Source organism: Schistocerca cancellata, chromosome 7, assembly GCF_023864275.1.
Source record: "Schistocerca cancellata isolate TAMUIC-IGC-003103 chromosome 7, iqSchCanc2.1, whole genome shotgun sequence".
NCBI classification, from domain to species: domain Eukaryota; kingdom Metazoa; phylum Arthropoda; class Insecta; order Orthoptera; family Acrididae; genus Schistocerca; species Schistocerca cancellata.
Genome location: NC_064632.1, coordinates 488,137,728 through 488,209,816, shown reverse-complemented (window position 1 = coordinate 488,209,816; position 72,089 = coordinate 488,137,728). Strand labels below are relative to the sequence as shown.

Sequence of the window (72,089 nt, the reverse complement as noted above, 5' to 3'; positions counted from 1 at the left end):
CGGCCGCATGCAGCTGCGACTCCTGCAGTGTTGGAACGGGCGTATTCGTGGCCAAGAAAACGCAAACAAACTGCTCCTTCTCCATGACAACGCAAGGCGCACCCGAGAGGACCTCACCAAACCTCGTTGGACTGTTCTCCCTCATCCACCCTACAGCGCTGATCTCGCATAACCCGACTTTTATCTGTTTGGCACGATGAAGGATGCACTCCGCGATAAGCAGTACGCGGATAATGGGGGGGTTATTGACGCAGGAAGACGTTGGCTCTGATGTCGACCATTAGAGTGGTACCACGTGGGCACGCAAGCCCCCTCAGCAAGGTGGCGTGAGGCCGTCACACTGAACAAAAATTATGTTGAAAGATAGGGTTTTGTAGCCAAGAGAGTGGGAAACAATATGGTGTGTTGAAATACTGAACAAACCAACCTACCTTCATAAAATTTTGTGTCGCATTACTTATTGAGCGTCTGTCGCAGAATCCCAGCTGTGTGCACCCATAAAAGAGAATCATACGTAAACTCATTCTCTGTTGTTGTTGTCCGCCCCTTCAATAAGCTGCGCCACACACGGGGCACAGTTCCGTGGCCTCTTGTCTTTACGAAACAGCCGAATCAGTTCCTTCAGCGTAGCCAATAACATTATCCTAAAAACTTAACAAATACATCCAATTTCTTGCTGTGAATCAATAAGCAAATGTTGCCATCTTCTCCCAGTTATGTTTCCATTTTTTCCATTTGTTAATCAATCACACAACACACCCCGTCCTCTTTTTAACATTAGTCTGTATCACGTTTAGTCAGGCATTTCATTAATATTTAATGTAGAAATTGAAAGTTTTTTTAAAAATTAGTATGTGTATACTTTTCTTTGCCTTAAAATTAATTTGTTTAATTTTGTTATATATATATATATATATATATATATATATATATATATATATATATATATATAGGGTGGTCAATTGATCGTGACCGGGCCAAATATCTCACGAAATAAGCGTCAAACGAAAAAACTACAAAGAACGAAACTTGTCTAGCTTGAAGGGGGAAACCAGATGGCGCTATGGTTGGCCAGCTAGATGGCGTTGCCACATGTCAAACGGATATCAACTGAGTTTTTTTTTAAATAGGAACCCCCATTTTTGTTACATATTCGTGTAGCACGTAAAGAAATATGAATGTTTCAGCTGGACCACTTTTTTCGCTTTGTGATAGATGGCCCTGTAATAGTCACAAACATATGGCTCACAATTTTAGACGAACAGTTGGTAACAGGTAAGTTTTTTAAATTAAAATACAGAACGTAGGTACGTTTGAACATTTTATTTCGGTTGTTCGGTTGTTCCAATGTGATACATGTACATTCGTGAACTTATCGTTTCTGAGAACGCATGCTGTTACAGCGTGATTACCTCTAAATACCACATTAATGCAATGAATGCTCAAAATGATGTCCGTCAACCTCAATGCATTTGGCAATGCGAGTAACGACATTCCTCTCAACAGCGAGTAGTTCGCCTTCCGTAATGTTCGCACATGCACTTACAATGCGCTGACGCATGTTGTCAGGCATCTTCGGTGGATCACGATAGCAAATATCCTTCAAATTTCCCCACAGAAGGAAATCCGGGGACGTCAGATCCGGTGAACGTGCTGGCCATGGTATGGTGCTTCGACGACCAATTCACCCATCATGAAATATGTTATTCAATACCGCTTCAACCGCACGCGAGCTATGGGCCGGACATCCATCATGTTGGAATTCTGTCAATGCAATGAATCATCTTGTAGTAACATCGGTAGAACACTACGCAGAAAATGAGCATACATTGCACCATTTAGTTGCCATCGATACCATGGGGGCCAATTATCCTTCCTCCCATAATGCCGCACCATTCATTAACCCGCCAAGATCGCTGATGTTCCACTTGTCGCAGCCATCGTGGATTTTCCGTTGTCCAGTATCGCATATGATGCCGGTTTCTGTTACCGCTGTTGGTGAATGACGCTTTGTCGCTAAATAGAACGCGTGCAAAAGATCTGTCATCGTCCCGTAATTTCTCTTGTGCCCAGTGGCAGAACTGTACACGACGTTCAAAGTCGTCGCAATGCAATTCCTGGTGCATAGAAATATGGTACGGGTGCAATCGAAGTTGATGTAGCATTCTCAACACCGACGTTTTTGAGATTCCCGATTTTCACGCAATTTGTCTGCTACGATGTGCGGATTAGCCACGACAGCAACTAAAACACCTACTTGGGCATCATCATTTGTTGCAGGTCGTCGTTGACGTTTCACATGTGGATGAACACTTCCTGTTTTCTTAAATAGCGTAACTATCCGGCGAACGGTCCGGACACTTGGATGATGTCGTCCAGGATACCGAGCAGCATACATAGCACACGCCCGTTGGGCATTTTGACCACAATAGCCATACATCCATACATCAACACGATATCGACCTTTGCCGCAATTGGTAAACGGTCCATTTTAACACGGGTAATGGATCACGAAGCAAATACCGTCCGCACTGGCGGAATGTTATGTGATACCACGTACTTATACGTTTGTGACTATTACAGCGCCATCTGTCACAAAGCGAAAAAAGTGGTCCAACTAAAACATTCATATTTCTTTACGTACTACACGAATATGTAATAAAAAATGGGGGTTCCTATTTCTAAAAAAACGCAGTTGATATCCGTTTGACCTGTGGCAACGCCATCTAGCGGGCCAACCATAGCGCCATCTGGTTTCCCCCTTCAAGCTAGACGACTTTCGTTCTTTGTAGTTTTTTCGTTTGATGGTTATTTCGTGAGATATTTGGCCTGATCACCATCAATGGACCACCCTATATATATACGCCCATTGCACCCGATTCTCGAAAGTAAAATTACTTTTAATGTTTTTGTACTCTGCTCATTAACAAATACTGCTCATTAACAATACTGCTCGCGTTGGTCGAGATCCGATGACTGTTAGCAGAATATGGAATCGGTGGGTTCAGGAGGGTAATACGGAACGCCGTGCAGGGTCCCAACGGCCTCGTATCACTAGCAGTTGAGATGTCAACAGATGGGGGCGTTTTCAAAAGAACAACCATCTGCATGAACAGTTCGACGACGTTTGCAGCAGTATGGACTACCAGCTCGAAGACCATGGCTGCGGTTACCCTTGACGCTGCATCACTGACAGGAGCGCCTGCGATGGTGTACTCAACGACGAACCTGGGTGCACGAATGGCAAAACGTCATTTTTTCGGATGAATCCAGGTTCTGTTTACAGCATCATGATGGTCGCAACCGTGTTTGCGGACAGCGCGGTGAACGGACATTGCAAGCGTGTATTCGTCATTGCCATACTGGCGTATCACCCGGCTTGATTGTATGGGGGGGTGCCATTGGTCTCGGGCACCTCTCGTTCGCATTGACGGCACTTTGAACAGTGGACGTCACATTTCAGATGTGTTACGACCCGTCGCTCTACCCTTCATTCGTTCCTTGGGAAACCCTACAGTTCAGCATGATAATGCACGACCGCATGTTGCAGGTCCTGTACGTGCCTTTCTGGATACAGAAAATGTTCGACTGCTGCCCTGGCCAGCACATTGTCCAGATCTCTCACCAATTGAAGCGTCTGGTCAATGGTAGCCGAGCAACTGGCTCGTCACAATACGCCAGTCACTACTCTTGATGAACTGTGGTATCGTGTGGAAGCAGTATGGTCAGCTGTACCTGTACACGCTCCGTTTGACTCAATGCCCAGGCGTATCAAGGCCGTTATTACGGCCAGAGGTGGTTGTTCTGGGTACTGACTTCTCAGGATCTATGCACCCAAATTGTGTGAAAATGTAATCATTTGTCAGTTCTAGTCTAATATATTTGTCCAATGTATACCCGTTTATCATCTGCATTTCTTCTTGGTGTAGCAATTTTGATGGCCAGTAGTGTAGTCTGGGGTGCGATAAGCTACAACTGTCGTTCAGCTTTTGTGTTCCTGGAGGGGACGCTAACCAGCGCTCGGTACATGCTGAATGTTGTTAGACCCATTCTTTCAGCGTCCTTGCAATGAAAAGGAAGCAGAATGCTGGCGGGCCTTTTCGAGGAGTACCATCACTTCCCGCAGTGTTCTAAGCGTTGTTCTTGGACTGCGTCTGCAAGACCTCTCAGCTGTTGACAATAAATGTGAGCAGTGATGGTTACACCTCAGGAAAATAATTCGTAGTACATCACACCGTCGCTGTTCCACCAGATGCATGACATTATCTTTTGCGGATGTCTTTGTACGGTGAGATGCTCACTTGTTTGGGATGAAACATTCCTTTCATTTCCTTTTGTCAGCGTAAAGAAATCCGTTCTCGTCACCAGTAACAATACAGGATAGGAACGGTCTGTGTTCTTCATGAGCAAATTGACGACAAGCGAGCAGCAATGCACATTTTGCCGCCCGCTGATTTTTGTGATTTTGGCTTAGAGAATGCGATACCCGTACACTAGAGTTTTGAACCTTCCCCATCGCATGCCAATGTCGGACGATGGTGGAATGACCACAGTTCATAAATAAGCCATTGCTCGAGTACACTGACGGGGATTGTTGTGAATTAAAGCGTTTACACGATCTTCAGCAAACACCAAGGGTCTTCCTGAACGCGGAGAGTCACTAATGTCAAAAAGATTCTGCTCAAACGAGAAAACCAGTTTTTTGCTGCCACCTCTCTATTGAACAACAAATGTCGGAAACGTCACGATTTCTACACTTGGCACTCCATTTTCTAGCGTCCACAGCTCCATACACTACCTCTAAATGAAAAAAAATGACAATGTGTAAACTGGAATAGCAACAGTAAACTACAAATAAAAAACGAGAACCGATAAACAAACCCACAGCAACCGAAATACCAACATGTAAAATGAAAACGCTACGAATTCATGGGCAATGTTAATATGTCCTCCATACGGAATACTGTGCGATGCCATGAACCATTCCTTAAATGCGATATTTACAACTTCGGTCTCCCTTTTTCTGTGCTCAGCTACCAGATCAGATACAAACAATCATCGTATTTTAACTGTTTCTCTACTGTACGCAGCACACGTGGTGTAAAATGTGACTATATCCTTCCGCTTTTAGCGTTTTCCGAAGCGCAATATGTGGACGACATTCTAATCAGGAAATACACCCCGATTACATAATACCACCTACTCTGCACTTCAACGTTAGTATAATGCATGGTGGCAGGTAAAGTTCTCGAGGGTTTGCGAGGCCCAAATCCTCCCTTCGGATTTTTATATTGTGTAGCGTGATTCTACACTCCTAATCTCTCCTTTGCTGTCATCAGCTGTACAATGACGTCGTTCCTTACACGCCTCAAACGTTGTTTATCATCGACTGTACACATGTGTACCCGGCCGCTGTGACCGAGCGGTTCTAGGCGTTTCAGTCCGGAACCGCGCTGCTGCTACAGTCGCAGGTTCGAATCCTGTCTCGGGCATGGATGTGTGTGATGTCCTTAGGTTAGCTAGGTTTAAGTAGTTCTAAGTTCTAGCGGACTGATGACCTCATATGATAAGTCCCGCAGTGCTCAGAGGCATTTGAACCAGCAGACATGTGTGGGTTATAAGGAGCTGCTTGACCATTCTACCCCATTCTTTTTAATTCCCTACGCTGGCCTGAAAGCCGGTAGCACTTTGGAGCTCACGAATTATTCCTTCCGCTGATGCCATGCGATTTTTTACAGTCGTCCTCTGCAGTCCTCGACTGTTGCTGTCAATCAGTACACAAGGACTGCTTGCTCTTGTTTCAGCTGTGGCTGTTCCTTCGAGCTTCTGCTTCACAGTCACATCACAAATAATCGACTTGGGCAGCTTTAAAAGAGTTAAAATGCCCATGATGGATCTGTTACTTAGGTGGAATCCAGTGACAAATCTGAGCAGGAAACCAGTGAGCTCTGGAGGCCAACCCATTGTTTTGTTACTGCTTCTCTACTGAAAACCAAATACTTGTCTTCTTTTATACTGGCGAGCCTGCGTCTCGTGGCATCTAGTGGTCAATTCGGCAGTAGACCTATATAGGGATGCCTGTATACTTTTGTTCAGACACTGTACCACTATCGTTATTTGTATAATATCAAATCTTTTAGTTCTTGTAAAATTGGTGTAAAATATTTGTTACTGTTATCATATCTCCTGCTTGAAATTAGTACCAAAGGTAAAGAGTAATATCGCCTAGTTATTTTAAGGATAGACATCATTTTCATCTCCTTCTCACCGAACACAGCTATAGATTAAATGAACTACAGTAAAATACTGAGATTGTTCTTTAAAACCCTTCAAGAAATCATCCGTCAGGTTTTCGCAATAAGAACTAAGTCCTCAGCCTTCTGACTGATTTCAAGTGGGGAGCCACGAATTCTTCTCCTTTGCCAACCTCATCATCTCAGAATAGCACTTGCACCTTACGTCCTCAATTATTTGTTCCACTTAACTCCATAATGCTGAAGTAACTGACTAGTAATCTCTTTTTCCCGCCTGCTTTCCTAAGTAATGATGTGTTTGTTATCTTCGTTTGGCATAAGTGATCCTTCTCTCATTCTCCTTTTAGTCTCCTCCTTACTTTACGATTAATAAAATTTGCCCTGTGGTGCCACAGACGGAATTTTTCTTTTATCCCAAATGATGAAAGGGCAAAACTCGTGTCACAGTAATGTCTGTTTCGACAGAAAGTAAAAACCGAGGAACAGATAACTCTAGAGATGAAATCACGCAGAGTAGCCGCAAAAAGGGTTCTGCATGTCAAGCGTGAACGGAAATTAATGTAATGGAGAAAAAATTTAACTGAAGTGTTTATCATTCATACAGTTGATTCCCACTTCATCACTCAAACGATATTTAGTTAAGGATAATTTATGATTCTTGAATTTTTCCCTCAAATTTAAAGAACAAGGATGTGTGTACAACTCTAGTGTACAAGACGTTACTACGTGCTGTTGGAACTGCTCGCTTACCGACACAGGCGGCGATCACGACGACAGCGATGAGTGCCTTCTGCATGGCGATTGATAGTCAGAAGTCAGCAACGGGTGTCGCCAACGTTACCCTTTATATACGAGTACGCGCCCACTGTTTCGGAACGAAAATTTAAGCGGAAAAAAATATCAGCTGTAGCGATAACAACTGCGACCTGCATTTCCATCGTTTCTTACAACCTGCTTCTAATAATCAGTAGCACGTTGAAATGAGAGTTAATAACTGTCCAACGAGGAAAAGGAAGCGAAATTCTTTGACGTTATCAGAAGAGAGTAGCGTGGACACGCTAGTAAGCCTGATAACGAATGCCTTGTATAAAGTATAGTTTCAGACAGTTTTTTCAAAACATTAAGTTTTTACCTGCACGAGTACTGCGATAAGGGCTGACACACGTGCCTTGGACACTATCCACGTAACTCGTAAGTAGTTACTGGGCAGGAGTGCAAGGTCACAAAAGGCCAAAGATGTTTATGGCGTTTGACGCCCCACATACTCTGATCAGCCAGAACATTATGACCACCGAACTGCTATTGACGTTAAACCCGTCCATGCGAAAGCAGCGTCGTCTCTCAAGGAATGACTCCTAGTCAGACACGCGCACGTTGCATTTAGTATCAGCAAGCATGCTGTCAGTGTGTAGAATGGGGAAGGCGCGCGATCTATCTTGAGTTTGACCGAAGGCAGATTGTGATGGTCCAGAGACTAAGCACGAGCATTTCGGGAACTGCCGACTTGTCGTGTGTTCGAGCAGTGCTGTGGGGAGTATCTAGAACACGTGGCAAAGTCAAGGTGAAACCACGTCCAGACGTCGTGGGGTTGGGTGACCACCCCTCATTACAGATGTAGGACACCATAGGCTGGGTAGACTGTTAAACAGAACATGAAGCGAACTGTGGCGCAACTTACCGGGTGATCAAAAAGTCAGTATAAATTTGAAAACTTAATAAACCACGGAATAATGTAGATAGAGAGGTAAAAATTGACACACATGCTTGGAATGACATGGGGTTTTATTAGAACAAAAAAAAGTACACAAAATGTCCGACAGATGGCGCTGGACAGCAAGACGTCAGTGACTGCGCATGACAATCGTGTATAAAATGAGCTGTAATGAGAGAGAGAATCAGATGCGCCAGCAGTCGCAGCTTGTTGACGTTACTTGAAAAGGCGCTTTTACGAGGTTGTAAGTTCTAAGTTCTAAGGCATCCGATTTTATTTCTCCGGACTGGAAAGAGATAGAAACATGCGCATTGTTTTCAAATGAGGCCGCGTTCATTGTCAATACGTCCCAGAGATGGCAGCACCGTACGGCAAATGAAATTTTACCGCCAGCGGCGAGAATGGGAACTGTTTTAAATAATTAAAATGTCGCCATTTTCCTTACTTGAACAGCGTGCAATCATTCGTTTTCTGAATTTGCGTGGTGTGAAACCAATTGAAATTCATCGACAGTTCAAGGAGACATGTGGTGATGGAGTTATGGATGTGTCGAAAGTGCGTTCGTGGGTGCGACAGTTTAATGTAGGCAGAACATCATGTGACAACAAACCGAAACAACCTCGGGCTCGCACAAGCCAGTCTGACGACATGATCGAGAAAGTGGAGAGAATTGTTTTGGAGGATCGCCGAATGACTGTTGAACAGATCGCCTCCAGAGTTGGCATTTCTGTTGGTTCTGTGCACACAATCCTGCATGACGACCTGAAAATGCGAAAAGTGTCATCCAGGTGGGTGCCACGAATGCTGACGGACGACCACATGGCTGCCCGTGTGGCATGTTGCCAAGCAATGTTGACGCCCAACGACAGTATGAATGGGACTTTCTTTTCGTCGGTTGTGATAATGTATGAGACGTGGATGCCACTTTTCAATCCAGAAACAAAGCGCCAGTCAGCTCAATGGAAGTACACAGATTCACCGCCACCAAAAATATTTCGGGTAACCGCCAGTGCTGAAAAAATGATGGTGTCCATGTTCTGGGACAGCGAGGGCGTAATCCTTACCCATTGCGTTCCAAAGGGCACTACGGTAACAGGTGCATCCTACGAAAATGTTTTGAAGAACAAATTCCTTCCTGCACTGCAACAAAAACGTCCGGGAAGGGCTGCGCGTGTGCTGTTTCACCAAGACAACGCACCCGCACATCGAGCTAACTTTACGCAACAGTTTCTTCGTGATAACAACTTTGAAGTGATTCCTCATGCTCCCTACTCACCTGACCTGGCTCCTAGTGACTTTTGGCTTTTCCAACAATGAAGGACATTCTCCGTGGACGCACATTCACCAGCCGTGCTGCTATTGCCTCAGCGATTTTCCAGTGGTCAAAACAGACTCCTAAAGAAGCCTTCGCCGCTGCCATGGAATCATGGAGTCAGCTTTGTGAAAAATGTGTACGTCTACAGGGCGATTACGTCGAGAAGTAACAACAGTTTCATCGATTTCGGGTGAGTAGTTAATTAGAAAAAAAAATCGGAGGCCTTAGAACTTGAATGCACCTCGTAGTGAAGCCGTATTATCAGAATGGGGATTGTGCTAGTTCAGCGTTACGATCCTAACGCCATAGGAAGGGGATTCGAATGGGTAAAGGTCCGTTGACAAATGCAGTTGTGGCGACAATGATTTCGAAGTTCGAAGCCACGGGTTGTTTAGACTGTAGACCCCGTAGTGGCCGACAGAGCACAAGGCGTGAAGCTGCTGAGACAGTTCAGGAAGAAATGGAGACTGTAGCGGGTTCGTCTGTGCACGGGAAAGTCAGCGCTCGTGCACTCGCACGTCGCCCGGGCATTCCATACACTACTGTTTCGTTGGCACTTAGGCGTACCCTCCGATGCTATCCGTACAAAATCCATCGGCATCATGAACTGTTACCTGGCGATTTAGTGAAGCGGAGGGCATTTACGGTGTGGGCGTTTCAAAAGATGGCGGAAGATGACGAGTGGTTGAGTAACATGCTGTGGACCGACGAAGCTCATTTCACGCTACGAGGATCTGTCAACGCCCACAACTGCAGAATTTGGGCTACCGAAAATCCTAGAACTGTCGTGGAAACTCCATTGCACGACGAGAGAGTCACGGTATGGGTTGGATTTACCACATCTACCGTTATTGGGCCTTTTTTCTTCGACGAAATGCGTGATTCTGCTTTTGTAACTGCTACCGTGACGGGTGAGAGGTTACAGAATCGCATCATCCCCAGCCTGGCTGATAAACACCTGCTGGAACGTACGATGTTTAAGCAGGACGGCGCTCCACCCCATACTGCCAGACGCGTGAGAGACCTCTTGCACGCGTCGTTTGGAGATGATCGTGTGCTCAGCCGCCACTTTCGTCATGCTTGGCCTCCCAGGTCCCCAGACCTCAGTCCGTGCGATTATTGGCTTTTGGGTTACCTGAAGTCGCAAGTGTATCGTGATTAACCGACATCTCTAGGGATGCTGAAAGACAACATCTGACGCCAATGCCTGACCATAACTCCAGACATGCTTTACAGTGCTGTTCACAACATTATTCCTCGACTACAGCTATTGTTGAGGAATGATGGTGGACCTATTGAACATTTCCTGTAAAGAACATCATCTTTGCTTTTTCTTACTTTGTTATGATGATTATTGCTATTCTGATCAGATAAAACCGCATATCATTCCAAGCATGTGTGTCAATTTGTACCTCTCTATCTACATTATTCCATGATTTATTCAGTTTTCAAATTTATACTGACTTTTTGGTCACCCGGTACATCAGACTTTAATGTTTGGCAGAATACAAGTGTGCCTGAACACACAATGCACCGAACACTTCTAACGATATTCCTGCGCAAACGATGACCTACGCATGTGCCAATGTTAGCACCACGACATCGGCAACTGCGGCTTAAATGGACACGTGACCATCGGCGCTGGACATTGTAGTCGTGGCAGAGCACAGCATGGTCTGATGAATCCCGGTATCTTCTCCGTCGTGCCGAAGGGAGGGTGCCAATCCGTCCTCTTCCAGGGGAACAGCTCCTTGACACCTGTACTGCGGGACGGAGACAAGTTGGTGGCGGCTCCGTGACAGCGAAGAAATATAGTACACCGGTTGCAGATCACGTACACCCCTTCAAACTCCCGCTAAATCACGCAGGGCTAACAGGTAATTAGGGTTGTGGAAAGGGCCAAGGGAGTTGCGGTCGGATTCATTTCACAATTGTAATTTATTATCATTTAGTTCACAAATACACTTTTGAAAGAATTAAATTTGCTTCACGGCTGAAGACCTCCGAACAGCTGCTTTAGAATAAGTTCAATTTTGAAAAGACATGACACACAGTTAAATTTACGAATAAATAAATCGTATACATATATGTGATCAGCATGCGGAGCGGCTGACGGCCGCCGGATTAAATCTTCAAAATTCCAAATATGCTATGATGATTACTGAAGGCAGAAGGCCACAATGTTTTAAGATGCTAACAGGACTGATGGCCCACAAGTTACACAGAAAGAGATAAACAAACGCAATAAGATGGCTGAAGGCCGCAAAGTTAAATTCTGCAAATTGAAGAAATACAAAACTATCTTGCAGATTAAAACTTTGTGCCGGACCGACACTCGAACTCGGGACCTTTGCCTTTCGCGGGCAAGTGCTCTACTAACTGAGCTACCCAAGCACGACTCACGCTCCGTCCTCACAGCTTTACTTCTGCCAGTACTTCGTCTCCTACCTTCCAAACTTTACAGAAGCTCTCCTGTAAAGTTCAAACATATGTAAATCACTTGAGGCAAGGTCTCGTGAGTATTGTAGATGAGGAAGATACTCAAAATGCAGGTCTGTGATTGTTGCAATTGTTGTACGGGCAGTGTGGGGTCTTGCATTGTCATATTGCAAAAAGATACCTGCTGACAGCAATCCATGTCGCTTTGATTTAATTGCAGACCGCAGGTGATTTTTTTAGGAGATTTGTGTATGATGCGCTGGTGACAGTGGTTCCTCTAGCATGTAATGCTCCAAAATGACGCCTTTTTCGTCACAATAGAAAGTCAGCATAACCTTCCCTTTTGATGGTTCTGATAGAAACTTCTTTGGTTTTGGTGACGAGGAATGGTGCCATTCCTTCCTCGCTCTCTTCGTTTCTGGTTGGTGGAAGTGAACCCAGGTTTCGTCCCCAGTAACGATTCTTGTAAGGAAGCTATCACCTTCTCGTTCAAACCGCCGAAGAAGTTCTTCCCTAGCATCAACACGTCGTTCTCTCATTTCAGGAGTCAGCTGCGCGGCACCCATCTTGCAGACACTGTGTGAAACTGGAGCACATCATGCACAATGTGGTGTGCTGACCCGTGACTAATCTGTAAACATGCTGCAATGTCATTCAGTGTCACTCGGCGGTTTTCCTTCATATGGCTTCAACTGCTGCAGTATTCTGTGGAGTCATAACTCGTTGTGCCAGACCTGGACGAGGAGCATCTTCGACTGAAGTCACACCGTTTGCGAACTTCCTACTCCATTCGTAGACTTGCTGCTGTGACAAACATGCATCACCGTACTGTACCTCCATTCGTCGATGAATTTCAATGGGTTTCACACCTTCACGACGCAAAAACCGAATAACAGAACGCTGTTCTTCCCTGGTGCAAGTCGCAAGTGGGGCGGCCATCTTTATACTGATACTGCGACGGTATGTGTGCATCTGCACTATGCTGCCACCTACAGCCCATTCTGCACGCTGTTTGTAGCACGCTTGCCAACTTACAGGATAACGGCGCGAAATTTCGATTTGTTATTACAAATTTAAGATTTACATTTTACTCACCCGCGCACAATTATGCAGACTGTTAATCTTGTGGTAAACTGGCTGGAAAGTTAATTATTGTGCTGCGAGAAGTTGGAGCTGCTCTGCCTCCTACGATTCTTTGTTTCAAATGGCTCTGAGCACTATGGGACTTAACATCTGAGGTCATCATTCCCCTAGACTTAGAACTACTTAAACCTAACTAACCTAAGGACATCACACACATCCATGCCCGAGGCAGGATTCGAACCTGCGACCATAGCAGCAGAACGGTTCCGGACTGAAGCGCCTAGAACCGCTCGGCCACATCGGCCCGCTACGATTCTTTCTCATAGGGGTGATATTGCAATGGCAGTTGGGAGTTTTTACTTCACAGCAGGCAAAACTTGCAAAATTGACGTAAGAGAACTACAACACTGCTTTTGGCCAATTGCTGGTGAAAAGATTTGCTTTTGCTTTGTTTCTCGTCCGCATATAAGAATCGTACTTCCTTAGAGCAAACTAGCCCTCCTGAAATGTGTGACACTGCAGTTCATACCACCTGGAACCACTGGACGAATTCAGCCTATAGACGTTTGGTTTTTCCGAGCCTGCAAGACATATTATGGCACTAACTGCAGTTACGCCTCAAAGGACAGCCAGTTTCACGATAAGCTTCCACGGTCACGGCAGACTGTTTCGCATTCGGTTACATGCTGTCACATTCCATCAGTTCTCATCACCCCGTTACACCAATACGATTCTATATGCATTCTTTAAGAGTGAATACCTAGCCGCAAGTCCTACACAGTTTGTAATTCCCAAGGAGTTCGCTGTCAGTCTTGATGGTGCGAACATTTGTGATCACTGCGGAGCGCCCTTTCTCATTCGGTGTTCACGGTGCATGTTAATGGTTTATTTTGAACGTTTCTTAAATGTCGGCTTTGACCAACTTGTGGAGCGTGATACATATATCCCATAGAAGACTGATCTCTGCGCTTCCCAGACGATCACAAGCATCAACACGTCATTCTCTCACTTCAGGAGTCAGCTGCCGTGGCACCCATCATTTCTGTCCTTCTCCTAATGCACAAGGTAAATCTGTAGCAGTTAAGAATTTTCCTGCCATAATTGCTAACGCAACACATTCAAATATGCTTTGCTGAAGATTGAACTTCTGACCTTACAGTCGTGGGGTTCCAAGGCTTGAAACGTATACATTTGTCGTAGAATTTCTTTAGTTTCTTTTCTCGTTATAAACGACATGAAAAGTATATTATGAGAAAGACTGGGCATCTTGTTTGCTACAAAGCTTCATTCTTTGCAAGTCATTCCATAGACTTCTCTATTTGTAAATTGTGTTCATCACAGTTATTGTGCCAGATCATGTTCATACCAAAAAGTACTCCAAACGTAGTCAAATTAAGGAAAGGAATCGTATGCATTAGAATTTCAACATAAACCTATCGATGTAAGAAGACTACAGTGTTCCTTCTCTACGTGATTTTGGTTCACAGTGTGGACAACGGTCTGTGATGGAAACTTTTTATTGTCTGAGCCGAATGAACATAAAATATTACTGAACTTCTAGCATCTTGTGTGTAGGGGGGAGGGGGGGGGGGGGCAATTATACTATAACTTTTTTCCTACCTGGAAAAACTGACAAGAAGCTGAGATCCGAACATTAACTTAGATATTATTTATCGCCCTAAATCTGATTTTAACTTCGTATACGCTTTTTCCTCTCGTCCTTGTATAATTCAAAATTCCAGATTTAAAATAATTAGACAAACCGTATAGTTTTCACAGAAACTACGCAGCTCCTGAGCAGTTAAATGTTGATGTTTTTGTGGTCTTCAGTCCGGAGACTGGTTTGATGCAGCTCTCCATGCTACTCTATCCTGTGCAAGCTTCTTCATCTCCTAGTGCCGGCCGGGGTGGCCGAGCGGTTCTAGGCGCTACAGTCTGGAACCGCGTGACCGCTACGATCGCAGGTTCGAATCCTGCCTCGGGCATGCATGTGTGTGATGTCCTTAGGTTAGTTAGGTTTAAGTAGTTCTAAGTTCTACGGGACTGATGAACTTGGAAGTTAAGTCCCATAGTGCTAAGAGCCATTTGAACCATCTCCTAGTACCTACTGCAGCCTACATCCTTCTGAATCTGCTTAGTGTATTCATCTCTTGGTCCCCCTCTACGATTTTTACCCTCCACGCTGCCCTCCACTACTAAATTTGTGAACCCTTGATGCCTCAGCACATGGTCCCCCTCTACGATTTTTACCCTCCACGCTGCTCTCCACTACTAAATTTGTGAACCCTTGATGCCTCAGTACATGTCCTTCCAACCAGTCCCTTCTTCTTCTCAAGTTGTGCCACAAACTCCTCTTCTCCCCAATTCTATTCAATACCTCCTCATTAGTTATGTGATCTACGCATCTAATCTTCAGCATTCTTCTGTAGCACCACATTTCGAAAGCTTCTATTCTCTTCTTGTCCAAACTATTTATCGTCCATGTTTCACTTCCATACTTGGCGACAGAAACGACTTCCTGACGCTTAAATCAATACTCGATGTTAACAAATTTTTCTTCTTCAGAAACGCTTTCCTTCCCATTGCCAGTCTACATTTTATATCCTCTCTACTTCGACCATCATCAGTTATTTTTCTGCCCAAATAGCAAAACTCCTTTACTACTTTAAGTGTCTCATCTCCTAATCTAATGCCCTCACCATTGCCCGATTTAATTCGACTACATTCCATTATCCTCGTTTTGCTTTTGTTGATGTGCATCTTATACCCTCCTTTCAAGACACTGTCCATTCCGTTCAACTGCTCTTCCAAGTCCTTTGCTGTCTCAAACAGAATTACAATGTCTTCGGCGAACCTCAAAGTTTTTATTACTTCTCCATGGATTTTAATACATACTCCGAGCTTTCTTTTGTTTCCTTTACTTCTTGCTCAATATACAGATTGAATAGCATCGGGGAGAGGCTACAACCCTGTCTCACTCCCTTCCCAACCACTGCTTCCCTTTCATGTCCCTCGACTCTTATACCTGCCATCTGCTTTCTGTACAAATTGTAAATAGCCTTTCGCCCCCTGCATTTTATCCCTGCCACCCTCAATTTCGTAATATATGTTTTTAGGATTCCGTGCCTTATCCTGTAAAAACCGAACCCTGTCTGAGTCTGTGTGTGTGTGTGTGTGTGTGTGTGTGTGAGAGAGAGAGAGAGAGAGAGAGAGAGAGAGAGAAAGAGAGTCCGACTGTTAAAATTGATACTCGAAAACTCATCAAAACCCGTAGGATACTTCACGTTGACCTACAATCATGAAATTTGTCAAGAAGCAAGGTTTGACCCTACAAGTAAAGGGAAACATTCGAAAATTGTTAGCTTGTAATTACATCACACGAAAAAAATTTTATTTGCCTTTCTTATCCGTCTGTCTGTCTGTTGCATCTGTTAAGACCCCATTTTTCTCTGGAACTGGTCGGCGTATCAAGTTGAAAGTTATTTCACATGCTAAACCCTACAGCCCCCTGGCGGTGTAAAAAACTTAAGCTTCTACGTCAATGCAATGAGAAGATTGGACCATTTGTCACATACGAGGATTGCCCAGAAATTAATGCGCCGTATATTTTTTTTCTTCGCCGATTCTTTATTGAACATAATGTGAATTACACACACGAAAGAATAGTGTTTTATTTACACACCCTATTTTTCCACATGATCACCGTCCCATTCTATGGTCTTCCTCCAGCGCGAAACAAGGGCATATATACCCTGTCCGTACCAATCCTTGTGCTTGTGGCCGAATCATTGCTTCACTGCGTGGATCAGCACCACATCGTCCTCAAAATGTCTTCCACGAGTGGCGTCCTTTAATGGCCGTCCTCGCGAATGGCAGCATCAGCTCGCTTCAACACGTCAGGAGTGACAGCCGTGGATGTCTCTGCGACCGCTGCACGTGGAGCTCCGCCGAGCCGCTTTCTGATGACCTCACCCTCCTTGCCCAGCGATTAACTGTACTTCTGTCGACAGCAGGTGTTCCATAGACTTTGCACAAGCGTTTGTGTATATTCCCCACAGTTTCTTTCTCTGCAGTGAGAAATTCGATGACGGCACGTTGCTTGTAACGTACATCACCTACAGACACCGTTTTGCAACTGTCCTGCAGCTATGCTGTCGGATGTGACGGAAACTTGGCGCGCTCACTCAGACTTCAAATAATATATAAGTAACGTTTCGCATTCGTAGCACTGTTTTCGGCTGAGAAAAAAAATTGCGGTGCATTACTTTCTGGGCAACCCAAGTACTTCGAAACTCGTAAACTCACTCATCAAAACCTATAGCGTACTTCCGCCGACCAGTGTACCCGAGCGGTTCTAGGCGCTTCAGTCTGGAGCCGCGCGACCGCTACGGTCGCAGATTCGAATCCTGCCTCGGGCATCGATATGTGTGATGTCGTTAGGTTAGTGAGGTTTATGTAGTTCTAAGTTCTAGGGGACTGATGACCTCAGATGTTAAGTCCCATAGTGCTCAGAGCCATTTAAACCATTTGAGCGTACTTCCCGTTGACCTAGAGTCATGAAAATCGTCGAGACGAAAGGTTTCACAGTTCAAGTAAGGTAACAAATTTGAAACTTGTTAAATTGTAAATATACCACATAAAAAATATCGTTCTGCCATTTCAACGTACATTGCATTCATCATCCGTCAAAACCATAATAGACGAAAATTACTGCACGTAAATATAGAATGTAAGCAGTAGTCTTTTTAGTAAGTAAATAATAAATGTTTCATTAAATCTTCTCTGTTGACATAAACGTAGTGAGTCTCCTGTTCGCTTCTTTTTGTATGTCCGTGCTAGTAAGAGGAGCTTTTGATACGGTCTTAAAATTTCCGGGACCAATATCCTGCAATAATCTACAACATAACAGTAAATCGATGAGATTCTCGATTCCCAGGATGGATGAACTGTATATACAGGCTGGTCCATTGATCGTGACCGGGCCAAATATCTCACGAAATAAGCGTCAAACGAAAAAACTACAAAGAACGAAACTTTTCTAGCCTGAAGGGGGAAACCAGATGGCGCTATGGTTCCCCCGCTAGATGGCGCTGCCATAGGTCAAACGGATATCAACTGCGTATTTTTTTAAAAGAGGAACCCTATTTTTTATTACATATTCGTGTAGTACGTAAAGAAATATGAATGTTTCAGTTGGACCACTTTTTTCGCTTTGAGATAAATGGCCCTGTAATAGTCACAAACCTATGGCTCACAATTTTAGACGAACAGTTGGTAACAGGTAGGTTTTCTAAATTAAAATACAGAACGTGGGTACGTTTGAACATTTTATTTCGGTTGTTCGATTGTTCCAATGTGATAGATGTACCGTTGTGAACTTATCATTTCTGAGAACGCGTGCTGTTACAGCACGATTACCTGTAAATACCACATTAATGCAATGAATGCTCAAAATGATGTCCGTCAACCTCAATGCATTTGGCAATACGTATAACGACATTCCTCTCAACAGCGAGTAGTTCGCCTTCCGTAATGTTCGCACATGCATTGACAATGCGCTGACGCATGTTGTCGGTGGATCACGATAGCAAATATCCTTCAACTTTCTCCACAGAAAGAAATCCGGGGACGTCAGATCCGGTGATCGTGCGGGCCATGTTATGGTGCTTCGACGACCAATTCACCTGTCATGAAATATCCTATTCAATACCGCTTCAACCGCACACGAGCTATGTGCTGGACATCCACCATGTTGAAAGTACATCGCCGTTCTGCCATGCAGTGAAACATCTTGAAGTAACATCGGTAGAACATTAGGTAGGAAATCAGCATACATTGCACTATTTAGATTGCCATCGATGAAATGGGGGTCAATTATACTTCCTCCCATAATTCTGCACCATACATTAACCCGCCATGGTCGCTGATGTTCCACTTGTCTAGGCCATCGTGGATTTTCCGTTGCCCAATAGTGCATATTATGCCGGTTTACGTTACCGCTGTTGGTGAATGACGCTTCGTCACTAAATAGAACGCGTGCATAAAATGTGTCATTGTCCCGTAATTTCTCCTTTGCCTAGTGGCAGAACTGTACACGACGTTCCAAATCGACGCCATGCAATTCCTGGTGCATAGAAATACGGTACGGGTGCAATCGATGTTGATATAGCTTTCTCGACCCGACGTTTTTCAGATTCCCGATTCTCGCGCAATTTGTCTTCTACTGACGTGGGGATTAGCCGCGACAGCAGCTAAAACACCTACTTGGGCATCATCATTTGTTTCAGGTGGTGGTTGACGTTTCACATGTGGCTGAACACTCCTGTTTCCTTAAATAACGTAACTATCCGGCGAACGGTCCGGACACTTGGATGATGTCGTCCAGGATACCGTGCAGCATACATAGCACACGCCCGTTGGGCATTTTGATCACAATAGCCATACATCAACACGATATCAGCCTTTTCCGCAATTGGTAAATGGTCCATTTTAAAACAGGTAAATACCGTCCGCGCTGGCGGGATGGTACGTGATACCACGTACTTACACGTTTGTGACTATTACAGCGCCATCTATCACAAAGCGAAAAAAGTGGTCCAACTAAAACATTCATATTTCTTTACGTACAACACGAATATGTAATAAAAATGGGTGTTCAGATTTTTTTAAAAAACACAGGTAAATACCGTTCGCGTTGGCGGGATGGTACGTGATACCACGTACTTACACGTTTGTGACTATTACAGCGCCATCTATCACAAAGCGAAAAAAGTGGTCCAACTAAAACATTCATATTTCTTTACGTACTACACGAATATGCAATAAAAAATGGGGTTCCTCTTTAAAAAAAACCGCATTCGATATCCGTTTGACCTATGGCAACACCATCTAGCTGGCCAACCATAGCGCCATCTGGTTTCCCCCTTGAAGCTAGACGAGTTTCGTTCTTTGTAGTTTTTTCGTTTGATGCTTATTTTGTGAGATATTTGGCCTTGTCACTATCAGTGGACCACCCCATATATATATACACGAGGGGCATTTGAAAAGTCCGTGCAAAAAAAAACTACTTACGTGTTTGGGGTAAACATTTTTTTTATTTTTCGACATAGTCTCCTTTTAGACTTATACACGTCGTCCAACGCTGTTCTAATTTGTTGATCCCTTCCGAATAATAGCAATTGTCCAAGTCTGCTAAAGAGCTATTAGTTGCTGCAATCACCTCCTTGTTTGAATAAAATCTTTGTCCCGCCAGCCACTTCTTCAAATTGGGGAACAAATAGCAGTCCGAGCGAGCCAAGTTTGGGGAATAGGGGGGATGTAAAATGGGTTGGAATCCCATTTCCATTAATTTTGCGACCACAACTGCTGAAGTGTGTGCTGGTGCATTGTCGTTATGGAAAAGGACTTTTTTGTGGTCCAATCGCCGGCATTTTTCTTGCAGCTCGGTTTTCAAATGGTCCAATAACGATGAATAATATGCACCTGTAATAGTTTTACCCTTTTTCAGATAGTCGATGAGAACTATCCCCTGCGAATCCCAAAAGACAGTCGCCATAAACTTTCCGGCCGAAGGAATGGTCTTCGCCTTTTTTGGTGCAGATTCTCCCTTGGTAACTCATTGTTTAGATTGTTGTTTGGTCTCAGGAGTACAGTAATGTATCCATGTTTCATCCACAGTGACGAAACGACGCTTAGTCCTGCGGATTCTTCCTGAACAGCTTCAAACCATCCTTGCAACACTTCCCACGATTCTGTTTTTGGTCAAACATGAGCAATCGCGGAACCCATCTTGCGGATAGCTTTCTCATGTCCAAATATTTTTGCAAAATATTATGTACCCATTCATTCGAAATGCCCACAGCACTAGCAATCTCACGCACCTTAACTCTTCCGTCATCCATCACCATATCATGGATTTTATCAATGATTTCTGTAGTCGTAACCTCCACAGGGCGTCCAGGACGTTCAGCATCACTTGTGCCCATATGGCCACTCCGAAAATTTTGAAACCACTTATAAACCGTTCTAATCGAAGGTGCAGAGTACCGTAATATTTATCAAGCTTCTCTTTAGTCTCCTGAGGCGGTTTGCCTTTCATAAAGTAATGTTTAATCACCACACGAAATCCTTTTTCGTCCATTTTTTTTGCAATCACTCGACTTCCTTGATTCACACGAATGCCGAACACAAACACATAGACCAATATGGCCGAAACATGGTGTGCGTTCTTTCCAAAGATGCTACTAACTAAACATCACCTTGATATGCGCTGTTGGTGCCATCTCTCGGACTTTGCACGGACTTTTCAATCGCCCCTCATATTGTACGGGAGCCTCAGTGCGCTAGTCCTACCCACACTCGGCCAATCTTTTTTTCTGTATACAGCAGTGTCTGGAGGGAGCTACTAGCCCTGCGTCGTAACACAATGACTGTTCCCGAGTGACATCTCACTAAAAATAACTCTGTGAATCTGTACGCAAGATGTGCCTACAGAGTAAATTCAGACAACTTTTCAGCATGTAGATTGTCAGACGATTGTCAGTTTTTACAAGATCATTTACTTCCAGCGGAGACATGAACATTCTTATAGGTACTTCCACTCTTCAATCACTTATACGTCCGTGGAGTGAGCTATCTCCTAGGATAACACGTGGTTGCTGTTCTGAGCACAGTCATACCGTCGTGCTAAACTTCACCCACACCGCGAGAGGTTCTCTGGCAAACAGGTCGATACTCGATATCCTGCACAGAAATTCAGTCCTTACCGCAATTTTCTCTATTCTGATTATGATTTTCTACCGCTTGCGCTCGGTATATGCAGAGAAAGAAGTGTATCTCAGGGCAACCGGCGCTGGACTGCAGCTTGCCCGGAAATCGACCGAAGACCTATGTCTGCACTCTATGACACTCTAAGGCCGCAATACATATATGGCTGTGTGCATATTTGTCTTTGGGTTCATTTGTTTGAATACGAGGAATATTCTAAGTTGTCATTGCAATAAATAAAAAATTTTTGATAGCCGTTAACAAGAATACAGCGTTTATTTTTCTTAAGTTTTAAGCAGTTTCAGTCATACGGATATGTTACGTCAAATGATGTAAAACATTGGTAACAACCTGTACATTCTGTTACTCGATGAAGCTTTTATCATCGATCACAGCACAGTACGACACAGCTTCCAGCAATAGAACATTTCGAAGCACGGGGTTGGAAATGAGATAGACTGTAATTATGTCATCAATGGCACTTAATTGACGGGAATCGTGTCGTCCAAATGCCTTGCGCTAATGATTCGGAACAATATGCGAGTGGCGGACACACAAATCCAATACAGGAACATACAAAGGGCGGTTAGGAGAGAGAACGTGAGGTAGTTGTAACAGACCTTCGAAACAGATCGACAAATCAGCGTGCCCGACCGAGACTCGAACTCGGGACCTTTGCCTTTCGCGGGCAAGTGCTCTACCAACTGAGCTACCGAAGCACGACTCACGGCCGGTACTCACAGCTTTACTTCTGCCAGTATCTCGTCTCCTACCTTCCAAACTTTACAGAAGCTCTCCTGCGAACGTCGTGCTTCGGTACCTCAGATGGTAGAGCACTTGCCCGCGAAAGGCAAAGGTCCTGAGTTCGAGTCTCGGTCGGGCACGCAGTTTTAATCTGCCAGGAAGTTTCATATCAGCGCACACTTCGCTGTAGAGTAAAAATCTCATTCTAGATCGACAAATCGGTTGCTTGCAGCTCGTTATGACATAATCTGTTTTCCACATTTGTTGTACCAATAAGCTGCATGCTGGAAACACGTCACAAGTCTACGAAAACCGTTCAAACATTCAGTTAACTGTTCGCCACTACAGCTGACAGTGAATGTTCTACAAACTATTAAAAACCCCTGGTACAAACGTAACTTTAAGTGCCAAAGCTAAGAATCTATCTCTTCTAAAAGAAAAAAAAAATACCTCCCACGTGATGTGAAAGAAGGAAATAAATTCAGGAAGTTAAGAATTAACAAATAATATGTCACTGGTAAGCGCTGTGAGTGTCTGTTGTGCAACCACATCTTTCCAGCTCTCCAACAGCGTGGATGTGTGGATGGGATCATTTTTATGCAAGATGGCGCACCTCCGCACATTGCAAATCCAGTTAAGCAGCTGCTGAAGCGCCATTTCGGAAATGCTAAAATTATCAACCGCCATTTCCCTACAGCCCGGCCATGTTGAACACCTGAACTTAATCCGAGTGACTTCTGGCTGTGGGGATGTTGCGTTCAGTGTTCCGATTGCAAACTCAGCTGCATTGAAGGCACGCATTGCTCCATGTTTTGCGCCAGTCACATGGAAATTAATAATCCGATTTGGTTTTGATTGCAGCTTTTTATGCGGTTTCGGCCACGGGACAATTAAAAACCGATGTGATTGATGCTTTTTATGCGGTTTTTGGCCTCAGGACAATTAAAAATCGATTTTCCCATCCGATGTGAAATGACCTTGCCGTGTTGGATGGGCTTATGTAACTAACAGTATCCACCTGTACACCCACGCACACTGAGTAGTACAGTTTGTTTAACGTCAAACATACACCTTAGGCATTGTTGTATGATTCATTTGTCATTTGTAGTCGACAACTATTAAATTACGATGCTTACAGCGCCATCTATTGCTACATTTTGTAACTTGTGCTTTTCTTCTAACATACATTTTTCCCCTCCTCCGATAATATTCCGTTGCAATTTGACGTCATTTTGATCAGTGGTGCTATTTCTACTGTTTTTTGAAAGTTTAACTATACATTTCGATGCACTCTAATCATAAAGCTCTTCCGTCTAATTTTAAACTTATTTTCCACACCACAACAACAGCAACGAACTGTGAACACAGTAATATCCACAGTATGCGAGAGACTGGCAAGGACATTGTCAGTATTGATCACAGACGTAGCAGTATTTCCGGACAGCGCAGTATATTTAAAAAGTTTTTGACGTTCGTAGTATTATTGCGCAACCTCTCACTCTCATCCCTAAACGTTCAATATTACTGCGCATGATGAAATATTGTGCAATATCATTAACCTCTAGCGGGCACTTACAGAGGACGGTAAGCTGCCAATAAAGCTGTTCAACATCTGACTGTGAGAGCATTCTCTAGCCTCGCTGCCGCCACGAACTCCACATTAATCGTTCGCTGAGGCTACACAAATTCAACATCCTGGCGGCCAGGTAGGCATCCTGCTATTCTTGGGTTACTACGTAGTGGTCAGCAACCAGGATCACCACAAAGTGAAAGCAAGGTAAATGTAGCCCAGGCAGTATTGCAGAGTCATTCACATTAGGATCACTCTCTCCAGAAACGTACTCCTACATAATAATAATTAATGCATGGGTTTTGTCATTGCAGCTGGTTACATTCCATAAAAAGATTTATTTTTCATAAATGTCGCCTTAATATCTTAACTCTTACGTCCACTACCAGTTTTTGCCCATATGCCCATTATCAAAATCAGATCATTCAACTGCTATATGGTCCAAGTTTGAAACTATCCACTCACATGATCTTATCTGTAGTGACAGAGACTGTTTCCTTCTCTACACGTTTTACCAGGAGAGGTGGCACATTGGTTGACGCTCTGGGTTCGCATTCGGATGGATTTAAGTTAACATCCTCATCTGACCATCCAGATTATGTTTCCAATGGTTTCAGAAAATTATTTAAGATGAATGTCTCGATGCTTCATTTTAAAAGGACATCACGGGTTTCTTCGCTCAGCCTACTCCTACGAATTTCTGCTTTGTCGCAAATGACCTCGTCTTGGACGGGGCATTAAAGCTTGTCCTTCCTTTCTTCCGCAGGTTTCATATGTTTCCAGTCTGTACAATACTTTTATCCTTCTCACATCTATCACAGGTTCGTTGATGATATGCTACATTCAGTAAAAGTGAGCAAGAATTATATGACCAACTGAATGTAATGAACAGTCTAATGCGCACAAAATTTGGGCTGGGAGTACACCAAAGAAAGACGAAACTAATGAGGAGCAGCAGAAATCAGAGTAACGGTAACTTCACGTTAAAACTGGGGACCATGTAGCTGAAAAATTTAGGGAATTGTGCTACCGTGAAGCAAAATAAAGCATAATCGACGATGTAAGGAGAACATTAAGGGTGGCAAGTATGAGCTATATGAATAAAACGTCAATTAGTTAAAAAATACTGCGTGCACACACTTTATTCAACATGTAAACGTCACTACAAATATTCGGATTTAGGTTATGACATGTTCGATGTACCTTCATTATTGGCGCTGATGTGGGGCTGACGAATAGCGAAATTATGTATGATCCGCTGAAGTTTCAGAACATCAGTGCTGTTAATGACCTCCTGAATAGCTGTTTTCAGCTCAGCAATGGATTTGGGGTTATTGCTGTACACCTTGTCTTTAATACAGCCCCACAAAACAGAGTGACATGTGTTCAGAACCGGAGAATTTGGCGGCCAATCGAGGCCCATGCCAGTAGCCTCTGGGTACCACAGAGCCAAAATGCGGCCCCCAAAGTGCTCCTCCAGTACATCACTCTCCTGCTTCGATGGGCTCGAGCTCCGTCTTGCATGAAATCGGGATAGCTCTGGATAATGCGGATGAAATCATCTTCCAAAACATTTACGTACCGTTCGCTAGCCACCGTTCCATTAAGCCCTATCGCACCGATTGTTCCGTGACTAGGCACTGCACACCTCACAATTACCTGTTGCGAGTGAAGAGACTTCCCGATCGCGAAATGCGGAGTCTCAGTCCCCCAAATGCACCAATTTTGCTTATTGACGAACCCATCGCTAAACCAAACCGTACAGTGCATACTAATTCCCATCATGCCCCGCCGCCAGCCGTTCTGTTTGAATGTCCTAAGGCAAACGGTTCAGAAGTTATGACGATTTTATTTCATACAGTTCAGTAATTGTCACCCTGTAAGAAGCAGATTAGCACAGACAAAGAGGGCATTCCTGGCCAAAAGAAGTCAACACATGTATCAAACACAGCTTTTAATTTGAGAAAGAAATTTCTGAGAATGAAGTTTGTAGCACGGACATGTACGGAAATGAATCATGAACTACGGAAAAACCGAAAGAGAAGAAAATCTAAAAGTCTCAAATGTGGCGTTGCAGATGGATGGTGAAAATTAATTGGACTGATAAAATAAGAAAAGACGGGGTTCGTCGCAGAATCGCTGAGGAAACGAAAACTGACTGAAGGAAGGGGCAGCACGATATGACATGCATGAAGAGCATAGGAATGCATTCCCTGGTACTACAGTGAGCTGTGGAGGGAAAAACCATCGGGTAAGATGGAGATTTAACACACCTAACAAATAATTGAAGACGTGTGGCGCAAGTGCTACTCTGAACAAAGACGTTTTTGCCGGCCGATGTGGCCGAGCGGTTCTAGGCGCTTCACTCTGGAACCGCATGACCACTACGGTCGCAGATTCGAATCCTGCCTCGGGCATGGATGTGTGTGACGTCCTTAGGTTAGTTATGTTTAAGTAGTTTTAAGTTCTAGGGGACTGATGACCTCAGATGTTAGGTCCCATACTGCTTAGAGCCATTTTTTTGAACAAAGAAGTTGTCACAGTAGAGAAAGTCGTTGGGGGCCGCATCAGAAGACTGATGAGGGAAAACAAAACAAATAAGTTTTTAAACTACCTTTAACTGCTTTACCTGTGGGAATCAAACTCAACAAGTTCAAGTCAGCAGTCAATTACGCTAATCACCAGGCTCATATTTGGCAATGGCGTTGCGAACCGTGTTTTTGGCCTCTCTGGAACCATCTTCATTTCGCCATCCATGTGTGTTACTGGAGCTGCAACTGAACGTGCAAAACGGCATGTGGAAATTTATCTCAAAGTATCAGCAGCTCCAGTCTACGGGACGGGTGTTTGTTTATAGTACTGTAGAGTGCTACCCGCATTCCGTCGCGACCCATCGGCAGTCTTACCCTAGGCCAATAGAGTCGACTGCAGATCAGAGACCAAGTTGCATGTCTGACTGGTGAGGCACGCTTCGCTTACATCAACACCGACGAGCGGTGGCAATAACGCGGCCGCCGGCACATCGGAAACCTCGCAGCAGTGGGAGGGAGAATGATAACATACACTCGGCAACAGTGGGTCCCAACAAATAGCCTCTGCAGCGACAGCGGACGAGATATCGTCTGCAGCTCAGTGGAATGGGAGGCAGTACAGTGTTTATCCAGCAGGCCAGAGCCATCCAGTTAACTGCTGCTGCATTCAGCGCCGAGTCCCTGTGTATATATGCTGTCGTGGGCTAGAAGAAATCTGGGCCAAACGAACAAAGCGGCCAGAACGAGACTGTTATGGAGGAGTAATCCACTAAATTACAGGCCCATATCGTTAACGTCGATATGCAGCAGGATTTTAGAACACATATTGTGTTTGAACATTATGAATTACCTCGGAGGAAACGGTCTATTGACACACAGTCAACATTGGTTTAGAAAACAGCGTTCCTGTGAAACACAACTAGCTCTTTATTCACATGAAGTGCTGAGTGCTATTGACAAAGGATTTCAGACTGATTCCGTATTCCTGGATTTCCGGAAGGCTTTTGACACACTGCCACAGAAGCGACTCGTAGTAAAATTGCATGCATATGGAATATAGTCTCAGTTATGTGACTGCATTTGTGATTTCCTGTCAGAGAGGTCACAGTTCGTAGTAATTGACGGAAAGTCATCGTGTAAAGCAGAAGTGATTTTTGGCGTTCCACTTTGCTGTTCCTTATCTATATAGACGATTTGGGAGACAATCTGAGCAGCCGTCTTTGGTTCTTTGCAGATGACGCTGTCGTTTATCGACTAGTAAAGTCATCAGAAGATCAAAACTAACTGCAAAACGATTTAGAAAAAACATATGAATGGTGCGAAAAGTGGTGGCTGACTTTAAATAACGAAAAGTGTGAGGTCATCCACATGAGTACTAAAAGGAACTCGTTAAACTTCGGTTACACGATAAATCAGTCTAATCTAAAAGCCGTAAATTCAACTAAATACCTAGGTATTACAATTACGAACAACTTAAATTGGAAACAACACATAGAAAATGTTGTGGGGAAGGCTAACCAAAGTCTGCGTTTTATTGGCAGGACACTTAGGAAATGTAACAGACCTACTAAGGAGACTGCCTGCACTACGCTTGTCCGTCCTCTTTTAGAATACTGCTGCACGGTGTGGGATCCTTACCACATAGGACTGACGGAGTACATCGTAAAAGTTCAAAGAAAGGCAGCACGTTTTGTATTATCGCGAAATATGGGAGAGAGTGTCACAGAAATGATACAGGATTTGGGTTGAAAATCATTAAAAGAAAGGCGTTTTTCGTTGCGACGGAATCTTCTCACGAAATTCCAATCACCAACTTTCTCCTCCGAATGCGAAAATATTTTGTTGACACCGACCTACATAGGGCAGAACGATCACCACGATAAAATAAGGGAAAGATATAGGTGTCCATTCTTTCCGTGCACTATACGAGATTGGAATAATAGAGAAATGTGAAGGTGGTTCGATTAACCCTCTGCCAGGCACGTTTTAAATGTGATTTGCAGAGTACCCATGTAGATGTAGATGTAGATGGCAGTAATAACGGTCACCTAAACACCCCAGTCAGCGGGAAGAAGAAGAGAGTAATAATGAACCTAATTCTTCAAATAACTTACGGGAATGCAGCCGGGTGACGTCGTCGACAACCGCTGGTATTTCGATGGATGCACAACAGCCATTTCCAAGGCCACAGTGCAGCAAGTATGCGCTGGGCAAGGGACTACAAAACCTCCGTTTGCAGAGAAATTCCGGAAATATAAAATTAAACTAAAATCACCACCTCTATTTTTAAGTATATTTCCAAATTTGATTTCGAGTGCTTCCTTAATAACACAATTTCTGTAATTGGAAGTGCATGCCAGAATCTCTGTGTTGTTACATTCCATAGGATGGCTGGTGTCAAGACAAGGTTCTGCAATGACGGATTAGCTCCGTTGCTGTGAGCGTTTGTGCCGCTTATGCCCAGTACACCAGTCCTCCACAGTCCTAATGTTGTTGTTGTGGTCTTCAGTCCAGAGACTGATTTGATGCTGCTCTCCATGCTACTCTATCCTGTGCAAGTTTCTTCATCTCCGAGAAACTACTGCAACCTACATCCTTCTGAATCTGTTAGTGTATTCATCTACGATTTTTAACCCTCCACACTTCCCTCAAATACTAAGTTGGTGATCCCTTGATGCCTCAGAATGTGTCCTACCAATCGATCCCTTCTTCTAGTCAAGTTGTGCCAGAAATTCCTCTTCTCCCCTATTCTATTCAGTACTTCCTCAATAGTTACATGATCTACCCATCTAATCTTCAGTCCTGATAGTCTGACCAATATATGACATGCTACAACTGCAACAAATATTGTAGACATCGGCTTTATGTAAACCAAGATTAGCCTTTAGGGAAGTTAAAAGGACACTGATCTTAGATGGTGGACGAAAAACATACCATTCACATCATATTCCCGCAAAATACGACCAACTCCTGTTCGAAATTCTACCTGCAAAAGGCAAAAAGGTTGTAGACTTGCGTGAAAAACATACCATTCATGATGTTATAACGCCTCAGAATGGACTTATAAATTTCTCTACAAAATCATAGTTTATGAGTACTGCATTGAAAACTGATAATTATTAGTTTTATTATTTCTCGCAACCATGAACTGCAATTCTATCAAAATCGAAGTAAGTATGTAATTAATCTAGTATCAGTGAACTCCGTAATAACTTTGATGGGCTATAAAAAGCGGCTACCGAATATTATTCTCTCCCCTTATCTTGAGCCAAGCATGTAGCTCCATTAGTGTCATTTCATCAGTTGAATAATAATTAATTCAAATAGTAACTTGTTTTATTTCAAGGAGTTTGACACTGTATCCTATAGATAAATGTTAACAGGACTCTCCTTGTAGCTCGGCAGAATTTGGTACCATTACCTCGACTACTCGTACATTCCATCAGACGCCAACTGCCATAGATCGAATCTTCTTGTTCTAATGGTAAATCTACTTTTTGTGCAGCAGATTATAATCAAATCTTTTCTAAGTCAATGTTCATTCAGCGCGGCAGTTTAAATTACCCGTGCGTAGTCAATAATTGACTTACTGCTAACGATGTATTTTACGCCCGAGCAAGAAGAGCTAGATAAAAATTATACAGAGTTTTCATTCTAACTTTCAGTGAAAAATATCAGTTGAGGAATTATTTCAAATTGTAGCAGTTCTGTGTCTAACTGAAGCCCCATCAGGTACTTTGAACTTACGTAACGGGACTGCTAACATATAACGTTTTGCCCTCTATGTCTTAAATACAAATTGAAACTTCAATCAAAGCAAATCTTCTTTCCCCACACTTCTATTTACGGAAACGTTATAAGTGGTGCCCAAACGCATAGCTCAATGCTCGTAGCTAATTTTAAGTAATTATGTACTAATACTTCGTCCAATTATCATGCTCTGCGAATACTACATGGTAACAGCTTCATGCTGGCCTTACCCAACAGCAGGAAAATAAAAGAACCATATCCCTTTCAGGATCTTAAGAGATTTTGCCCAAATATAGTGTTAAGCAATCGAGGCAACTTAGTCTTATGTATTATAAGTGTATTTTTTCAGTGATTCACTTTATTCCATGTGAACAGTTTACCTAATCTAGTAAGGAATGGTGTAGCACACATATGCCTTAATATGTAAATATTCTTTGTAGAATTGATATTTTTTATTATGTATATAATTGAAGTCTCTTTAGTTTTAAGATTTGTTTGTAACAGAACACCAAGGATCAGGGAAATCGTAGCCCACACTTGACCTTGCATTTAGTAATTTTAAGAAGAAGTCATAGATTTGACTGTAAGTTAAACTACCTACGTCGTCGAAATCAATGTTCCATGAAAAGTAGTAAATAAAAGGTTGTTGTGTATGCCTGGACTTGATTCTTTGAGTATTCAGTAGAGGAGACACACTTGAGAGACTTAGAAAAAGAGCGCTATAATATTACAGAGATGCAGTTGTAGATATCTTGTAAATATATATATATATAAATATATATATATATATATATATATATATATATATATATATTTAATTTCAGAACAAAAGAAAAAAATCACCTAGTCATATATATATGACTAGGTGATTTTTTTCTTTTGTTCTGGAATTAAAGTGAGGTAAATGAAGAGATGTGTCTTGTTCCAAAGAACGCCAAAGTGTTGTGTGCAGAGGTCTGCAGTTATTTCCCATAACTAAAACTGATAGAGGAGCAGCAATACGGACACGGTTCATGCTTAGCACAATTGTGATAAGAAGAATTAGTTTTTGTCGCAGTTCCTTGGCCCGTGGTAGGCAGTTTATGTTCGTAAGTAAACACCTGAGGGTAAAAGGGTCACAAGCGAATGCGTGTACACTCTTGGAGATACCAAGATGAAGTTATAGTCTTTCGCCAGCGAAGACCATGATTAACACCACATAAATTAAATATAGGCCTGGAATAAAATATACCGACTAAACCGATGAGTTTGATGATTATTAATGTTCTCTGTGAAGCAAATGTAACAGAGAAAAATGAATAACAACTGATCGCCGTGTACAGCGCGGAATTGTACGTAAATGTTGTAAATATTGTTTATATGTAGGATTTTGCTTACTGCTTGGCCATGTATATGTAGACAGTGAACTAGAAAGATACTAAACAGTAAACGATCTGGACCACTTTATGAGGACGAGTGAAGCGGGACACTGTAAACGCGCTAAACAGACAGTAATAAGTGAGTAGCGGACACGCCCTGTTAGCCCGACACGGGATAAAATTATTGCTGTGGATGTGAGAATTCCATCCTGATATATCAGTGAATGTGTTATTTATAGTGGTGATTATGGTGAACTACACTTCTGACGCGGCCTGTGATGGATGTGAGCAGACGGTGGCGAAGCGCAGTGAGGTTAAAGTGATTATTGGCAAATTGTTTTCGGAGAGGCGCCAGCAGTAATAACTCAAATTTCACGGCCAACCCTTGGGAGCCCGAATTGCAATATACCATATAGCCTGCCCTATGTACGTGTCCTGAAGAGCATGCATGTTAGCATCAAATGAACTATTCGTAACGCATAATTACAGGGTGACAGTTATTGAACTATAGGGAAGAAAAACATAAATTAGTTACAAATTACGGCTGCACACACTTTATTCGACGTGAAAACGTTACTACAGATATTGGGATTTACATTATGGCATGTTCGATAAGGCTGCCATCATTGGCGATGATGTGGCGCAAACGAGTAGCGAAATTCTGCGTGACCCCTTGAAGTCTCGGAAGATCGATGCTGTCGATGACCTCTTGAATGGCTGTTTTCAGCTCAGCAATGGTTTTGGAGTTATTGCCGTACACCTTGTCTCTAATACAGCCACTCAAAAAGGAGTCCCATGTGTACATATCCGGAGAATATGGCGGCCAATCGAGACCCATGCCAGTGGCCTCTGGGTACCCCAGAGCCAGAATGCGGTCCCCAAAGTGTTCCTCCAGAACATCAAACACCCTCCCGCTTCGATAGGGTCGACCTCGGTCTTGCATGAACTACATCTTGTCGAAATCAGGGTCACTTTGGATAAAGAGGATGAAATCATCTTCCAAAACCTTCACATACCGTTCGGTAGTCACCCAACCATCAAGCAATATCGCACCAATTATCCCATGACTGGACATTGTACACCAAACAGTCACCCGTTGAGGACAAAGAAACCTCCCGATCGCGAAATGTGCATTCTAAGTCCCCCACATGCGCCAACCAATTTTGCTTGTTGACGAACCCATCCAACTGAAAGTGGGCTTCGTTGCTAAACAAAATCATGTATGCACATACTAATTCCCGTCATGCCCCGCGACCAACCGTGCAGTTTGAACGTCCTAAGGCAGACCGTTCCAAAGTTATGACTATTTAATTTCATTTAGTACAGTAAGTGTCACGCTGCATATGTGTGACGCAATTTAAAATACAGATGACTAAAATCTTCACTCTAGCATAGACAGTGCCAGGAATTATATAAATTAATGATGTCATGTGCAGTGTCTACGTGACTTGGTGTGATAGCACATGTTCTTTTTCAGGCAATAATATGTTGTAAAAATGCAGTATATTTATGAAAGCCCTTGAGTAGTCTTATATGTACTTTACAGCTGATGGCGAATGGTGACGGCAACTACACATAATCCGGCTAAATCTACTGAGACGAGATAAATTGTCGGTAGTTCCAACAGCACACAGCTGTAATTGACCAACCACCTGCTCCATCCATTTACCTGAGAGGCCTTCCGTCAAATTCAACACATTTCATAAATGTAAACTTAATCTGTTAAAATTAATTATTACTGTATATACTTCTACAGAAACTGTTAGAGGATCGTTAAAATCACACAGATCTTAGCGAAAACCTTCTGAACACTTCACTGAAACATAAATTTGATCTATTTGCTGAGCGAAAATTGTAAACATCTGTGTTAAATGATGTCTTGCATAACCATGTTATTAAAGAAAATTACTTAATGTTGAATTTCAGAAAGTTCTAATCAACACAGACCAATGAGGTAAATTAACATGACTTTGTTTTTATCAAGGTAAACTGATGAATGTGTTAACGAATGAAATTATTACTGTCATAACTGAAAGAAACATCATCGCTATGTGAAAAAAATCTGTAAATCTACATATCTTCGTCGGTAAAAGTCCAAACTATAAAATGTTCCTGCAATGTACAAGCTTAGTTATTGTGTAAAACCAAGTCATAATTCTCTCATTTCTGTATGTTATCTTTATTATAAATGCACTAACTTGCCCTGTGTAATCTAACAATTGGTGACGCATTGTAGCGACTCAGAGATACCTTTTTTTTGGTCTCGTATCGACTGATATTGAAAGGTGGTTACACTGAGCCACAGCGCCAGAGATTGCGCCAAAGATTATTATTCTGCCGCCTCCACTGGTGCAGAGGATGTCGAGTGCAGTTGTTGTTCTGTTGGGCGAGAGAGTAGATGCCGTTCAGTTGATGTATTGTATAGATGGAAGATGTTGCAATTATCACAGTGTATTTGAGAAAGGAGATGGGCTTTGATTTATGATGCTGGTGTCATGGAAAATTTTCATCAATATATAATGAGGTAAAAAGGTATTACAGATTTCTTTAATGGCAATGCCTCTTGGTCACAGGTACAGTCAACAAAGCATCTGGCTCGTGTTCATGTATTAGACTTGTAATTCTGGTTTCTATGTGCAATTATAGTATTTCTGGTTTTTCAATTAGTTCATTGTAAATGGCGTTTAAAATATTTTGTCGTTTTGAGAAAGAACCGAGCCAGATACATGTACGTTGAGTCACACTACGACACACAGAACAGTTACACTTGTGCTTTGTTGTTTCGTAGTTTTTATAGTTGCAGGGCACTTAATTAATCAATTGTGTTAATGGAAATTCCTTGTCATTCCTTATTTTTATTTTATGCAGTCAGATTGCGTGCTAATACTAGTCAGGGCCAATCAGTTACGAGACTTCGTAACCGGTCACACAGCTACTAAAATTATTGCATTAATTAAAAATTTTAATTAAGCCCCCATGCATGTGGCGACCGCTGCTTCGGATCGTCCCTTGGAATTATTTTGATAGTAAAAATATCAGACAGTAGTATTGTTGTAGTAATTTGCAGTTTAGTAATTGTAGTCTATATCGCACATATAGATTTTGTAATTGAACATTTGTAGTTGTCTTTATCATTCTCCTGATGGTATATTTATAGAATTTAATTTTTGATGAGTCGTATATGGGTTTGACAATTTTATGCAATTGTGAAGGTTTTAATTGTTCGTTAATCGTGTTTGTCGGGAAGCATTTCGTGTGGATGGTATTGTTGGTGATAAAGTGTTTTATAGTGTGTAATTTTCGTATAGTGACGAGTTTTGTGTGTTTTGTAAATGATTACGCGATCGATGAAAAAGGCAAAAATGATGAATAGTCAGAATAACGAAACTGTTAAAATGGCGAACCCCCCTTTCCGCAACCCCCCCCCCCCCCCCCGCCACACACACAGGAGAACAGTATGATGAATAATGAAGTAGAAAACAATTTAATAAGCTGGGAAATTAGTCCGGAACCAGTTCAAAACTTTTCACAATCAAAAAATTTTCAGAATACGAGATTAACGACAGAAGATTCTAGAATAGTATCGAACACAGATAGCTTTACAGCTATGACGAAGGAAGTTAGTTTTACGGGAAATGTTAGGGGCAAAAAGAATTTCGAACCAGTTAACATGGAGCAGTTGATGAGTGCAATATTAAATTTGGGATCACAAATATGAACAATTAAAACTGATATGGGAACAATGGAAACACGGTTAGACTCACGAATAGGGACATGTTTTAAAAACATGAAAGATGAACTAAAGAAAGAAATTGGAGAAGAAGTACAACCGATTTTGAATGCTCACAATAATAGATTAACTTCAATAGAAATTAGACAAAAGGAACAGGATAGAGAACGGGAAGAAAGAGATTGCGTGATAGTACAAAAGTTTTCAGAGTTAAATATACAATGTGCACACGATAAGGAAGAAATATTTGAAAGAATCGAGGAAATCGTACCAAATGACAGAATAATTAGCCTAACACAACAATATGAACAGTTAACTACTAAATGTGTCAATACTGAAACCCGAGTCGCGACACTTACGGGAGACGTAAATAAACAGAAAGAACAAATAGGTGACTTATCGGAAAGACTTGAAGAGATTTCAGATAAATTGACAAGTCTCAGTTTAAATGGGGACAGAGATTCAGTTGATACAGCTCCATAGCCATTTGCAGAAACAGAAGAGTACCAGAATATAAATAAACATGTTGAAAATCAGGGAAAATTTAATGAACGCGTTAAAAGGAAATTTGAGGCGTTACGAAAGCAAGTTAAACAAATTGAAAGCGAAATCGTAAGAAAAGACAGTAGAAGAAATTTAGACTCACCGATAGCAGCGGATTTTGAAGAAAATAATTTATTTCATTTACGAGATGCAACAAGAGAGCGCCAGGCGCGCGAACTTGACAGTAGTCGTCATTCGGACTGGGACAGACGCGGTAGGTCTTTGTCGCCACGAGGCGAAAACTTCGACTATCAACACTTTTTACCTGTTCGGAATTTTAAGATCTTTCGCAATTCTAATAATGACATACATCCACGTACATGGTTAGATCAATTTATGTACGCACTTCCGCCAAATTAGCCACTAAGTCACAAACTTGAATTTATGTGTGGCTATTTAAGTCCTTAGGGGATTCACTACACTAAGTGAATTTGTGCCGTAGCGTGCACAGGGCCCCGAGCTGTAGTGGTGCTATTTCCCTTTTAGTTTTCTGCACTGCTGCCTACTCTTTTACTATTCTTTGCATCTATCAAAACAAGTCTTCAACTGACATCTTGGGTTGTCGGGTGTTCTGCCGGATATCAGCGTCGTACTTGCACGATATTTTGGTCACGTAGCTCGTGACCTTCATCAGGTGCGACCTGAGACTGCCCCTCGAGTGGACCTGGTCCAATATTTATGGCTATGTCCTTCCCCCTCCACCAACGGCTGCAGCCGCTTCCTCTGTGGTCCGCGCCCATTCCCTGCGACCTGCTGGAGCGTTGCTCCTCCGTTTTCCGTCCGCTGCGGTTCTAGGTGTTCCCTCTGCGGTCCGCGCCCACCAAACCGCTCCTGGGGGTTTCATCTACGGTCTGGGGTACCAAGCGTTCCCCCTGCGGTCCGCGCCCGCTCACCACGACCTGTTGAAGCGTTGCCGCTCCGTTTTGCGTCCGCTGCGACTCTGGATGTTCCCTCTGCGGTCCGTGCCCACCAGTCCCACTTCTGGGTGTTCCATCTTCGGTCTGGTGCGCCTGGCAGTCCGTCTGGGGCTCGTTTTCCATCTCCATGTCTCTGGTTCTTCTGTTTCTGTAGTGTTGCAGCTGGCCCCGTTGCTCCTTTAACAATTCCAGCGCCGGACCCCAGGCTCTGCTTAGCTGGTACCCTGTGTCACGGTTCATAAGATCGTCAGCCATTTTAATTTCTATCGATTCTCTTATAACACTGTCCCAAAACCTGGGTGTTTGTGCTAGAATCTTGGTATCCTCATACTTCATGGCATGATCTAGTTCTAGACAGTGTTCAGCAATGACTGACTTAGTCACCTGTCTTAATCTAGTGTGCCTCTGATGTTCTTTGCACCTGATCTCCACAGTTCTTGTCGTCTGGCCAATGTAGGACATGCCACATTGACAAGGTATATTGTAAATCCCTGGTTTTCGTAACCCCAGGTCGTCTTTGACACTCCCCAGCAGTCCCCCGATCTTGTTGGATGGACAGAAAACACACATGATATTGTGTTTACGGAGGATCCTACTGATTCTGGCAGAAAAAGAGCCAGCATAGGGCAGATATGCCACCTTCTTTGCTTCATCTTGGTCTTCTTCAGGAACCTGTGGTATAGTGGCTGGTTGGAGTGCCCTCTCAATTTGTCTGTCCGTGTATCCATTCTTGGAGAAAACTGTTTTGAGACGTTCTATCTCTATAGGTAGATTCTCTTGGTCTGACAGGGCACGTGCTCTGTGGACCAAAGTCTTCAGAACCCCATTCTTTTGTGCAGGGTGGTGACAGCTGCTGGCCTGCAGATATAAATCAGTGTGTGTTGGTTTTCGGTACACACTGTGGGCAATTGATCCATGTGCTTTCCTCTGGACTAGTACATCCAGAAATGGCAGCTGGCCATTCTTCTCCAGTTCCATGGTGAACTTGATATTAGGGTGGCATGAGTTAAGATGTTCAAGAAACTCATTGAGCCTGTCCATCCCATGTGGCCAGATCACGAAGGTGTCATCCACATACCTAAAGAAGCATGTGGGTTTAAATGTGGCCGTCTCCAATGCCCTCTCCTCAAAACTCTCCATAAACATGTTGGCAACCACAGGGTACAGTGGGCTGCCCATAGCCACACTTTTAGTTTGCTCGTAATATTGGTTTCTGTACAGGAAATATGTGGATGTCAGTGTATGACTGAACAGGCCCAACAGAGCACCGTCAAATATCTCTGCAACCAGTTCTAGTGAGTCCTTCAGTGGGACCCTGGTGAACAGCGATACCACATCAAAACTGACCATGATGTCCGAATCCGTGATGTGCAGTTGCTTGAGGCGTTGCAGGAAATCTTCTGAGTTGCGGATGTGGTGAATATATTTCCCAACATATGGAGACAGGAGACCTTTCAAGTACTTGGCTGTTGTATACGTAGGGACCACAATATTACTGACAATAGGACGTAGGGGCACGCCCTCCTTGTGTATTTTAGGCAGACCATACAGTCTAGGTGGCACTGGCGCTTTTTCCTGTAGTTGTCTGGTGATCTTATCGGGCATCCCTGTTTCCTTCAAGAGAGCACTAGTCTTCTTGGCCACCTTGTCCGTGGGGTCACACTCCAGAATTCTGTATGCAGGGTCCTCCAGAAGTTGGCGTACTTTCTCATCATAATCCACCCGTTGCAAGATGACAGTGGAGTTCCCTTTGTCTGCTGGCAGAACCACAATGCTGTTGTCTTCCTGTAGTTTCTTGAGTGCAAGCTTCTCCTCGGTTGTGATGTTCGATTTCGACGGCCTGGCCTTGGTGTGGGCCCTGCAGGTCTCTCAGCGGACTTCCTCTGCCACATTAGGTGGAAGTGTGGCTGCAACTTGCTCTACTGCACTGACGAAACCTGAAATGTGTACGTTTCTAGGGGTCGTAGCAAAATTGAGACCCTTGCTGAGTACCTTTAAGGTTGTATCATCATACTGTACGCCACTCAGATTCGTCGCAGTGCATGTCTCTTCCATCTGCTGCGCTTTCTTACTCATGCGGTCAAACTTTGCAGATTGGCAAGATGAGGCATTCCTTGTAGCACACTCAGCTAAAGACCAGGAGGCACGGTCTACCCAATCCCAATCTTCTCTTGTTAAGGAGGCTGCCATGTACAGATGAATGTGTAACAGCTCCCTGGCCACAACATCTAACCTGTGGCGCATATCTCGAATCCTCTCTCTCACCAGTGCCATGCTGGCTCTGCGTTTTATCTTGTTCGCCACTCTGGAGTTGATGTGATGTTTAATTCTGGCAAATACTGGTACCATTTTAAGATAAGAAAATGAACTGCTACAATTCTACGAACTACATGGGTACAAGAAACTTCATTGAAGTCACATGAACTGGAGGTTCTATGGAAGCTGTATTAATTCATTATTATAGAAAGGAAGCTGATGACATGAAATACCAACACTAGCTTTAGACCATTGACAGTTATTACACTGCATTCTTCGTGAGCAATTGAAATAGCAAGTGACACTTAACACAAAGAATACTCCACATGTTTGCTTCTGTTTTGCCATGATTCTTGAAGTGGTGTACACACTGTGAAATATTACGATTTACTCATTTAAATCCTTATGTGATCATTAATACTGTGTACTCGCACCTACTTACTGAAAGTTATTCAAACTGAAGGCTGTTAGAGGTCATGTATGCATTTCTTCTATTTTATGATGGACAAGGAAACCAAAATGTATTTTATCATTCATAATGAGTAGAAGATTTGGCTCAGGTGGATTACACAAAGGTTGTGTGTGGACACTGTGTCTTTGGATTGTATGGGATGATGAATTCAAGTTTGCACTAGGATTTTATGTGTACTTGTTCGAGGAGACTGACTAGAGGAAAGATTTGTTATGGAAGTGAAATGATATTGGTGATAAGGGTTATATGTATCGACGTATTGAAGAGGTATTATTGAAGTATTGAAGTTATGTGATGCTGATGATTATTGGAGTTTTGGTGGATAAGAGGTAAAGTAAGTGAGGAGGATTTTTTTTTTAATTTTATATGGAACAAGAAGGATGAAGATGGGAGACTAGAACACTCCAGTAGAATGAAGATTGTCTACACACACGCACACACTTTGTTAAATCAATAAGCAGTATATACTTTTTTTGGAGAGAGGAAGTATTTGCATATCTTGGCACATTGTGAGTTGTTCAGCAACAGTGCATTTTGATTTGGCTTGGCAAACATTGGTCTTGACATGCTGACTATGACATTGACTAACTGTTATTGGCTATTATACACTGCTGCCACTACTATTTGATACACATGTTGAAAATCAAATTTTGACAGAATTGCATTTACACAGTTAACACTATTCATTTACACAATAGTACTTAATATGTGGATGAAAGATGAGTGAGTGTGTTTTGTGTGTTTTCCTCTCCTAATCTCAAATAATTGGTACCGACCTAACAACTAAATATTATTTTACTTGTTTGTTGTGGCTTGCACTGACACCCATAAATATTATAGGTTTACCGATATTTGTATATTCGTAATACTTAATGACAATTATCTGATATCATTTGTATGTTTATTATAATTTGTATATTTAGTGTAAGGGCATTGATAATAATTTTGTAAAAGCAATTGTGTGTGCATTCAAACTATTGTTTGTGCTTACACCTATTATCATTGATGTGTGTCACTTGGAAATGATTAATTTCTGCTGCTGAACTCTGATGAACTGTTTAATTATTGCTGGTGAATATTATGGACTGTTAACTGCACTTGTTCAACATTATTTGGTGCCACTGTTGGAACTGCTCAACCACTGATGAGATGTCACTTGTTGGTGTTTGCACCTGCTCTCCATTGCTGGGTGCCACTGCTGGAACTACTACTATTGATGTGCTGACACTCATTCCTGCCTGCACCTGCTCGCCATTGCTGGGTACCACTGTTGGAACTGCTGCTACTGAAATTATGTCACTTGTTGGTGTTTGTACCTGCTCGCCATTGCTGGGTGCCACTGTTGGAACTGCTAATATTGATGTGATGACACTCATTCCTGCCTGCACCTGCTCGCCATTACTGGGTGCCACTGCTGGAACTTCTGCTACTGAGATAATGTCACTTGTTGCTGTCTGCAACTGTTCAACATTGCTGGGTGCCACTGTTGGAACTGCTCAACGACTGATAAGATGTCACTTATTGCTGCCTGCACCTGCTCGCCATTGCTGGGTGCCACTGTTGGAGCTGTTCAAATACTGCTGATGAAATGTTATGGGACTGCTATTTGCATCTGTTGACAATTGCTGGGTGCCACTGTTGGAACTGACAACTACTCTGAGGAGTGCTACTTGTTTACTGAACTATTGAAAAGATTTTATATGTGTAAACTGATTTATTGTGTATTTCCTGTTTATGAAATGTTATGGGTCTGCTATTTGCACCTGTTGACCATTGCTGGGTGCTACTGTTGGAACCGTCAGCTACTCTGAGGAGTGCTACTTCTTTATTGAACTATTGAAAAGATTTTATGTGAATATTTGTGTAAACTGATTTATTGTGTATATACTGTTTATGAAATGTTAGGAGACTCTTATTTGCACCTATTCGTCATTGCTGGTGCCATTGATTGAACTGTTTAACTACTCTGAGAAATGATACTTGCGTAAACTATTATGTAAAATCACATGTATGCAAGCATTTGTATTCCTTACTGTATTTTTATATATTAGGTTATTGAAGGGTCAGTGCAAAGCCAAAATTTAAGTAGTTATGTGATATTTACTTATTAGTATCATCTGTGCTTTTTGGACAATTTTGGTGGTATTTTCACCACCAATGCTGGCAAAAATGCCATCAAATTCTAGCCCATGGAGGAGGGGCATATGAAAGGTGGCTACACTGAGTCTCAGCGCCAGAGATTGCGCCAAAGATTATTATTCCGCCGCCTCCACTGGTACAGTAGTAGTTCAGAGGATGTCGAGTGCAGTTGTTGTTCTGTTGGGCGAGAGAGTAGATGCTGTTCGCTTGATATAGTGTATAGATGGAAGATGTTGCAATTATCACAGTGTATTTGAGAAAGGAGATGGGCTTTGATTTATGATGCTGGTGTCAAGGAAAATTTTCGTCAATATATAATGAGGTTAAAAAGTATTACAGATTTCTTTAATGACAGTGCCTCTTGGTCACAGGTACAGTCAACAATGCATCTGGCTCGTGTTCATGTATTAGATTTGTAATTCTGGCTTCTATATGCAATTATAGTATTTCTGGTTTTTCAATTAGTTCATTGTAAATTGTGTTTAAAATATTTTGTCGTTTTGAGAAAGAACCGAGCCAGATACATGAACGTTGAGTCACACTACGACACATAGAACAGTTACACTTGTGCTTTGTTGTTTCGTAGTTTTTATAGTTGCAGGGTACTTAATTAATCAATTGTGTTAATGGAAATTCCGTGTCATTGTTTATTTTTATTTTATGCAGTCAGATTGCGTGCTAATACTAGTCAGGGCCAACCGGTTACGAGACTTCGTAACCGGTCACACAGCTACTAAAATTATTGCATCTTATTCATTTAATTAAGCCCCCATGCAATATATTAATTTTTTGGTAATTTTATTTTTGTGATTTAGGATCGTACACTATTGTGGTACATGTACTTCGCTTTTGTAGAAACGAAACAATTTCTTCCTGCTTCACATATTACAGCCATAGTGACAAACAAACTTATTTTCGCAGCTCTTTTTATATACCTGCTACAGAGTACTAGCACGAGATGTCATACGCTTCCAGAGCTGATAAACATATCTCTATGAACGTTTTAAAACCACTAAGTTGGTGGCAGGTATGCTTCCGCAAGTCCAAATAAGAAACATTAATTTTATGGTGTCTCATAGAGAAACTACATTGGTCATAAGCATATTTCCAAAACGTCTTTAAAACAACGTGTTTTTGCCCACGATGCTATATTTCACAACAAACAGAAATTACAGCTGTTGCCACAGTCTACTAGCAGATATCAGGAGCTTACAGAAGTGGTGCAGCCTACTCCCATGAACGCCGTAAATAAATTCAGTGACTAGTAAGTATACTTCCCAGTCCGTGAAAGGGTACATTAATAGCAGATAACTAGTGTTGTTGTTATAGAAATACTTTCTCTGTCCATTGTGACTGAACTTGCGTCAAAGCGGCGATATATTGCTGTTGAAGAAATGGTACTTGTTATGGCTAATGTGGCTGTAAATAAATACGTGAAAGGAGCAGCTCCTTCAGTGAAATTGCTTTTCTGAAATCAAATAGTATAAATCAAGACATCGTGAGGAAAGGAAATAGTTAATTTACAAGTAATTTGTGGATGTTCTTTAATTGTTGTGCAGATTATTTCTGTATAAGGTGCTGATATTACTCAAGGTATAGAAACATCATACAATCCACTTCTGCCTCTAGTGGTGATTACTGCGGTCGTGCAGAGGAGCATGTCTGGAACGATGTGCAGCCAATTTACGCGAGTGGGATCGCGCGTTGATGCGAGCCGATCCGCCTTCCTCTGTTGAAGCAGATCTAGGCTGGAGAGCAGGAGAAGAAATAACTGTATGGTTACGTTGTTTCAATCAAATTTGGTACCATCATCATATTTCACGATTAACATCACACTACTGCTAATGTACCACACAAATTGTAGATAATAAACCACCTTGAATTCATGCTGTTACGATATGTTTGTGACAGTGTGCGATTTGTGCTTTTACCAGTGTGTGGGGGGGGGATATGTCTTATGGGGTTAGTATAATTATATATGTTACTAGCTTCGACCGTGGCGTTACCCACGGTTAAACAGTTATTTATAAATAGATGTTAATGCCGAAACTCACTATTCACGCGTATGCACTATCAGAAAAGCCATCCCTTGTTGTATCTTTAAAAGTACATTATAGGTAAAGCTTATTTACAAAATCATCTACATACAGGTATACGAGGGGAATTCAAAAAGTAAAGGCACATTTGTGAAAAGCTGTACTTATTCTGATGATAGAAAACTGAAACATGCGTTATTTTTCTACGTAACCTCCCTGGACTTCAATGCAGTTTTCCCGACGTTTTACAATCTTTTTTAGTTCATCAGAAAATACGTTTATCGGTTGCATCTGTAACCAATTTTGCACCGCAGCAATGACGTCTTCATCACTTTCAAATCTTCTTCCCTGTAGTGCTTCCGTTAAGGGTCCAAACATGTGAAAATCGCTTGGAGCCAGGTCTGGACTGTTTGGTAGATGCTCCAGCACCTCGAATCTTAACTCCTTTATCGTACCGGCTGTCCGTTTGGCAGAATGTGGGTGAGCGTTATCTTGCTGCAGGATGACACCTCTTCATAGTTTTCCACGACGTTTGGATCTGATTGCAGGTTTTAGTTTCGTACGCAACACATCACATCCACCATACAATACAGACCTGGCTGTAAAGCCTCGTTTACGCTGGGGCGACGTCTTGCAACATTTTGGCATGCTATGGAAATGTGGCGTACGTTGTCCTGACATTTAGTTCTAAATGTTTTGAAATGATTAACTACTACATAACACTTTTTCAAAATTAAAAAGCAAACATATTAATAGTAAACTTTCAGTGTTCGGCTCCACAAATTTAAATAATATGTAAAGTCTTACTCCAGTGCGTGGGAAATAAACATCCCAGGTTGGGATGCATAAACTAAAACCAGAGTAGGGGATGGTCTGATGCAGAGGGGGGGAAATCCCCCCCCCCCTGCAAATCGCACACTGCTTTGTGACGTCGACAGAGAGTACGTTGTCAGATTTGACAGTTGCTGTGCATACCTGTCACAGGGTCTAGTCACATTAATGTGACCACCGCCTATGTTCGACGCCAACGTGCAGTTACCACTCACAGATGGCAGGTGGCAGCACGAGTGGAGGGTACATAAAGCACGTCGGAGGGACGCGGAATACAGTGCAGTCGTTGTCATAATGCGGAAACGGATCGATTTATCAGACGTCCAAAAGGGCATACTCATTGGCTTTCTGGCTTAGAGCGGAAGCGTATCAGAAATGGCTAAGTTTGCAAACTGTTCACGTGCCTTATGCCTTGATTAAAGTGCACCTCGCATGGGAAAGCTGCACTATGCAAATGACGCGCCGAGGCAACTGTGGTACACCACAGGACATAGATGACAGGATTGGAGATATGTATGGGCGAATAGACGTGCAAGCTGTTGAGCATCTGACCGTCCAGATGTACCATTGGGTTAATAGCAGTGTCTTCTCCGTGACTGTTCAGTGAACGTTGCTGCGTATTTGCCTTCCCAGTGGGCACCTTGTTCATGCACCCATGCTGACAGCTGCTCATAGACGACGAAGGCTATAACTTGCGTGGCTATACCACAGCTGGACGTCACACTGAGAGGCGACAGGTGGCGTTTTAGGATGGATCGCGGTTTATGCTCCATCAGATAGTGAGCCGCGCTGCGGCTCGCGTTGGTACTGTTTGTAGGTTTCCGCCCTCTGTTGGAGGCCAGACCGTATCCTTTAGTTGGCACGGTTGCTGTTGTTTGTCTTCTTCTAAAAAATGGTTCAAATGGCTCTGAGCACTATGGGACTTAACATCTATGGTCATCAGTCCCCTAGAACTTAGAACTACTTAAACCTAACTAACCTAAGGACAGCACACAACACCCAGCCATCACGAGGCAGAGAAAATCCCTGACCCCGCCGGGAATCGAACCCGGGAACCCGGGCGTGGGAAGCGAGAACGCTACCGCACGACCACGAGATGCGGGCTGTCTTCTTCTCCTCTTGACTGGCGCCACTCGATTCGCAAGCGTTGCCTGTCCGCTAGTGGCAGCAGCGGCGGTTATCGATACGTAGTAACCGTTGCGATGTATTCGGGGCGACGTCGTCGTTTTTATGGGTCGTGTGAGAGCGCCAGTTCGGTTTGGGACTCAGGAGGAGCCAGGTCCGCGCAGTGCGAGAACACGGCGGGACCGCTGGTGGCGCGCGTGGACTGCCGCATGGAAGGCTTGTGGTCACGAGGGTGCACGACCTCGTCGTAAACCGGATCAGCAAGCTTTGAGATGAGCGCATTTCAATCCAAGTAGAGCGGAGTCAGTCACCCGTGTGGGCCTTGTATTACGTATGTGATGTCGTGACAGATTATCATCGCGCCGTCATGTCCAATTTGGTGGATCTGCATACCGCTTAGTACTTGAAAGACCCTACTGTGTTAAAAGCACTCGCCTCAGTGATTAGACGGTGTGGTTGCACATCTGTGAATTAATAAAGCCGTGAAGAGATTTGTTTCATTCTGCCAACCGTCGTCAGAGTTGCCAAAGTAAGTTCAGTGTGCATTTGTGTACCTACTAAATTTGATGTCACTCTTTTGGTTCAAGACAACATGTTAAATAAGAGTAGCTTGTTGCACGTGAATAACGTTTACTGCTCCCCAAAAAAAGTTAAGAAACTGGCAAGAACTCTTCTTGGTTCATGTCAAGACACAATAATTATATAGTAGTCCTAATTACGGACAAAATATTTAATGGCCCAAACCATAAATTAAGACACAGTGCACCAAGAGATAGCTGAAATACTAAAAATCATGAGAAATGACGAGACCAGCCCAGTCAGGGGCAGGTGAAATTGCTTTCAAGGAAACAAAATACGATTCTCTTACCAAACGTTTGGTGTACATGTTATCGTGTCGCGTCGACATTATTACCGATTAGCCGGCCTCTGTGACCGAGTGGTTCTAGGCGCTTCAGTCCGGAACTGCGCTGCTGCTATGGTCGCAGGTGCGAATCCTGCCTCGAGTATGGCTGTGTGTGATGTCCTTGGGTTAGTTTAAGTAATTCTAAGTCCAGGGGACTGATGACATCAGATGTTAAGTCCCACAGTGCTTAGAGCCATTTCAACCATTTGAATTACCGATTAGAACGCGGAAACTGATTTCTGACCATTTTGTATTGTGTTGCGCGATCAATGGCCGGTACCGATGTACCTAGCATGCACATTTGTGCATAATGGCGGCAACTCATTCGCGAACGATGGTCGTGAACTTGCACTTAATAAGAACTGGCTTCTACTGTTCTACCGGCTTGTCCTGAGAGCCTCCTGTCACTTCCGTGTCCCAAGACCCAACGACAGTGTCTGCCTCCGCCGACAGGACGAGATTCTCCGTGAACATGTAACAGCTCGTTAGACACCCTGAAGGCGGTGTCGGCGCCCTCACAGTTGGGACACCTGAAATAGCGGGTCCTCCCCAAAAACGACGGAGAGGTCTGTTCCTCCGCCGCCGATGACACAGACCTGGTGAACACCAGAGTGTAGCAGTTCGTTGGTCACTGTGGTGAAAACTGCTGCTCAGATTGTTGCTGTAGATGCAGTACGAAGCCCCAGAGCCGTACGACGAAAATTCCATCAGCAGCCGTTTACAGTGGCTGCATTCCTGCCAAGTCTTTCTGCAGTGTAACTGAAGCAACATCTCGTAGCCCTGTTGCATGGCCTCATTAAAATTCGGTGAGGCGTTAACAAGGGTGTCTTTGTCGCCTGAAGGGCATTCCTAACAAACATCAATTCCCCACGTCCAATCTCAAAGGTAACTAACTCTCACGACCACTCAAGCGTGTATTTAAAGCAAACCTGATTTGCATCGTCATAGTTGCACTACTGTTATGCAACTGGTGAGTAGTTTCAACAGACGTCATCTTTCAAATGTAGAAACACGCTTACAACCTTTAGTTCGTGTCGCGCAACTCGTCCTTGGTGTTGCGATTCTTTTTTCCGCCAGTGTATTATCGTTTGGTGTTTGAACTGCACAGTTCAGACACTGTGCTCTAAGGTCAAGTGCTAATATTGGGAAGGGCACATTTATTTTGACCGATTGTTTCTTTGTGAATGGAATTTGTATTGACTGATTTGATTCAGTGTGAAACAGTTAAGTAAATTTTGTGTAATAATTATTATACGTTATTATGCTGTTCAATAACTTTACTTGTGACGAAACTTTTTCTTAACTTAAATTTTTATCTCATTCGTCAGTTTGGCAGCGAGTTTGAATTTTATATTATAAGGGGTTTGTAACATATATTACAAAACGTTGTGCATGTAATCTACCCAGTCCTACCACTCTCGTGCTGCTCCACAACAAAGATTTGTTTCATCTTTGTTGATCCATTATGGAATGTGGGACAACGGCTGGCATGTATTTCTTGATGCAATAATTTATCAACAGCCTGCCCACTAAGAGCTGTTGCATAACGATTTGATTCACGGATCCAGTTATATGGCTCCTTCCGTGTACAGCGATTTTACGACTATGACGTGTGGGGCCTCAAGATGGCATCAATGTAATGCCGAAACTGGTAGCACATAAGAAGTTCATAAAAAGCCGGCCGGTGTGGCCGTGCGGTTCTAGGCGCTTCAGTCTGGAACCGCGTGACCGCTACGGTCGCAGGTTCGAATCCTGCCTCGGGCATGGATGTATGTGATGTCCTTAGGTTAGTTAGGTTTAAGTAGTTCTAAGTTCTAGGGGACTGCTGAGCACAGATGTTAAGTTCCATAGTGCTCAGAGCCATTTGAACCATTTGAACCAACTTCTACAATACAAACGGCTGTTGGTAAATTATTGCATCAAGAAAGATTTATTTCGTCCGTTTCTTAATCTTACCTTATAATTCAGGCATTGGTCGTCGCAGCCAGTTTTCCTATATTCAATAACTACGTCACCTGTCCAAGAAAAACAAAACGTTTTACAAGATATTTGGCTGAGGCCAGTTATATGGTACGTAGGTAAGAATACTAAAAGTAATTTCAGAAGTAAAGTATAATTAATCCAACAAAAGCAAGTATAGCAGTGAGAAGTGGCTAAAATATTCCATCCAGCTATCTACTGCCGAGTGCCCCACATGTTCAATATTAAAATACAAAATTGTTTCTATTAATTCCTACTGCAAACAATACTACCCACGAGGGCATCAAAAGCTTCCTACCATCGCAGTCTAAATGACACAACGCAGTGAAACATCCGACACTGAAATGACAGTGAGTGTTCATAACATGTTGATACTTCATCATGGAGATTGGTTTTAAAGTTTCTTGACCACATTAAATGACTGGAATACATGTGTAGATATATGTTGTTGCGCTTATTTTATTTTCATTAAATTTTTTCCTGTCGACAGCCGAAGTTCTTAAATTTTCTTTTCGTGCGAGTCAATACTTTCCTCTTTTGCAAAATATGTATCTCATCAATTTATAAGAATACTTTCAAGGGCATTTATTGCGTTTCAGTACTTGTGAATGTGTTCTTTAATTTACTATACTGTAGTATTCCAAGTTTGCAAACTTACATAACCATCAATCAAAAATAGAATCGAAACTTAAAATAAAGTAAACATTTATACTTTTTCATTCTAAGAATGGTAAATCAAAAGTACTTTCAAAGCCTAACACTAAATTTTTGATACTTTTGTAAGAAGCAACAAATTCAGATGCCCTTAATGATAGGTGCATGAGTGATCAAGAAGTGAAAAGATTATGGCCATCAAAAATCGTGAAACTTTTAAAATGCTGTTATTCACAATTAACTAAAAACATTGCACTCATCAGCTGTTCAGATAAATGTAAGAGTAATATACAAACCACACGTAAGGGGATCTGGTTCATAATTAGTCTGTCTTGCCAGTTCTTTGCACCGATCAGAACATTTCACCTTTGCAGAGCTGGCTCCTGCAAAAAGATACAATGTTACAGTGTAAACGTGAGTTATATATGTATTCTATATGTTATCCATCTTACACGAGAGGCGCCTTGCCACGGTTCGCGCGGCTTCCCCAGTCGGAGCTTCGAATCCTCCCTCGGGCATGAGTGTGTCTTTTGCCCTTAGCGTAAGTCAGTTTAAGTTAGATTAAGTAGTGTGTAAGCCTAGGGACCGATGACCTCAGCAGTTTGGTCCCATAAGAACTTACGACAAATTTCCAAATTTACACCACAGAAAAAGAGACTTGGCTTGTCTGAAAGACCTAAAGGATAGTACAGTTTTTACTGTCCGATTAAAAAGGTTCACGATGCGCCAACTCGGTGATGTGCCTATACCTTCCACCTAAGTGAGTATAGTTCTGTCAGCTGCAAAAAGTTAGCGCATTAACATCGTACCTATAGAAATTACATTCACTCGCGTGTAATACGAGTACATCGTTGTAAATGTACACACTTTGTACACAACAAGAAGATTATTCAGTTTCACCAACACGAGCGTTCTTCCATTACACCCCACACACCTCACTGCATACCGTCACATTCTTATAGATGTAAATACGCTAGAGAAGAGAAGCAGTGTGTGAGATATCGGTAAAACTTGAGCTCCAGACTTCTCACTGGACGTTACAACATCCATTGTCTATTCCTCCCAGCGCTCAGAGCTCAGATTGCGTCACACAACTTGTAGGAACGTTAATCATGTTAACCGTCTCTCTCTAAAATAAAGTCCCCAGTAACCGAGTGGTGTCAAATAATCTGTGAATCAACAATGGAGGCAAAATTCAGAAACTTGTTGATAAGCTCAGTTTGCTCAACAACAACGTATGCCTACACGAACAGCGCAAAATGCAGAATTGCGTGAAACATTGAACAACAGGTATGTCAAGTCAAACACGGTCACTGAACGCTACGAAGAATTCAGAAACCTGTTGAAACTGGGAAGGGCAATACGTCTGCAACGCCTAAATGAGGCGTGCTCATTCGACTGTATTCAACGATGCGAGATCCGAAGTTGTGTAGCTCGGGTTCTAACAACCCTACCACAACAAAGGTCAAAAATTAATTGTGATTGTAGTGTTGCTCACGCTGCTAAATACTGCATTTTCGGGCAACAACAAAGTTATATTATGTGGCAGCTGTCATTAGAGCACAGTTAATAAAGTCATTTCTTGAAATAATGGATAAACTAGGCACTCATCTTTTCGTGTTTCACACGCTGGTCTCATTGTGAACTAATGGCTCAATTGTCGAAAATCTAGGTGGGGATGATTCCAAGCTCGAATGCAAGGAGGCCTAGGTGTTATTCTGCGATATTCAAAAGTTTTATAGATGTGTTTCGTAAACCATTCTTGAAGATTAAACTTTTGCAAAGTTATGAGAATGGTGATGTAAAAAAGTAATCAGCACTCCGAATTTTAGTTACACTTCTTTTTTATTACTTTTGTTGCAATATCACGAAACTCGTTCCAAAGCATCACTTCGCAATATAAAACATACTCGAAAATATCTTCCTCGCTGTTAAAGTTCACTTTTCATAAACTGATTACAATTTGCGTCTTTTTAACATGACGACCAAAGCTTGACTCTCCAATAAACGCTTACGCGCCCAAAAATCAGAGTTACAAGTACGTCAATGATCATAGTGACAAAAGAAAGAATACACATAAGAATGATATCATTGTAATATATACATATCGATGTATTGAAGTACCTCTACTTTATTTAAATCAAATTTGAATGTTGTCACAGAAATATGTTAACTATTTTACAGAAACACAGTAGAATATTGCTGGTATCGAGAGGTTGAGGTGAGGTGCCGTAATGGTTACGTAATTCAAGAACCATTACAGGGTGAAGGAAAAACGGAATCAGATGACGAAGACAATGAATTTTTTTCAGCTCTAGTCAGCCCCCATGCTGAGGAGAATCATCACTTGCAAGAAGTCCAAGATTGAATAATTCTGATACAAGGCTTGTAAGGAAAGTAAGGTCCGATCGGTCGCGAAACGAAAACCACGGTGAAAATTTAAAAAAAAAATTGTAATCGCAGCAGTTAGCCACACCTTCCAGCTACCTCTCTAAATAGTCGCCGCTCCGACTTAGACATTTGTCGTGACGTTGTACAAACTTTCCAGTAGCCTCGTCACGGGAAGCAGCCGCCTGTACTTTCCGCCAATTCTCTAAGCTAGTCTGCCTTTCGTTGTTTATGCCAAAATATCTTCGTAGCCAGTGGTTCGTATATGCATAGATGACGAACGGAAGGAGCCAATTAAGGGCTGTATTGTGGGTGATCAAACACTTCCGACCGAAAATGATTCAGGGGCGTCTTCATTGCCCCTGCAGAATACGGCTGAAAATTGTCTTGAAGAAAGAAACGCATGACATTTATATTATGTGGGCTGCATAGCTTCAGGCGAAATCTCTCACCAGATCCACATGCTTGGCGGGAGACGCTGTTGTTTCAGGCATTTCTGCGTGATCACTTTGCGCCCTGAACTGAAAACGGTGACGTGAAGCGATCGACAGATACACTAGAGACAGTTCCAAACACAGCTGTGCAAAGCTCCATCGGATACTAAAATGTAGACTTTCACGGGCGGAAATGTCATGTCCATTATAATTTCCAGGCTGTTATACAGTGGTCGGTTGATGAATTCTGTGTCAATTCCCAACGTTTCGTCCCCGTCTGCAGGAGACATCTTCAAGGGGGTCTGTAGCTCAATGGAAGGTCCAACACACCCACTGGCTCGCTACTGACTGCCGCTAAATTCCGTGTCCGCGCGCTCCCGCGCCGCGGCGTGACGTCACGTGTTTTGAAAACGTCAGTGCAACTGGCCGCTGTCCGTTGCCGTCGGACGCCGTTGCCATCACCCAGTAGTGAACGGGTGGTACAAACCGTGAATAACTGTGTGCGCTGCATCTGCAACAATCGGCAGTACCCATATCATTGCCTCATACTCTCGAATAGGACTATTATGGCTGGACAAGTCACGTGACTACCGAAAGCTATGCCTACATCATCGACTCTTCAAAGCGGATGTATCCCAGTATTTCTTAGCATCAAAGGTCACATCCTGTCATCTCGTCACACCCATGATACAAGGACTCGCTTATGGAGAATAAAATAATCTTCACAAGATACATAGCGACTGACTGACGCAAATCCTTCCACAGTAAGAATGAGATTTATACTAACAAAACAGGAAAAAGACATCTGTTCCTAATTATTTGCTTCTATTCGTCCCTAAAACTGATCCTATTGTGAATGTAATGGACGCCTTCAACAAGAAGGCTAATACACTACTGGCCATTAAAATTGCTACACCACGAACATGACGTGCTACAGAAGCGAAATTTAACCGACAGGAAGAAGATACTGTGATATGCAAATGATTAGCTTTTCAGAGCATTCACACAAGGTTGGCGCCGGTGGCGACACCTACAACGTGCTGACATGAGGAAAGTTTCCAACCGATTTCTCATACACAAACAGCAGTTGACCGGCGTTGCCTGGTGAAACGTTGTTGTGATGCCTCGTGTAAGGAGGAGAAATGCGTACCAGCACGTTTCCGACTTTGATAAAGGTCGGATTGTAGCCTATCGCGATTGCCGTTTATCGTATCGCGACATTGCTGCTTGCGTTGGTCGAGATCCAATGACTGTTAGCAGAATAAGGAATCGGTGGGTTCAGGAGGGTAATACGGAACGCCGTGCAGGATCCCTACGGCCTCGTATCTCTAGCAGTCCAAATGACAGGCATCCGCATGGCTGTAACGGATCGTGCAGCCACGTCTCGATCCCTGAGTCAACAGATGGGGACATTTGCAAGACAACAACCAACTGCACGAACAGTTCGACGACGTTTGCAGCAGCATGGACTATCAGATCGGAGACCATGGCTGCGGTTACCCTTGACGCTGCATCACAGACAGGAGCGCCTGCGATGCTGTACTCGACGATGAAAGTGGGTGCACGAAAGGCACAACGTCATTTTTTCGGATGAATCCAGGTTCTTTTTACAGCATCGTGATGGTCGTATTCGTGTTTGGCAACATCGCAGTGAAAGCACTTTGCAAGCGTGTATTCGTCATCGCCATACTGGCGTATCACCCGGCGTGATGGTATGGGGCGCCATTGGTTACACGTCTCGGTCACCTCTTGTTCGCATTGACTGCACTTTGAACAGTGGACGTTACATTTCAGATGTGTTACGACCCGTGACTCTACCCTTCATTCGAACCCTGCGAAACCCTACATTTTAGCAGGATAATGCACGACCGCATGTTGTAGGTCCTGTACGGGCCTTTCTGGATACAGAAAATGTTCGACTGCTGCCCTGGCCAGCACATTTTCCAGATCTCTCACCAATTGAAAACGTCTGGTCAATGGTGGCCGAGCAACTGGCTAGTCACAATACCCCAGTCACTACTCTTGATGAACTGTGGTATCGTGTTGAAGCTGCATTGGCAGCTGTACCTGTACACGCCATCCAAGCTCTGTTTGACTCAATGCCCTGGCGTATCAAGGCCGTTATTGCGGCCAGAGGTGGTTGTTCTGGGTACTCATTTCTCAGGATCTATGTACCCAAATCGCGTGAAAATGTAATCACATGTCACTTCTAGTATAATACATTTGTCCAAAGAATACCCGTTTATCATCTGCATTTCTTCTTGGTGTAGGAATTTTAGTGGCCAGTAGTGTAGTTACAGCATCTTAACAATCATCTGGCCAATGACTACATGAAAGCGATACGCATTGTAAGAACCAAGTATAAGTTAGAGAGGTGGAAAAATAAGTGTGTGCATCATAGGTCAAGCATTAATGTACGACTGGCGTTGAATAAGTAATGCAGAACATTTTCTTTCTCAGCCAATTTCGACTGAAAAAATGCGGCGACATCGTGAAATACTCGTGCTTAAGACCTTATAGTTTCATGAAGTCCCGATAGCCTTCAAAATGTTGTCTGTAACGGAGATGCGTTCAAACCAGAGAGCTGTCATTGAGTTTCTTTTGGTAGAAAACCGGAGCACCGCAGGTGTTCATACGCGCTTGCAGAGTGTCTACGGAGGCCTGGAAGTGAGCAAAAGCACGGTGAGTCGTTGGGCGAGGCGTCTGTCAGCATCGCAACAAGATCGCGCAAACCTGTCCCACCTCCCCCGTGCCTCCCGGCCGCATGCAGCTGCGACTCCTGCAGTGTTGGAACGGGCGTATTCGTGGCCAAGAAAACGCAAACAAACTGCTCCTTCTCCATGACAACGCAAGGCGCACCCGAGAGGACCTCACCAAACCTCGTTGGACTGTTCTCCCTCATCCACCCTACAGCGCTGATCTCGCATAACCCGACTTTTATCTGTTTGGCACGATGAAGGATGCACTCCGCGATAAGCAGTACGCGGATAATGGGGGGGTTATTGACGCAGGAAGACGTTGGCTCTGATGTCGACCATTAGAGTGGTACCACGTGGGCACGCAAGCCCCCTCAGCAAGGTGGCGTGAGGCCGTCACACTGAACAAAAATTATGTTGAAAGATAGGGTTTTGTAGCCAAGAGAGTGGGAAACAATATGGTGTGTTGAAATACTGAACAAACCAACCTACCTTCATAAAATTTTGTGTCGCATTACTTATTGAGCGTCTGTCGCAGAATCCCAGCTGTGTGCACCCATAAAAGAGAATCATACGTAAACTCATTCTCTGTTGTTGTTGTCCGCCCCTTCAATAAGCTGCGCCACACACGGGGCACAGTTCCGTGGCCTCTTGTCTTTACGAAACAGCCGAATCAGTTCCTTCAGCGTAGCCAATAACATTATCCTAAAAACTTAACAAATACATCCAATTTCTTGCTGTGAATCAATAAGCAAATGTTGCCATCTTCTCCCAGTTATGTTTCCATTTTTTCCATTTGTTAATCAATCACACAACACACCCCGTCCTCTTTTTAACATTAGTCTGTATCACGTTTAGTCAGGCATTTCATTAATATTTAATGTACAAATTGAAAGTTTTTTTTAAAATTAGTATGTGTATACTTTTCTTTGCCTTAAAATTAATTTGTTTAATTTTGTTATATATATATATGCAATGAATGCTCAAAATGATGTCCGTCAACCTCAATGCATTTGGCAATGCGAGTAACAACATTCCTCTCAACAGCGAGTAGTTCGCCTTCCGTAATGTTCGCACATGCACTGACAATGCGCTGACGCATGTTGTCAGGCATCTTCGGTGGATCACGATAGCAAATATCCTTCAAATTTCCCCACAGAAGGAAATCCGGGGACGTCAGATCCGGTGAACGTGCTGGCCATGGTATGGTGCTTCGACGACCAATTCACCCATCATGAAATATGTTATTCAATACCGCTTCAACCGCACGCGAGCTATGGGCCGGACATCCATCATGTTGGAATTCTGTCAATGCAATGAATCATCTTGTAGTAACAACGGTAGAACACTACGCAGAAAATGAGCATACATTGCACCATTTAGTTGCCATCGATACCATGGGGGCCAATTATCCTTCCTCCCATAATACCGCACCATTCATTAACCCGCCAAGATCGCTGATGTTCCACTTGTCGCAGCCATCGTGGATTTTCCGTTGTCCAGTATCGCATATGATGCCGGTTTCTGTTACCGCTGTTGGTGAATGACGCTTTGTCGCTAAATAGAACGCGTGCAAAAGATCTGTCATCGTCCCGTAATTTCTCTTGTGCCCAGTGGCAGAACTGTACACGACGTTCAAAGTCGTCGCAATGCAATTCCTGGTGCATAGAAATATGGTACGGGTGCAATCGAAGTTGATGTAGCATTCTCAACACCGACGTTTTTGAGATTCCCGATTTTCACGCAATTTGTCTGCTACGATGTGCGGATTAGCCACGACAGCAACTAAAACACCTACTTGGGCATCATCATTTGTTGCAGGTCGTCGTTGACGTTTCACATGTGGATGAACACTTCCTGTTTTCTTAAATAGCGTAACTATCCGGCGAACGGTCCGGACACTTGGATGATGTCGTCCAGGATACCGAGCAGCATACATAGCACACGCCCGTTGGGCATTTTGACCACAATAGCCATACATCCATACATCAACACGATATCGACCTTTGCCGCAATTGGTAAACGGTCCATTTTAACACGGGTAATGGATCACGAAGCAAATACCGTCCGCACTGGCGGAATGTTATGTGATACCACGTACTTATACGTTTGTGACTATTACAGCGCCATCTGTCACAAAGCGAAAAAAGTGGTCCAACTAAAACATTCATATTTCTTTACGTACTACACGAATATGTAATAAAAAATGGGGGTTCCTATTTTTAAAAAAACGCAGTTGATATCCGTTTGACCTATGGCAACGCCATCTAGCGGGCCAACCATAGCGCCATCTGGTTTCCCCCTTCAAGCTAGACGACTTTCGTTCTTTGTAGTTTTTTCGTTTGATGGTTATTTCGTGAGATATTTGGCCTGATCACCATCAATGGACCACCCTATATATATACGCCCATTGCACCCGATTCTCGAAAGTAAAATTACTTTTAATGTTTTTGTACTCTGCTCATTAACAAATACTGCTCATTAACAATACTGCTCGCGTTGGTCGAGATCCGATGAATGTTAGCAGAATATGGAATCGGTGGGTTCAGGAGGGTAATACGGAACGCCGTGCTGGATCCCAACGGCCTCGTATCACTAGCAGTTGAGATGTCAACAGATGGGGGCGTTTGCAAAAGAACAACCATCTGCGCGAACAGTTCGACGACGTTTGCAGCAGTATGGACTACCAGCTCGAAGACCATGGCTGCGGTTACCCTTGACGCTGCATCACTGACAGGAGCGCCTGCGATGGTGTACTCAACGACGAACCTGGGTGCACGAATGGCAAAACGTCATTTTTTCGGATGAATCCAGGTTCTGTTTACAGCATCATGATGGTCGCAACCGTGTTTGCGGACAGCGCGGTGAACGGACATTGCAAGCGTGTATTCGTCATCGCCATACTGGCGTATCACCCGGCTTGATGGTATGGGGGGTGCCATTGGTCTCGGGCACCTCTCGTTCGCATTGACGGCACTTTGAACAGTGGACGTCACATTTCAGATGTGTTACGACCCGTCGCTCTACCCTTCATTCGTTCCTTGGGAAACCCTACAGTTCAGCATGATAATGCACGACCGCATGTTGCAGGTCCTGTACGTGCCTTTCTGGATACAGAAAATGTTCGACTGCTGCCCTGGCCAGCACATTGTCCAGATCTCTCACCAATTGAAGCGTCTGGTCAATGGTGGCCGAGCAACTGGCTCGTCACAATACGCCAGTCACTACTCTTGATGAACTGTGGTATCGTGTGGAAGCAGTATGGTCAGCTGTACCTGTACACGCTCCGTTTGACTCAATGCCCAGGCGTATCAAGGCCGTTATTACGGCCAGAGGTGGTTGTTCTGGGTACTGACTTCTCAGGATCTATGCACCCAAATTGCGTGAAAATGTAATCATTTGTCAGTTCTAGTGTAATATATTTGTCCAATGTATACCCGTTTATCATCTGCATTTCTTCTTGGTGTAGCAATTTTGATGGCCAGTAGTGTAGTCTGGGGTGCGATAAGCTACAACTGTCGTTCAGCTTTTGTGTTCCTGGAGGGGACGCTAACCAGCGCTCGGTATATGCTGAATGTAGTTAGACCCATTCTTTCAGCGTCCTTGCAATGAAAAGGAAGCAGAATGCTGGCGGGCCTTTTCGAGGAGTACCATCACTTCCCGCAGTGTTCTAAGCGTTGTTCTTGGACTGCGTCTGCAAGACCTCTCAGCTGTTGACAATAAATGTCAGCAGTTATGGTTACACCTCAGGAAAATAATTCGTAGTACATCACACCGTCGCTGTTCCACCAGATGCATGACATTATCTTTTGCGGATGTCTTTGTACGGTGAGATGCTCATTTGTTTGGGATGAAACATTCCTTTCATTTCCTTTTGTCAGCGTGAAGAAATCCGTTCTCGTCACCAGTAACAATACAGGATAGGAACGGTCTGTGTTCTTCATGAGCAAATTGATGACAAGCGAGCAGAGATGCACATTTTGCCGCCCGCTGATTTTTGTGATTTTGGCTTAGAGAATGCGATACCCGTACACTAGAGTTTTGAACCTTCCCCATCGCATGCCAATGTCGGACGATGGTGGAATGACCACAGTTCATAAATAAGCCATTGCTCGAGTACACTGACGGGGATTGTTGTGAATTAAAGCGTTTACACGATCTTCATCAGACACCGAAGGTCTTCCTGAACGCGGAGAGTCACTAATGTCAAAACGATTCTGCTCAAACGAGAAAACCATTTTTTTTTTGCTGCCACCTCTCTATTGAACAACAAATGTCGGAAACGTCACGATTTCTCCACTTGGCACTCCATTTTCTAGCGTCCACAGCTCCATACACTACCTCTAAATGAAAAAATGACAATGTGTAAACTGGAATAGCAGCAGTAAACTACAAATAAAAAACGAGAACCGATAAACAAACCCACAGCAACCGAAATACCAACATGTAAAATGAAAACGCTACGAATTCATGGGCAATGTTAATATGTCCTCCATACGGAATACTGTGCGATGCTATGTTTGTACGATTCTCCTGCGTGAACCATTCCTCAAATGCGATATTTACAACTTCGGTCTCCATTTTTCTGTGCTCAGCTACCAGACCAGATACAAACAATCATCGTATTTTAACTGTTTCTCTACTGTACGCAGCACACGTGGTGTAAAATGTGACTATATCCTTCCGCTTTTAGCGTTTTCCGAAGCGCAATATGTGGACGACATTCTAATCAGGAAATACACCCCGATTACATAACACCACCTACTCTGCACTTCAACGTTAGTATAATACATGGTGGCAGGTAAAGTTCTCGAGGGTTTGCGAGGCCCAAATCCTCCCTTCGGATTCTTATATTGTGTAGCGTGATTCTTCACTCCTAATCTCTCCTTTGCTGTCATCAGCTGTACAATGACGTCGTTCCTTACACCACCTCAAACGTTGTTTATCATCGACTGTAACATGTGTAGCCGGCCGCTGTGGCCGAGCGGTACTAGGCGTTTCAGTCCGGAACCGCGCTGCTGCTACAGTCGCAGGTTCGAATCCTGTCTCGGGCATGGATGTGTGTGATGTCCTTAGGTTAGTTAGGTTTAAGTAGTTCTAAGTTCTAGCGGACTGATGACCTCATATGATAAGTCCCGTAGTGCTCAGAGCCATTTGAACCAGTAGACATGTGTGGGTTATAAGGAGCTGCTTGACCATTCTACCCCATTCTTTTTAGTTCCCTACGCTGGCCTGAAAGCCGGTAGCACTTTGGAGCTCACGAATTATTGCTCCCGCTGATGCCATGCGATTTTTTACAGTCGTCCTCTGCAGTCCTCGACTGTTGCTGTCAATCAGTACACAAGGACTGCTTGCTCTTGCTTCAGCTGTGGTTGTTTCTTCGAGCTTCTGCTTCACAGTCACATCACCAATAATCGACTTGGGCAGCTTTAAAAGAGTTAAAATGCCCATGATGGATCTCTTACTTTGGTGGAGTCCAGTGACAAATCTGAGCAGGAAACCAGTGAGCTCTGGAGGCCAACCCATTGTTTTGTTACTGCTTCTCTACTGAAAACCAAATACTTGTCTTCTTTTATACTGGCGAGCCTGCGTCTCGTGACATCTAGTGGTCATTTCGGCAGTAGACCTACACTCCTGGAAATGAAAAAAAGAACACATTGACACCGGTGTGTCAGACCCACCATACTTGCTCCGGACACTGCGAGAGGGCTGTACAAGCAATGATCACACGCACGGCACAGCGGACACACCAGGAACCGCGGTGTTGGCCGTCGAATGGCGCTAGCTGCGCAGCATTTGTGCACCGCCGCCGTCAGTGTCAGCCAGTTTGCCGTGGCATACGGAGCTCCATCGCAGTCTTTAACACTGGTAGCATGCCGCGACAGCGTGGACGTGAACCGTATGTGCAGTTGACGGACTTTGAGCGAGGGCGTATAGTGGGCATGCGGGAGGCCGGGTGGACGTACCGCCGAATTGCTCAACACGTGGGGCGTGAGGTCTCCACAGTACATCGATGTTGTCGCCAGTGGCCGGCGGAAGGTGCACGTGCCCGTCGACCTGGGACCGGACCGCAGCGACGCACGGATGCACGCCAAGACCGTAGGATCGTACGCAGTGCCGTAGGGGACCGCACCGCCACTTCCCAGCAAATTAGGGACACTGTTGCTCCTGGGGTATCGGCGAGGACCATTCGCAACCGTCTCCATGAAGCTGGGCTACGGTCCCGCACACCGTTAGGCCGTCTTCCGCTCACGCCCCAACATCGTGCAGCCCGCCTCCAGTGGTGTCGCGACAGGCGTGAATGGAGGGACGAATGGAGACGTGTCGTCTTCAGCGATGAGAGTCGATTCTGCGTTGGTGCCAATGATGGTCGTATGCGTGTTTGGCGCCGTGCAGGTGAGCGCCACAATCAGGACTGCATACGACCGAGGCACACAGGGCCAACACCCGGCATCATGGTGTGGGGAGCGATCTCCTACACTGGCCGTACACCACTGGTGATCGTCGAGGGGACACTGAATAGTGCACGGTATATCCAAACCGTCATCGAACCCATCGTTCTACCATTCCTAGACCGGCAAGGGAACTTGCTGTTCCAACAGGACAATGCACGTCCGCATGTATCCCGAGCCACCCAACGTGCTCTAGAAGGTGTAAGTCAACTACCCTGGCCAGCAAGATCTCCGGATCTGTCCCCCATTGAGCATGTTTGGGACTGGATGAAGCGTCGTCTCACGCGGTCTGCACGTCCAGCACGAACGCTGGTCCAACTGAGGCGCCAGGTGGAAATGGCATGGCAAGCCGTTCCACAGGACTACATCCAGCATCTCTACGATCGTCTCCATGGGAGAATAGCAGCCTGCATTGCTGCGAAAGGTGGATATACACTGTACTAGTGCCGACATTGTGCATGCTCTGTTGCCTGTGTCTATGTGCCTGTGGTTCTGTCAGTGTGATCATGTGATGTATCTGACCCCAGGAATGTGTGAATAAAGTTTCCCCTTCCTGGGACAATGAATTCACGGTGTTCATATTTCAATTTCCAGGAGTGTATATAGGGATGCCTATATACTTTTGTTCAGACACTGTATCACTATCGTTATTTGTATAATATCAAATCTTTTAGTTCTTGTAAAAGTGGTGTAAAATATTTGTTACTGTTATCATATCTCCTGCTTGAAATTAGTACCAAAGGTAAAGAGTAATATCGCCTAGTTATTTTAAGGATAGACATCATTTTCATCTCCTCACCGAACACAGCTATAGATTAAATGAACTACAGTAAAATACTGAGATTGTTCTTTAAAACCCTTCAAGAAATCATCCGTCTGGTTTTCGCAATAAGAACTAAGTCCTCAGCCTTCTGACTGATTTCAAGTGGGGAGCCACGAATTCTTCTCCTTTGCCAACCTCATCATCTCAGAATAGCACTTGCACCTTACGTCCTCAATTATTTGTTCCACTTAACTCCATAATGCTGAAGTAACTGACTAGTAATCTCTTTTTCCCGCCTGCTTTCCTAAGTAATGATGTGTTTGTTATCTTCGTTTGGCATAAGTGATCCTTCTCTCATTCTCCTTTTAGTCTCCTCCTTACTTTACGATTAATAAAATTTGCCCTGTGGTGTCACAGACGGAATTTTTCTTTTATCCCAAATGACGAAAGGGCAAAACTCGTGTCACAGTAATGTCTGTTTCGACAGAAAGTAAAAACCGAGGAACAGACAACTCTAGAGATGAAGTCACACAGAGTAGCCGCAAAAAGGGTTGCTGCATCTCAAGCGTGAACGGAAATTAATGTAATGGAGAAAAAATTTGACTGAAGTGTTTATGATTCATACAGTTGATTCCCACTTCATCACTCAAACGATATTTAGTTAAGGATAATTTATTATTCTTGAATTTTTTCCTGAAATTTAAAGAACAAGGATGTGTGTACACCTCTAGTGTAAAGGGAGGTGGGTTCACCTCACACAAGACGTTACTACGTGCTGTTGGAACTGCTCGCTTACCGACACAGGCGGCGATCACGACGACAGCGATGAGTGCCTTCTGCATGGCGATTGATAGTCAGAAGTCAGCAACGGGTGTCGCCAACGTTACCCTTTATATACGAGTACGCGCCCACTGTTTCGGAACGAAAATTTAAGCGGAAAAAAATATCAGCTGTAGCGATAACAACTGCGACCTGCATTTCCATCGTTTCTTACAACCTGCTTCTAATAATCAGTAGCACGTTGAAATGAGAGTTAATAACTGTCCAACGAGGAAAAGGAAGCGAAATTCTTTGACGTTATCATAAGAGAGTAGCGTGGACACGCTAGTAAGCCTGATAACGAATGCCTTGTATAAAGTATAGTTTCAGACAGTTTTTTCAAAACATTAAGTTTTTACCTGCACGAGTACTGCGATAAGGTCTGACACACGTGCCTTGGACACTATCCACGTAACTCGTAAGTAGTTACTGGGCAGGAGTGCAAGGTCACAAAAGGCCAAAGATGTTTATGGCGTTTGACGCCCCACATACTCTGATCAGCCAGAACATTATGACCACCGAACTGCTATTGACGTTAAACCCGTCCATGCGAAAGCAGCGTCGTCTCTCAAGGAATGACTCCTAGACAGACACGCGCACGTTGCATTTAGTATCAGCAAGCATGCTGTCAGTGTGTAGAATGGGGAAGGCGCGCGATCTATCTTGAGTTTGACCGAAGGCAGATTGTGATGGTCCAGAGACTAAGCACGAGCATTTCGGGAACTGCCGACTTGTCGTGTGTTCGAGCAGTGCTGTGTGGAGTATCTAGAACACGTGGCACAATCAAGGTGAATCCACGTCCAGACGTCGTGGGGTTGGGTGACCACCCCTCATTACAGATGTAGGACACCATAGGCTGGGTAGACTGTTAAACAGAACATGAAGCGAACTGTGGCGCAACTTACCGGGTGATCAAAAAGTCAGCATAAATTTGAAAACTTAATAAACCACGGAATAATGTAGATAGAGAGGTAAAAATTGACACACGACTGCGCATGACAGTCGTGTATAAAAGGAGCTGTAATGAGAGAGAGAATCTGATGCGCCAGTAGTCGCAGCTTGTTGACGTTACTTGAAAAGGCGCTTTTACGAGGTTCTAAGTTCTAAGTTCTAAGGCCTCCGATTTTTTTTTCTCCGGACTGAAAAGAGATAGAAACATGCGCATTGTTTTCAAATGAGGCCGCGTTCATTGTCAATACGTCCCAGAGATGGCAGCACCGTACGGCAAATGAAATTTTACCGCCAGCGGCGAGAATGACAACTGTTTTAAATAATTAAAATGGCGCCGTTTTCCTTACTTGAACAGCGTGCAATCATTCGTTTTCTGAATTTGCGTGGTGTGAAACCAATTGAAATTCATCGACAGTTCAAGGAGACATGTGGTGATGGAGTTATGGATGTGTCGAAAGTGCGTTCGTGGGTGCGACAGTTTAATGTAGGCAGAACATCATGTGACAACAAACCGAAACAACCTCGGGCTCGCACAAGCCAGTCTGACATGATCGAGAAAGTGGAGAGAATTGTTTTGGAGGATCGCCGAATGACTGTTGAACAGATCGCCTCCAGAGTTGGCATGTCTGTGGGTTCTGTGCACACAATCCTGCATGACGACCTGAAAATGCGAAAAGTGTCATCCAGGTGGGTGCCACGAATGCTGACGGACGACCACATGGCTGCCCATGTGGCATGTTGCCAAGCAATGTTGACGCCCAACGACAGTATGAATGGGACTTTCTTTTCGTCGGTTGTGATAATGTATGAGACGTGGATGCCACTTTTCAATCCAGAAACAAAGCGCCAGTCAGCTCAATGGAAGTACACAGATTCACCGCCACCAAAAATATTTCGGGTAACCGCCAGTGCTGAAAAAATGGTGGTGTCCATGTTCTGGGACAGCGTGGGCGTAATCCTTACCCATTGCGTTCCAAAGGGCACTACGGTAACACGTGCATCCTACGAAAATGTTTTGAAGAACAAATTCATTCCTGCACTGCAACAAAAACGTCCGGGAAGGGCTGCGCGTGTGCTGTTTCACCAAGACAACGCACCCGCACATCGAGCTAACGTTACGCAACAGTTTCTTCGTGATAACAACTTTGAAGTGATTCCTCATGCTCCCTACTCACCTGACCTGGCTCCTAGTGACTTTTGGCTTTTTCCAACAATGAAGGACATTCTCCGTGGCCGCAAATTCACCAGCCGTGCTGCTATTGCCTCAGCGATTTTCCAGTGGTCAAAACAGACTCCTAAAGAAGCCTTCGCCGCTGCCATGGAATCATGGCGTCAGCGTTGTGAAAAATGTGTACGTCTACAGGGCGATTACGTCGAGAAGTAACGCCAGTTTCATCGATTTCGGGTGAGTAGTTAATTGTTGTTGTTGTTGTGGTCTTCAGTCCTGAGACTGGTTTGATGCAGCTCTCCATGCTACTCTATTCTGTGCAAGCTTCTTCATCTCCCAGTATCTATTGCAACCTACATCCTTCTGAATCTGCTTAGTGTATTCATCTCTTGGTCTCCCTCTACGATTTTTACCCTCCACACTGCCCTCCAATGCTAAATTTGTGATCCCTTGATGCCTCAAAACATGTCCTACGAACCGATCCCTTCTTCTAGTCAAGTTGTGCCACAAACTTCTCTTCTCCCCAATCCTATTCAATACCTCCTCATTAGTTACATGATCTACCCACCTTATCTTCAGCATTCTTCTGTAGCACCACATTTCGAAAGCTTCTATTCTCTTCTTGTCCAAACTACTTATCGTCCTTGTTTCACTTCCATACATGGCTACACTCCATACAAATACTTTCAGAAACGACTTCCTGACACTTAAATCTATACTCGATGTTAACAAATTCCTCTTCTTGAGAAACGCTTCCCTTGCCATTGCCAGTCTACATTTTATATCCTCTCTATTTCGACCATCATCGGTTATTTTACTCCCTAAATAGCAAAACTCCTTTACTACTTTAAGTTTCTCATTTCCTAATCTAATTCCCTCAGCATCACCCGACTTAATTTGACTACATTCCATTATCCTCGTTTTGCTTTTGTTGATGTTCATCTTATATCCTCCTTTCAAGACACTGTCCATTCCGTTCAACTGCTCTTCCAAGTCCTTTGCTGTCTCTGACAGAATTACAATGTCATCGGCAAACCTCAACGTTTTTACTTCTTCTCCATGAATTTTAATACCTACTCCGAATTTTTAGTTAATTAGAAAAAAGAATCGGAGGCCTTAGAACTTGAATGCACCTCGTAGTGAAGCCGTATTATCAGAATGGGGATTGTGCTAGTTCAGCGTTACGATCCTATCGCCATAGGAAGGGGATTCGAACGGGTAAAGGTCCGTTGACAAATGCAGTTGTGGCGACAATGATTTCGAAGTTCGAAGCCACGGGTTGTTTAGACGGTAGACCCCGTAGTGGCCGACCGAGCACAAGGCGTGAAGCTGCTGAGACAGTTCAGGAAGAAATGGATACTGTAGCGGGTTCGTCTGTGCCCGGGGAAGTCAGCGCTCGTGCAGTCGCACGTCGCACGGCATTCCATACACTACTGTTTGGTTCGCACTTAGGCGTACCCTCCGATGCTATCCGTACAAAATCCATCGGCATCATGAACTGTTACCTGGCGATTTAGTGAAGCGGAGGGCATTTACGGTGTGGGCGTTTCAAAAGATGGCGGAAGATGACGAGTGGTTGAGTAACATGCTGTGGACCGACGAAGCTCATTTCACGCTACGAGGATCTGTCAACGCCCACAACTGCAGAATTTGGGCTACCGAAAATCCTAGAACTGTCGTGGAAACTCCATTGCACGACGAGAGAGTCACGGTATGGGTTGGATTTACCACATGTACCGTTATTGGGCCTTTTTTCTTCGACGAAATGCGTGATTCTGGTTTTCTAACTGCTACCGTGACGGGTGAGAGGTTACAGAATCGCATCATCCCCAGCCTGGCTGATAAACACCTGCTGGAACGTACGATGTTTAAGCAGGACGGCGCTCCACCCCATACTGCCAGACGCGTGAGAGACCTCTTGCACGCGTCGTCTGGAGATGATCGTGTGCTCAGCCGCCACTTTCGTCATGCTTGGCCTCCCAGGTCCCCAGACCTCAGTCCGTGCGATTATTGGCTTTTGGGTTACCTGAAGTCGCAAGTGTATCGTGATTAACCGACATCTCTAGGGATGCTGAAAGACAACATCTGACGCCAATGCCTGACCATAACTCCAGACATGCTTTACAGTGCTGTTCACAACATTATTCCTCGACTACAGCTATTGTTGAGGAATGATGGTGGACCTATTGAACATTTCCTGTAAAGAACATCATCTTTGCTTTTTCTTACTTTGTTATGATGATTATTGCTATTCTGATCAGATAAAACCGCATATCATTCCAAGCATGTGTGTCAATTTGTACCTCTCTATCTACATTATTCCATGATTTATTCAGTTTTCAAATTTATACTGACTTTTTGGTCACCCGGTACATCAGACTTTAATGTTTGGCAGAATACAAGTGTGCCTGAACACACAATGCACCGAACACTTCTAACGATATTCCTGCGCAAACGATGACCTACGCATGTGCCAATGTTAGCACCACGACATCGGCAACTGCGGCTTAAATGGACACGTGACCATCGGCGCTGGACATTGTAGTCGTGGCAGAGCACAGCATGGTCTGATGAATCCCGGTATCTTCTCCGTCGTGCCGAAGGGAGGGTGCCAATCCGTCCTCTTCCAGGGGAACAGCTCCTTGACACCTGTACTGCGGGACGGAGACAAGTTGGTGGCGGCTCCGTGACAGCGAAGAAATATAGTACACCGGTTGCAGATCACGTACACCCCTTCAAACTCCCGCTAAATCACGCAGGGCTAACAGGTAATTAGGGTTGTGGAAAGGGCCAAGGGAGTTGCGGTCGGATTCATTTCACAATTGTAATTTATTATCATTTAGTTCACAAATACACTTTTGAAAGAATTAAATTTGCTTCACGGCTGAAGACCTCCGAACAGCTGCTTTAGAATAAGTTCAGTTTTGAAAAGACATGACACACAGTTAAATTTACGAATAAATAAATCGTATACATATATGTGATCAGCATGCGGAGCGGCTGACGGACGCCGGATTAAATCTTCAAAATTCCAAATATGCTATGATGATTACTGAAGGCAGAAGGCCACAATGTTTTAAGATGCTAACAGGACTGATGGCCCACAAGTTACACAGAAAGAGATAAACAAACGCAATAAGATGGCTGAAGGCCGCAAAGTTAAATTCTGCAAATTGAAGAAATACAAAACTATCTTGCAGATTAAAACTTTGTGCCGGACCGACACTCGAACTCGGGACCTTTGCCTTTCGCGGGCAAGTGCTCTACTAACTGAGCTACCCAAGCACGACTCACGCTCCGTCCTCACAGCTTTACTTCTGCCAGTACTTCGTCTCCTACCTTCCAAACTTTACAGAAGCTCTCCTGTAAAGTTCAAACATATGTAAATCACTTGAGGCAAGGTCTCGTGAGTATTGTAGATGAGGAAGATACTCAAAATGCAGGTCTGTGATTGTTGCAATTGTTGTACGGGCAGTGTGGGGTCTTGCATTGTCATATTGCAAAAAGATACCTGCTGACAGCAATCCATGTCGCTTTGATTTAATTGCAGACCGCAGGTGATTTTTTTAGGAGATTTGTGTATGATGCGCTGGTGACAGTGGTTCCTCTAGCATGTAATGCTCCAAAATGACGCCTTTTTCGTCACAATAGAAAGTCAGCATAACCTTCCCTTTTGATGGTTCTGATAGAAACTTCTTTGGTTTTGGTGACGAGGAATGGTGCCATTCCTTCCTCGCTCTCTTCGTTTCTGGTTGGTGGAAGTGAACCCAGGTTTCGTCCCCAGTAACGATTCTTGTAAGGAAGCTATCACCTTCTCGTTCAAACCGCCGAAGAAGTTCTTCCCTAGCATCAACACGTCGTTCTCTCATTTCAGGAGTCAGCTGCGTGGCACCCATCTTGCAGACACTGTGTGAAACTGGAGCACATCATGCACAATGTGGTGTGCTGACCCGTGACTAATCTGTAAACATGCTGCAATGTCATTCAGTGTCACTCGGCGGTTTTCCTTCATATGGCTTCAACTGCTGCAGTATTCTGTGGAGTCATAACTCGTTGTGCCAGACCTGGACGAGGAGCATCTTCCACTGAAGTCACACCGTTTGCGAACTTCCTACTCCATTCGTAGACTTGCTGCTGTGACAAACATGCATCACCGTACTGTACCTCCATTCGTCGATGAATTTCAATGGGTTTCACACCTTCACGACGCAAAAACCGAATAACAGAACGCTGTTCTTCCCTGGTGCAAGTCGCAAGTGGGGCGGCCATCTTTATACTGATACTGCGACGGTATGTGTGCATCTGCACTATGCTGCCATCTACAGCCCATTCTGCACGCTGTTTGTAGCACGCTTGCCAACTTACAGGATAACGGCGCGAAATTTCGATTTGTTATTACAAATTTAAGATTTACATTTTACTCACCCGCGCACAATTATGCAGACTGTTAATCTTGTGGTAAACTGGCTGGAAAGTTAATTATTGTGCTGCGAGAAGTTGGAGCTGCTCTGCCTCCTACGATTCTTTGTTTCAAATGGCTCTGAGCACTATGGGACTTAACATCTGAGGTCATCATTCCCCTAGACTTAGAACTACTTAAACCTAACTAACCTAAGGACATCACACACATCCATGCCCGAGGCAGGATTCGAACATGCGACCATAGCAGCAGAACGGTTCCGGACTGAAGCGCCTAGAACCGCTCGGCCACATCGGCCGGCTACGATTCTTTCTCATAGGGGTGATATTGCAATGGCAGTTGGGAGTTTTTACTTCACAGCAGGCAAAAGTTGCAAAATTGACGTAAGAGAACTACAACACTGCTTTTGGCCAATTGCTGGTGAAAAGATTTGCTTTTGCTTTGTTTCTCGTCCGCATATAAGAATCGTACTTCCTTAGAGCAAACTATCCCTCCTGAAATGTGTGACACTGCAGTTCATACCACCTGGAACCACTGGACGAATTCAGCCTATAGACGTTTGGTTTTCCGTGCCTGTAAGACATATTATGGCACTAACTGCAGTTACGCCTCAAAGGACAGCCAGTTTCACGATAAGCTTCCACGGTCACGGCAGACTGTTTCGCATTCGGTTACATGCTGTCACATTCCATCAGTTCTCATCACCCCGTTACACCAATACGATTCTATATGCATTCTTTAAGAGTAAATACCTAGCCGCAAGTCCTACACAGTTTGTAATTCCCAAGGAGTTCGCTGTCAGTCTTGATGGTGCGAACATTTGTGATCACTGCGGAGCGCCCTTTTTCATTCGGTGTTCACGGTGCATGTTAATGGTTTATTTTGAACGTTTCTTAAATGTCGGCTTTGACCAACTTGTGGAGCGTGATACATACACTCCTGGAAATGGAAAAAAGAACACATTGACACCGGTGTGTCAGACCCACCATACTTGCTTCGGACACTGCGAGAGGGCTGTACAAGCAATGATCACACGCACTGCACAGCGGACACACCAGGAACCGCGGTGTTGGCCGTCGAATGGCGCTAGCTGCGCAGCATTTGTGCACCGCCGCCGTCAGTGTCAGCCAGTTTGCCGTGGCATACGGAGCTCCATCGCAGTCTTTAACACTGGTAGCATGCCGCGACAGCGTGGACGTGAACCGTATGTGCAGTTGACGGACTTTGAGCGAGGGCGTATAGTGGGCATGCGGGAGGCCGGGTGGACGTACCGCCGAATTGCTCAACACGTGGGGCGTGAGGTCTCCACAGTACATCGATGTTGTCGCCAGTGGTCGGCGGAAGGTGCACGTGCCCGTCGACCTGGGACCAGACCGCAGCGACGCACGGATATACGCCAAGACCGTAGGATCCTACGCAGTGCCGTAGGGGACCGCACCGCCACTTCCCAGCAAATTAGGGACACTGTTGCTCCTGGGGTATCGGCGAGGACCATTCGCAACCGTCTCCATGAAGCTGGGCTACGGTCCCGCACACCGTTAGGCCGTCTTCCGCTCACGCCCCAACATCGTGCAGCCCGCCTCCAGTGGTGTCGCGACAGGCGTGAATGGAGGGACGAATGGAGACGTGTCGTCTTCAGCGATGAGGGTCGCTTCTGCCTTGGTGCCAATGATGGTCGTATGCGTGTTTGGCGCCGTGCAGTTGAGCGCCACAATCAGGACTGCATACGACCGAGGCACACAGGGCCAACACCCGGCATCATGGTGTGGGGAGCGATCTCCTACACTGGCCGTACACCACTGGTGATCGTCGAGGGGACACTGAATAGTGCACGGTACATCCAAACCGTCATCGAACCCATCGTTCTACCATTCCTAGACCGGCAAGGGAACTTGCTGTTCCAACAGGACAATGCACGTCCGCACATATCCCGTGCCACCCAACGTGCTCTAGAAGGTGTAAGTCAACTACCCTGGCCAGCACGATCTCCGGATCTGTCCCCCATTGAGAATGTTTGGGACTGGATGAAGCGTCGTCTCACGCGGTCTGCACGTCCAGCACGAACGCTGGTCCAACTGAGGCGCCAGGTGGAAATGGCATGGCAAGCCGTTCCACAGGACTACATCCAGCATCTCTACGATCGTCTCCATGGGTGAATAGCAGCCTGCATTGCTGCGAAAGGTGGATATACACTGTACTAGTGCCGACATTGTGCATGCTCTGTTGCCTGTGTCTATGTGCCTGTGGTTCTGTCAGTGTGATCATGTGATGTATCTGACCCCAGGAATGTGTCAATAAAGTTTCCCCTTCCTGGGACAATGAATTCACGGTGTTCTTATTTCAATTTCCAGGAGTGTATATCCCATAGAAGACTGATCTCTGCGCTTCCCAGACGATCACAAGCATCAACACGTCATTCTCTCACTTCAGGAGTCAGCTGCCGTGGCACCCATCATTTCTGTCCCTCTCCTAATGCACAAGGTAAATCTGTAGCAGTTAATATTTTTCCTGCCATAATTGCTAACGCAACACATTCAAATATGCTTTGCTGAAGATTGAACTTCTGACCTTGCAGTCGTGGGGTTCCAAAGCTTGAAACGTATACATTTGTCGTAGAATTTCTTTAGTTTCTCTTCTCGTTATAAACGACATGAAAAAGTACGTTATAAACGACATGAAAAAGTATATTATGAGAAAGACTGGGCATCTTGTTTGCTACAAAGCTTCATTCTTTTCAAGTCATTCCATAGACTTCTCTATTTGTAAATTGTGTTCATCACAGATACTGTGCCAGATCATGTTAATACCAAAAAGTACTCCAAACGTAGTCAAATTAAGGAAAGGAATCGTATGCATTAGAATTTCAACATAAACCTATCGATGTAAGAAG

The 72,089-nt window shown here is 43.9% G+C and overlaps 1 protein-coding gene across 1 annotated transcript; it reads right to left on the bottom strand.

Annotated features, from left to right (window-relative positions):
- Positions 1–43,172: 43,172 nt before the first annotated feature.
- Positions 43,173–62,688, bottom strand: LOC126092608 (uncharacterized). The gene is made up of 4 exons (XM_049908310.1): positions 62,638–62,688; positions 49,405–49,491; positions 48,431–48,489; positions 43,173–43,326 (listed from the first exon to the last, which is right to left on the bottom strand). The coding sequence occupies exons 1-4, from the start codon at positions 62,681–62,683 to the stop codon at positions 43,204–43,206; spliced, it is 315 nt and encodes a 104-aa protein (XP_049764267.1). The 5' UTR covers positions 62,684–62,688; the 3' UTR covers positions 43,173–43,203.
- Positions 62,689–72,089: the final 9,401 nt, after the last annotated feature.

Coding starts and splice junctions, on each gene's coding strand:
- LOC126092608 (XM_049908310.1), bottom strand. CDS start 62,683: ATGCAGAAGGCACTCATCGCTGTCGTCGTGATCGCCGCCTGTGTCG. Junction 48,490..49,404: donor ACCAGATCCCCTTACGTGTG/GTTTGTATATTA, acceptor TTTCTTGGACAG/GTGACGTAGTTATTGAATAT. Junction 43,327..48,430: donor ACCAATGCCTGAATTATAAG/GTAAGATTAAGA, acceptor CCTGCTCTCCAG/CCTAGATCTGCTTCAACAGA.